Source organism: Vulpes lagopus, chromosome 9 (genome assembly GCF_018345385.1).
Source record: "Vulpes lagopus strain Blue_001 chromosome 9, ASM1834538v1, whole genome shotgun sequence".
In the NCBI taxonomy this organism is placed as follows: domain Eukaryota; kingdom Metazoa; phylum Chordata; class Mammalia; order Carnivora; family Canidae; genus Vulpes; species Vulpes lagopus.
Genome location: NC_054832.1, coordinates 57635257 through 57696204, shown reverse-complemented (window position 1 = coordinate 57696204; position 60948 = coordinate 57635257). Strand labels below are relative to the sequence as shown.

The following is a 60948-nucleotide window of genomic DNA, read 5'->3' as shown; positions in this document are numbered from 1 at the left end:
ATAAAGCAACTGAATTTGTGAATACTATTGAGTGCCTACAACATGCGAAGCTATTTTGAGTATTTACTCAAATTATTTTGAGTATTTACTCATTTGTCAGGAAAACCTTATGAGGGAAATAGAACTATTACCTCCATTTCAAAAACCAAGACGTGAACCCAAGTAGTTCTGCCCTAAAAATTCTTGGTTTAGCAACTAGGCTATTTTTTAACTTGCCATTTTTTTTTAAATGAGATCTGTTATCATTGATTATTATTTTGCATGACTCCATAAGAGCATCTTCTAATGAAAGCTCCAGGATCCTTGTCCATACGAGCTTCCCTTCCGTGAAGGGCGCTAATCCTCCAAAAGGAAGTTGCTGCTTTTATTATACTTGAGCAACTTCTATTCCACCCCCCAAAACCAATGAGTAATTTGCAATCCACATTGTGCATTGCTCATTTCAGTATTCAGGGACTCTTATTTTAGATGGCTTCGCCTAAAAAAGTGCACTTGCACCTCCTATGTGACTTCCAAACGCCAGAGGCTTTCTGGCACGGAGACGCGCCCCCCACATCTTCGCAGACCCCGCCTGGCAGGCTTTTTGCCGGCAAAACTACACTTCCCAGTGGCCTGTTCGTCCGCGCGAAACCGTCTTTCCAGGCTCCCGGCGGCATCGCGGAAAACCTCCTGACGCTGTGCGGGGCCGCGCGGGGGGAAAAGCACTGGGCTGACGGGCAGGCCCCGCAGCGCTCCCGCACCCCGGGATGGCGCGGAGGCAGGAGGAGCAGAGGGGGCGCGCGCCCTTGATGGCGGAAGGCAAGCCGGACGCGGAGGTCAGGCTCATTCTGTACCACTGGACACATTCTTTCAGCTCTCAAAAGGTAAAGGCCTCTGCCGGGGCGGCGGCGCCGATCAGGTTTCAGCACCGGGACAGCTCCCGCGGGGCCCTCCGGGCTCGCGGCCTCCAGAAGCGGCCTCGGACGCGCGACCCGGTGGGCGCTCTCCCGGGCGCAGCATCCCGTCGAGCGCACTTAGTCTGAGATGCAAAGGCTATGACTCAGGCTCTGCCGCTGATGAAATGCGACAGAAAAGCATCTACTTTAGGTGTTTGGGCGGGAGGCCTTGTCCCCTGGGCCTTGGAGAGCGAGGCAGAGGGAAGCGCCTTCCTGCAACCGCATCATCTTCTTTTACCCTTTGTACGCATTTGCTCTCCTCCACAAGGCCTAGCACATCTAGATATCAGATTCTTTGTTTTTTTATTAAATATTTTTTGTTGGTGTTCAATTTGCCAACATAGAGCATAACACCCAGTGCTCATCCCATCAAGTGCCCCCCTCAGTGCCCGCCACCCAGTCACCCCCACCCACCTCCCTTTCTACCACCCCTTGTTCCTTTCCCAGAGTTAGGAGTCTCGCACGTTCTGTCTCCCTCTCTGATATTTCCCACTCATTTTTTCTCCTTTCCCTTTTATTCCCTTTCACTATTTTTTTGTCTGGGGAGGACACATAATTAGGTTTAGGACGCCAAGAAAGTACTGGTGATGGGAGAGTCACTGTGGAATAAATCAATATAGCCAGAGTTATTTTTGTTCCTCATTCTGTTGTCCTAATTTATAGGATTAAGATGCTAGAATATATCTCACTTGTTAATTCCTAGGATAGGAATAGTTAAAGAGGTTGTTGATAATAATAACTTAGGGAAACACAGAAAGGCTACTTAATGGTATCCAGGGGTGTCAGTTAAAGCCTGCATGTGTTGTAGTAACCAGTGTGAACTCTTTCAGGTGCGCTTGGTAATTGCTGAAAAGGCATTGAAGTGCGAGGAACATGATGTAAGTCTGCCCCTGAGTGAACACAATGAGCCTTGGTTTATGCGTTTGAACTCAACTGGAGAAGTGCCTGTCCTTATCCACGGGGAAAACATTATTTGTGAGGCCACTCAGATCATTGATTATCTTGAACAGACTTTCCTGGATGGTAATGTTAAGGCTATTTGTGATTTCTTGGATTTACTTTCAACACAAATGTGTGTATTCCCTCCCTCCATCCCTCCATCCCTCCCGTTCTCTCTCCCTCCCTTCCTTCTTCCCTTCCTTTTTCCCCTTGGTTTCATGCTAAAAACCTTTTCCATTTCCATAAGCACACAAATACAAATTAGATCAATACCATAAATTTTGTGTAAGCCAGAGTAACTCTATTTAAAAAATTTTGTGTAGCTACAAATTTTAATGTTGGAACTTTCCTTTTACATTCACTTGTAAAAACCTCTGCAGGTGTGTGGTTTGTAGTGGTGAATTTTTAGCCTTGAAAACTCATAACCATTTGAAATGTACACTATGAGTTTTCTCTAGTCTACCAAATAGTTCCATCTTAAAAACAATAGAAGGGAAAAAAGATGAATAAAACTTGGGCAAGGGAGAATGGAATGTTAGTATATTTGGAGATCTTTGCCCTGTGGCTCCTCTATAGTTTGAATTTTATATCTTTTGCAAGGAGTTATAGCACTTAAATTTGTATAGTACTTTTAAGTAATTGACAGTGTGTTTTATGTTAAGCATTTTATAACTTCTATTTAATCTTCAAAAGAACTCATGTGAGACAGGTATGGTAGACTAGTTATTCCCATTGTATTCGAGGAAAAAGAAACAGGGTTGCCTAAGGTAATACAGCTATTTTATGGCAGAGTAGGGCTGGAATGGAAGTCTTTCAAATCCTCGTCTTTATATTATACTAGCTATCTCCCATAGTCATTGCCATTTACATATTGTCTTGCTTGCTCCTAATGACAATCCTTTGAGGTGAACTACAGCTTCACTGGCATAATTGAGAGAACAGAAGGCTCCTAGCTTTCAGCTGAGTACTCTTCTGAAAAAGAAGCTGCATGAGATCCAGTTACTTTTCATCTACCACTAGTTCTGTTGAGGTTAATTGGGCAGGATAAAACTAGAATATAACCCCAAATTACTGGAAGCTGAGAAAGGAAACTACTAGGTCAAAAAATGCTTGAGGTACTTAGAAAAAATTGTATGGGACCTAAACATGTGTGGAGGGAACCCCAGGGAATTAGTTTGGCAATGTGGCTGCCTCTATTTTTATTCCAAGTGTTTGCTTCCCCAGGATTCTGATTGGAGGTTTTAGAGGTGGCCATTGATCTAAACCAAAGAGTTTAATGAACTGTTTTCTCCTTTATGATTACTTGCTATCCCTTATGTATGTATGCTGGGGACTGTACTGAAAATGGTGGCTAATTGATTTAAGACAATTTTTCTCAACCTTGAGCTTTTTGGAAATGGACAAGTCTGTTAAATAATTTGTATTTCTTGGGAAAAGTGGTTATGATATGAATAAAAACTGTATAATAATTCCGTTTTAAATTATCAAAAATCTTAAAAAGATATAGTAAATGAAAAGTCATATTTAAATATTTTGTTGGCATCCCTTGAACTACTACTATTACTAGCATTCTCCTCCTCCTCTCCTTACATTGTTTCTCCTTTAAGATATTCAGTAATATAAAATGTTACTTTATAACATAGTAATGTTAATGATTATTAGGCTTTCTTAGGCGTTTTCTTTTGCTTTGATTATGTAAAAACAAAACTAAAATACATTCTGAGTCCTACTCAAAGAAGGGAAATATTAAGTTCTTCTTGTTGCTGCTTATGGAATCAGAGGAGAAGGCACTGGGACTAAATGTTAAATGAAAGTATGGGAACTAAGGACTTTAATTCTGGCTATACCAATAGAATCAGTAAACAATCAAGAATCCCAGGTCTTAATCTGCAGCTGTTGCTAACTTGTTGCATATCCTTGGTGATTTAGTTTCTCTGTCCTCTTGGATTAGGTGATATAGTTTGGTCAATTGCAGAGATAAAACAAGTCCAGTCAATTCTTATTTCACTCTTTTCTCTTTCCCAGGAGAGTAGTTACTCCATTAAAAGGGTTAAATGAAGAGTAAGGGACCCCAAAACCCATGGTTTGAAGATATGAAGACAGCAAGAAAACAGTTATATAAAAGCTAGTCTGGTCTATGGATGAAGTTAATCCCAATGTATTAAAATAAAAAATAAACATGCATGTGTTATCACAATTACCATTAAGATAATTTGTTATTAAGAACCCCTGGAGATTAGGAAAAGAGCCGAACAAGACAGATGTTAGCCAATTGTCAAGGATGGGGAAAGCTGAATTCTATGAATCTGGCTACTTAAAATGTGTTCCATTGACCAGAAGCATTGGGATTACCTTGGAGCTTGTTAGAAATGCAGAATCTCAGACTCTACCGTAGACATCTTGAATCAGAATCCTCGTTTTAACAAGATCCCCAAGTGATTCATATATACATTAAAATTTGAGAAGCACTACTACTGTGTGTTAAATAATTGCTTAAATTTTAAGCAGCACTTATAAATTACTTATACACACATATGTGTGTGTGTGTGTGTGTGTGTATATATATATATATATATATATATATATATATATAAAACTTTTGAGTATCTCAGTTAAAAGGAACAAGCTTAAATTTTACATTACTGAAGAATGGCTTTAACACTTAAAAAAATAAATCTATTGTGTACCGGGCATGGTTCTAGACATAATGTATCTTAAGTAGAGCCTTTGAGATTACCTCATAAGATACCCTTGTGGAAAAAAGAAGCAAATATGGCTGGATAAAAGTAATGCACATTTTCAGATGAACAACCCACTGTATTGGAGAATATTCATTTATAAATGTCTTGCACAAGGTTGCCCAGTTAGCTAAAGACTTATCCTGTATAATTTTATTATATTTATTTCAATTATTTATAAACAACTATAAACACGGTAAGGTCAGAGACAGCGTCTGTCTCATTAATAGCTCTATTCCCAGTGCTTCATATGGTGAATGTTCTTTAAAAGGAGTTTATTTTTATTTTTGTAAAGATTTATTTATTTATTTATTTATTTATTTATTTATTTATTATTTATTTATTTATTTATGATAGACATAGAGAGAGGCAGAGACACAGGAGGAGGAGGAAGCAGGCTCCATGCTGGGAGCCTGACGTGGGACTCGATCCCAGGACTCCAGGATCACGCCCTGGGCCAAAGGCAGGCGCTAAACTGCTGAACCACCCAGAGATCCCCTTAACAGGAGTTTAATAAACTTTTTTGAATGATTAAAATGGATGAACTTTTGACATCAGCCTGGACAGGGATATCTACTGGTGTTCTTAGAGGTTTCTGTTCTTTGACTTGAGCCTAACAATTCTATAAATGACTTGAATAAGGACATTGTGGAAATACTTTTATATTTGTGGATGACAAAAGCTAAGATAGTTAAAATGATGACTAGTTTGTGAAGTGCTTGTCATTGGACAATAAAATGGAAAAATAATGAAGCAAAGTTTAACAAGGCTAAATGTAGTATGTGAATTAAAAAATCAGGGGCATTAATGAAGGATGGGAGACCTAGCTTGCTAAAAAGTTTTAAATTAAATCTAATAATAAAAAGCTGGTATGATTACAAGTTATTTAAAAGTATAGGTTCTATCTAGAACATGGCAGATTGTGAACTGGTCAGAACATACAACATTTTGTCCAATTATGGGTAGAACTTTGAGGAACATTTACAAGTTAGAGTAGTAAGTGAATGGATATCATGAGACATAGTTGCCCATGCTTATAATAGGAGATTTTAAGTGTATTCAGTCACGTAAAGAATAGAATGTAGTTACCTGTTATCTCCCTTGCTGCCATTTGTCATCCTTATTAGTTTACCAGCTGGGGATTATATTACAAATGATATTTTGCTGACCTGTAGACATTTCTCAACATTTGTATATAGTCAGTATTTATATTCTTATGTTTTTGGGATGAGTCCATTAAATAACCAGTAGTTTGGGGGGAGAAATTTGGTAGCCAAGGCAATCCCTTTCAAGTCTTAGCCTAAAAAAAATTATCTAAATTGGATGATGGCTATGCGTGATTTTTTTAAAGTTTTATTTTTATTTAAGTAGTCGCTACACCCAATATAGAGTTTGAACTCATGACCCTGAGATCATGAGTCATGTACCACTCTGACTGAGCCAGCCAGATACCTCTTAATTTTTTTTTTTTGAAAGCAGTTATTGATGTAGATGTCAATGATATTCCTGAGGTCAAAATTTGGGTTAAAGGAAGAATTTAGAAGCACTCAATTATGGCTGCTCAACCAAGGGCTGGCAAAGAACAATCTATTCATTCTTTTAATAGGTATTTTTGGGGTATTAATTGGTGCAAGGACCTGAGATATTTCAAAGATCCCTAATCATTAGAAGCTTATTAAAGATAGCTTCATTCTGTAAACTTGATAATAATATCAAATTTAATACATGCATATGCTATTATTACTATCAGTTTTACAGAGTCCTTTCCATGTATGTGATACCTTTTTCTCTTCAGGCATGTAATGAAGAGTAGATATACTGAAGCATGCAATTGATTAAACTAGATGATGTGTGATACTTAAGCAAACTAGGGAAACTCAGGAACAGTGGATGTAACAAGTGAATATATGCACAAATACAGATTTTAAAATCTTTTTTTTTTTTTAAGATTTTATTTATCCATGAGAGACACACACACACACACACACAGAGGCAGAGACACAGGCAGAGAGAGAAGCAGGCTTCTTGCAGGGAGCCCGATGTGGGACTCGATCTCGGGACTCCAGGATCACACCCTGAGCAGAAGGCAGACACTCAACTGCTGAACCACCCAGGCATCCCATTATCTAGATATTTCTTATATGACTCATAACCTCTTTCAGTGAACTTAATTTGGCCACTAGGTAATAAAAAAGGGGGTCTGAAATAACTACCAAACACTAGGACATTACTTTTTCTTACTGCCAAATGACTCAGTGGTAACTGGAATCAAGGATGTTATATGGTGAATATGGAATTTTGGTAAATTAATATATAAGAGTTCTGGGAAGATCTTTTTCATGTCTTTGGCTTATATATCTCATTGATTCTTAGGAAATAGAATTTGATTTGGAAATTAAGTATCCTGATATGATATTAAAGTACTATATATAAATCTCATTAGGAAATAAATTTTATAGATAAGATTATGTAAATATCTATTGAACCTCATTTTAAAAACATTAATTCTGAAGTCATTCTTACATTAAAAATGCAGTTATTTAGGTAAGGATTTCCAGTTATTCCAATTTTTATATATTAATGAAAGTCTCTCATATATAGTTGAATAACTTTATGTCTTTTAGCACATCTACTCAAATTGTAGTTAGCACAAAGATTCTAACCAAGTGTGGAGAAAATATGGTATATGGTAAGGAAAAAGAAAATGAGTCTTTAAAACCCATGATTGTGCCAATAAAAGTAGCTTTAAAATGGTGCATATTATCTTATACACCAATGCCACCACCAAGTGATCTAAGTAAAATAAAAAGTCTGCAAGGGGATAAATATAGAAATGAAGTCTGTTTTCATTGTACTAATAATAATAAGGAAGAGCTGAAAGTTATTCAAATAGACCTGAGTAGGGTGGGTGGGGAGGGAGTGTTTCTTGAAAACAAGGCATAATTATGCCTTCTTTATCTGCCATGACTAGGGAACATAGGAAATCAGAGCAATCAATGTAGTAAAATAATGGAAACTTATGCCTATGAGCTCTTAAATTCTATTTAATTTTTTACTCTTGGGGAAACTGAATGTGCTCTCCACCCCCCCCCCCCAACGTGGCTCAAAGCCATTGTTATTCTACCGAGCAATATTGAGACTTGAGACTGTATGCAGCTGTTTGTTCCTGTTAAATAGCTGCAGAATTGCTTTTATTGTATCTTTTCTTTCTGGTTTAAGAAAACTTTTCTCTCATTATTACATCTTTCTGTTTTATTGCTATCTGCACCTGCTTAAATTTAGGTACAGTACAAGACCTGTCTTATCCCCTGCTCGTTCTTCTAGGAAGTCAGGTCATTTGCCTGACTGACATTCATTTACTCTTATTTTTTCTTCCAAATTAGTCACTTATCCTGGTTTTCAGTACAGCAACTCTATTGCCTAATGCTGGAAACTCTTCAATGCCTGCTTCTTAAAAGTCTTTTGATTCCCTGTAGGAATGCCCCTGTAGGCCTTCTATTGCTTTTTCACTCCTGACAGAGGTAGAATAGAAAAACCAGCTTTTTTAAAAAAAGTAATCTCTACACCCAATGTGGGACTTCAACCCATGACCCCAAGATCAAGAGTTGCACGCTCTACTGACTGAGCCAACCAGGTTGGTTTCCTTCCTTCCTTCCTTCCTTCCTTCCTTCCTTCCTTCCTTCCTCCCTCCCTCCCTCCCTCCCTCCCTCTCTTCCTTTCTTCCTTCTTTCCAACATGCTTTATGGAAGGACTAGGAAATAAAATAGAATGAGAGTGAGAGGGAAGATCTGTATAAAATTCAAATGAAATTCCCAGTTGCCTTTTGAAAAACTCTGGTTCCAGAGGCAGTGGATACTATCATGGTCTGGTGTTGAGGAGGACAATGACAGCACATAGCAGGTGTTGCCATGGAGGTCCTGGAAGGGAGACAGTGAAGCTGGAGGAGAACTTTGGTTCAGTGGATATCTTATGCTCTGTCGGACAAAGCGTCTGACAAAGATAGTTACATGGTAATAGTGTCCTGAGTAGAAGGAAATTGTTTTCATGGATTTAAACATTTATCTTCCTTTGAAGAATTAGAGCTCAGCCAGATGGAGCTTCCCCAGAAAGCAATTACTAGACAGTATTTTCTCTGCTCTTACTCACTTTCCCAGAAGGAAGTGGTATGCTCTTCTGAAGACAAGCCCCAGGCCTGGCACCAGAAAGTAGCCTGAGCCAGTGACCATAAATTTAATGACTTGGAAGCATTTTAAAATGCTGTACCAGTTTTGGTTATTAACTTGAGGTTTTTGGACCCCCAGAGCAGTGGTTCTTAAACTTTTTGGTTTCTGGGCCCCTTTATCATAAAAATTATTAAGAACACAGGAGAGCTTTTGTTTATCTATATCTATCAATATTTGCCAAATTAGAAATTAAAACAGAAAAATTTAAAACACACGAATAGGGACGCCTGGGTGGATCAGCGTTTGAGTGTCTGCGTTTGACTTAGGGTGTGATCCCAGAGTCCCAAGATCAAGTCCCACATCAGGCTCCCTGCATGGAGCCTGCTTCTCCCTCTGCCTGTGTCTCTGCCTCCTTCTGTGTGTCTCTCGTGAATAAATAAATAAAATATTCAAAAAAAATAAAACACATGAATACACAAGCCAGCATGTCATTAACTGTCAGAATGATAGAGCCATATGTCCTGTAGCCTCTGGAAAACTGTGCTTGCTGTACCCTTGAGGGACAATAAAAGTGAAAAATCAATTAAAATTGCAGTATTACTATAAAAGTAGCTTTGACTTTGTGGACTCCCTGAAAGTTTCTTGGGGAAGCCCAGGGATCCTTAGACCACATTTTGAGGACCGTTGCTCTAAGTGGTCTATGAATAGAATTCAAGAGATTTGAGATCTTAGAGGGGAAAAAGATGATCTTTATCTTCACTAATTTCCAACAGAACTTATGACTTCCTTTCGTTTCCAATGTAGGCATAAACCAAAGCAATATTAGGAGTTCCTGTGACTTTCTTACCAATAGAAATCACAGATATGTTCGTAGCATGTCAAGTTATTGCAAAGTTATCTTAAAAATAACTTTGAAACTATGGTAGTTATTAGACCTGCTGCTAGATCTTGTTAATGTATTAATAAAAGGTACTCATATTAAAATTTTATAATTTAAAATTAATTTGATAAATATATAATCAATTTCCTTTGCATTTTTTTTATGTCTTGTATGTTTAAGAACATTATTTTGAGGGATCCCTGGGTGGCGCAGCGGTTTGGCGCCTGCCTTTGGCCCAGGGCGCGATCCTGGAGACCCGGGATCGAATCCCACATCGGGCTCCCGGTGCATGGAGCCTGCTTCTCCCTCTGCCTGTGTCTCTCTGCCTCTCTCTCTCTCTCTCTGTGACTATCATAAATAAATAAAAATTAAAAAAAAAAGAACATTATTTTGAGAAGAGATCAGTGGCACAAAAAAGGTTAAGAACTTTTTAGTATTTCAAGGACCTTAGAAAGACTCTAGACTTTTGTCCTCATGGAAATGTCTACCAGGCATTGGTTGGGATCCTAGTGATATACTGAGATCCTGAAAGGTCAGCAGGAAGTGTGCTCTAGTTGGGTAAATCCACTGTTGACAAGCAGTATGTGGCTGACACTTCATTCTTGGTTATTCCAGTGCAGACTTCAGAATTGGACTCCTCAGCAGGGAATTAGATATTTGCCTACTGTTTGAGGGAGTAATCCATCTTATTTTTTCTTAGAGAGTCAGAAATAGTCTGTTGGCTTAGAAAACTTGTTCTACTTGGATTATGGCATTATGAGATCTTGTCTGAAATGCTCTGCAACCTACTCTGAATTGTCAACACTTATGAATGAGTGTGGGATAGCTCAAAAGGATTCTGAATTAAATAATCCAAACTAAGAAATAAATGAATAAATTGAGGCTATTCTTCTCACTTGTTGGAATAAGCTCGTTGGCATTTTTCAGGGGCAATTTGAGTGTCAGGAAGTGATTCTCTAGGGACATAGTCCTGAGTTTTGGATCTCATGGTTCATCTTTTTTTTTTTTTTTTCTAAGACTTTGTTTATTTATTTGAGAGAGAGAGAAAGACAGAGATAGCAACCGAGATAGCACAAGTAGGAGGAGAGGGAGAAGCAGGCTCCCCGCTTAGCAGAGAGCCCAATGTAGGGCTTGATTTCAGGACCCTGGGATCACGACCTGAGCTAAAGGCAGATGCTTAACTGACTGATCCACCCAGGCACCTTCATGTGGTTCATCTTTATTCTTCTTGGATAGTTTCTGAAATGTAAACCCTTTTGAAGATGTTACAATGATGTTGTCTGCCTTGCATTAGCTGAGAATGCCTTAGCCTTTATGTCCTGGTTAACTGCTACAGAGCTTCTCCAGCTCAAATATTCTATAACAACTAGAAATTTGGGAATATATTCATTAATTGAAATTTACTGAACACCTACTATGAGCCAAACATTATATTAGGTACTGGGAACTCAATAGAGAACAGTACATGGTCCCAGCCCTCAAGTACTCTAGAGTCTAGAGTTTAACAGTAAATGAGGATTTATGTAGAACCCACTTTCTAGACATAAAAATATTAGAAATTCATGGTGAATTCTGTGAAGATTGTCAGCTCACATTCATATAGCATCAACAGGGTCACTTGGTATTAATTGGAACCTAGGAAAGAGGAATCTCAGATTATCTTTTCATAATGAGCTTTCATTCACCTAATGAACCTTTATTAATAGCCTAAAATGTGTGAGACATTATGATAGACAGTGGATCACAGCTCCCTGCCCTGAAGAAACTCATAGGATACAAACAACCAATTAAGGTGATAAGGCTATGATAGTATATGTACAAAGGTATTTTTCATGTACGGAGGAAGGCACACCTGACCCAATCAGATTTTGGTAGTTGTAGGAGGTTAGGGAATATTCTATAGAGGAGTTGGCATCCTGAGGGTCGAGCAGCAGTTTGTAAGGTTGAAAAATGAGAGAATTTTAATGTAATCACGGTTTGGACTCTAGTCTGGTACATCAGTCCTTTTCTAATTTTGAATGTCTGGTTTGGGGAGATATGTTTGAAGTGCCTTGATTTAATATTGAAAATGTTCATGAGGGGGTTTGGGTTTTTTATTTTGCTTTGGATGTCACCTCTCATTTATAACTTTTTCTTTTAATGTTTGTAGAAAAAACACCCAGGTTAATGCCTGATAAAGGAAGCATGTACTACCCACGGGTACAACATTATCGAGAACTGCTTGACTCATTGCCAATGGATGCCTATACTCATGGCTGCATTTTACATCCTGAGCTAACTGTGGACTCCATGATCCCTGCTTATGCAACCACAAGGATTCGCAGTATGTAACAATCTTAAAGACTTCGAATTCTGTCTCAGAGTTCTTTTAATTCATTTTTGAGATGGGGCTCATCTCATGAAGACTTGGGGACAGGGTTGTTAGGTTTGCTTCATGGATGTTACAGATCAATCCATGCACCAGTCGGATTAATATGTGCTTCAGCTATTCAGCTGGACATTTATTATCTATGGGAGCTGATTTTCCATCTCTTGGTCTTGAGGGCCAAGCTTGGGTGAAACTCAGAAGAGTAGCCTGTGGAAAAATAAGGAACATAACATGTTCTCATAGAAGATAGACTAAGAATCATGAAATCTGGAATCTGGGGGGCAACTAAATGTACATTTCTGGTCCTTAGTTTTGTTTCATTATGTGAGGGAACTGGACTACAGGCTGTCTAACCATTACTCTGCCTCTAAATTCAGGTATTTGAGATGTATTAAGATTGAGTTGTGATACCCAGCTCCTTCTTTTTCTGAGGACACAGATGGTCAGTGCATGGGATGTGGAGGAGAAGGGGTGTTCTTTGGCATAGGTGATTGAGATAGGAAAGTAAGGGAAAGTGGCTGTGGTCAAACTCTGGGAGTGTATAATTAGGAATACTCAAACCCAGATCTTCTAATTCTAGAAACCACATTCTTTCCATTACATCATACCTCACCTTTATAATTCTCTTACTTATGTTATTTTTCTTTCCTTTTGATACTTCTTCTCTCCTCTTCCATCCCCTCCTTCCTTTTTTCCTTTTTGCTTTACCTTCTTGTTCCTCCTCCTTCTCTTCATAAGTATTCATATGATTTGAAACAGGTGGCCTGAATATAATTCTATCACCTAGAGTTAATATATTTTTAAAAACAAAGCCTTTTCCTTCTCTTCATATAGAAGTCCATTAATAAAAACTTGAAAGATATTGAAAGGTAGAGCCACCACTCTGCACTGAGCACTTCTGACCTGCTAGGCCTTGCTCTAAGTGCTTTCCTGGGTGCCTCACATTTAATCCTTAGCCTATGTGGCAGACACTCTGATAGTTCCATTTTAAATTTGAGGAAACTGAGGCACAAAGAGGTCTAAGGCAGAGTCAGGGCATGAGCCCTAGAGCTCATGCCCTTACCATGGAGTGTCCTAGCTTCTCCTTGTTTCTTGTTTAGAAGGGAGGAAATAATTTCCTATTTCAAAAATGATTTTATTATCAGGCCAAATTGGTAACACAGAATCTGAACTGAAAAAACTTGCTGAAGAAAACCCAGATTTACAAGAGGCATACATCGCAAAACAGAAGCGACTTAAAGTAAGTAAACCAGGCTGTCCTCAGTTGACATCCACTGTTTGCATTCCATGTTCTACATTTTGTAGTCTCACTATTTCTAGGACATCTTCTCTTAAATATTTGCAAATCACCAGTGCACGTTACCTTTTGCTTACGCTCTGCTTTTAGAAAGAATTTTCCTTTGATTTAATAGTCAGACCTGATGACAGTTGCTTAAAAGGTAGATTTTGCTCATGCTGGCTGGTTACCAAGGAAAGTTGTAAAATGTAAAAGCAAGTTCATAATATACACTATCAATCTGTCATTTCGGGTACTCTGCCACTTTTTAAGGCCTAGCTAGAACTTCAGGACTTTTTTTTTTTAATACCAATAAGGTAATTGGCAAATTTGTTCTTATATTATACTCTTCTCTGTTCTCTTATTTTTTTTCTTACCTTTCACCCATTTCTTCCACGTCTAACTCCCACCTCTGGCAACCACCAATCTATTGTCTATGAGCTTGGGTTTTGTTTTGTTGTTATTATTGTTGTTTTTTGACTCCACATTTAAGAGAGATCCTACAGCATTTGTCTTTGACCTATTTCACTTAGCATAATTCCCTTGAGGTATAGTTACGTGAGTGCAAATGGTAAAACTTCATTATTCTTTGTGGTTGAATAATATTCCATTGTATGTATATCCCACATCTATTCATTCATCCATTGATGGGCACTAAGCTTGTTTCTTGGATATTGTAAATGAAGGTGCAATGAACATGGGAGTGGATATATCTTTTTGAGTTAGTGTTTTTGTTTTCTTTGGATAAATACCCAGAAGTGGAATTTCTGGATCACCTGGTGGTGGTTCTATTTGTAATTTTTAAAGGAACTTATGTATTGTTTTCCAGAGTGGCTGCACCAGTTTACATTCCCACCACTAATGCGCGATTGTTCCCTTTTCTCCACATCCTTGCCAGCACTCACTTCTGGCCTTTTTGATAACAGCCATTCTAACGGCTGTGAGGTGATAGCTCACTGTGGTCTGGATTTTCATTTTCCTGATGATGAGTGATGTTGCACACCTTTTTATGTACCCACTGGCCTTCGATGTGTCTTCTTTGGAAGAATGTCAATTCAGAACCTCTGTACATTTTTAAATCAGATTTTATTGTTGTTGTTGCTATTGTGTTGGAGTTCTTTATATATTTTGGATGTTAACCCCTTATCAGATACATAATTTGCAAGTATTTTCTCCCATTTAATAGGCTACCATTTCATTTTGTTTTTGGTTTCCTCTGTCATGCAGAAACTTTTTAGTTTGATGCAGTCCCACTTGTGTGCTTTTGCTCTTGTTGCTTTTGTTTTTGTATAAGATTCAAAAAATTATTGCCAAGACCTACATCATGAAGCTTACCACCTCTGTTTTCTTCTAGGAGCTTTATGGTCTTAGGTCTTATGTTCAAGTTTTTAATCCATTTTGAGTTAAATCCATTCTGACTTGTCTGCCTCTTAAGGAGCAGGGCTTTGTTTCATCTGTTCCAGTCAGCCTTTCTCTTTCTGAGGTGATTCTTTCCTTAGGGCCCAAGAACACACACAAGCTTCCCCCATATTAAAAATGTAGCAAACGTCAACACTCATCACCTTCCTCAACTTTCCATCTTCCTTTATCTCAGCTAAGTGAGCTGCTCAAAAGAAATGCCTGCACACACAGCACTTCTTACTTTGCACTCAGTGTCTAAGTCACTGCATTCAGATTTCTCCCTCAGCCTGACCCTTCAGTTGTTCATTCCTTGAAAGCTGTTGAAATTCCATTTGTTAGTTGGGGGCTGAGAGGAGTCTCTTTTGCTCCTTATATTCTTTGCCATCTCTGGTCGTCTAGTGTATGGGAGTTACCTGTGGACCAGTGGGTCTGGTCAGTGGAGTATTCTCACAGCCAGAGCATTTTCCCTCAGGTTTTCTTTTGCTTTAACATTATTCTCTATCTTCTCATTGCCTCAGATAAATAGACTCCAACTTTTTAAGAGTTTATATCTGCTTTGCTCTGTGTTGTTTTTTGCAAGCATCAATAACCTATTTAGTTATTTTTGCTAATTAGTCAAAGCTGCTTGACCATGACAATGTCAAATATTTGAAGAAAATTCTTGATGAACTGGAGAAAGTCTTGGATCAGGTTGAAACTGAGTTGCAAAGAAGAAATGAAGAAACCCCAGGTAGGTTCTTATTTGTGTGTGTGTGTTTCTCTTTTTCTGGATCCCAGGCATGTTATATTTATGGGAATATTATTAGATTTTACCAAAAACATTCTGTAATCTGTTTTTTGTTATTCTTATTCATGGGCAGTTTAAATTATCATGGCAACAATAATACTGAACTCAGCAAAACCCAGATCTCTAATGGTAACCCAATCAGTGTCTATGTGAAATGTGACTGGTGGAGGATTTTTCTGCCCAATTTAAAGTTATGGTTGAGAGATTCCTACTTAGCCTGTTTGACACATTTGTAATTATAGTAGTTCATTTGGTTGAATAACCTGAGTAATTAGCTTGAAAGCTTCCTCTAGTTTTACCCCAGGCAGGGGGAATACTTCCAATCTGAAGTATGAAATGGGGGCTGGCCTATGTATATCTGTAGGCTGGCTGGTGAGCATCTGTGTATTGTACCTGTGAACCTAACCGCAGGATCCAGCCATTGCCCAGGTGCATGCCCTTGGACCATTTGCAACTATTCTCATTGGCAACAAAGTTGAAGACCATGTTACATGAAACATACTTCACAATAGGAACTTTCTTTTGCTTTATGTGAGTGAGGAGGAGCAGCAATCACTGAGTAACATTCCAGGCCCAATTTTATGAATTTTTCTAAGGTTCACCTGCTGTTCTCCTAAGCCAGGAGGAAAGATCTGTTGACTCCTCTGGCTTGGAGGCTCTCAACTCCTCAGAATCCTTTTCAATATCAAAGATAGATTTGAACTCAAGTAGCTCCCGTTTCACCCAAGGATGTAGGTAGCTGGCAGGTACTAAGCAAATCTCCCTTTGCTTGGGTGACATTGGCATGGACTTTGTCTTAGGATAAGTTTGTCAAGAAAATGTACCACGGCCTTCATCTTTTCACTGTTCTCACACTTGCCCTTACGACCACGATGAAAGATGCCAGCTAGAGTCTCTCTGTACAGCTCTTGCCCCTAATTCTCCATGTCCCTTTCTCTGATTAGAAGAGGGCCGCCAGCCTTGGCTCTGCGGAGAATCCTTCACTCTGGCAGACGTCTCTCTCGCTGTCACATTGCATCGACTGAAGTTCCTGGGGTTTGCGAGGAGAAACTGGGGAAATGGAAAGCGACCAAACTTGGAAACCTATTACGAACGTGTCTTGAAGAGAAAAACATTTAACAAGGTTTTAGGACATGTCAACAATATATTAATCTCTGCAGTGCTGCCAACAGCATTCCGGGTGGCCAAGAAAAGGGCCCCAAAAGTTCTTGGCACCACCCTTGTGGTTGGTTTGCTTGCAGGAATGGGATATTTTGCTTTTATGCTTTTCAGAAAGAGACTTGGCAGCATGATATTAGCACTTAGACCCAGACCAAATTATTTCTAGGCTTGTAGGGATCTGGTGGTGGCAACTCATCCAACCATTCAACTAGGCCCTTGTTCACTCTTCCAGGCCCACTGAAGAATGACCCTGGGCAATTAGTAAAAAGCATAATTTACTTTACTCTTTGGGTAGTTTTGTGGGGAGAAGAGGTAATGAAAATGTTTTTGTGGGCTGGTAACTTTGAGATTACTTATTTGCAAACCTGAACTAATCCATCCTTAAAACATGTGCAAGGTCAAAATATGTAAATGCTGACAAAGAACTAGACCTCTAACTCAGAATGCCAGTTCAAGGTCTGAATTACTTTTTGGGAGAAGGTTCTTACTATGAGCAGACAGTAATCATCTGTGATTGCCCATAGCTCTTCATCTGAGACAATCTGGATGTGCTGAGTGTTGAGTAGTTAGCAACATTTTCCACTGGAATTCAGAAATCATCTTTGTTTCACAACCTGGGTTCTGACAGCAGCAGGGTACAATAGTACTTCACATTATCACTCTGAGATTCAGGCAGAAATGAGAAAGACAAAGGGAACAGGGAGAGGGTTAATGAAGTCTATCTAGTGAAGAACAGTAGAAGGCAACCTCCAGGCACTTCCAATGCCACTCATGGCTGCATATCCCCTTAGTAAACATCAGACTACTTATGGCCACTGCCCGTGTATTCTCCTATACTTAAGACCTTGGGGAAATGACTAGGGAGTTACTGGGGGGAGTGGGCTGGAGAAAACTCTCGGCTTTACACTTACAGCACCTCATCTGACCTTAGTATTATTTTAAATGCACATGATTCACACTTGTTTTAATAAGACTAACTGCTTATATACTTGGGTGTGGAATGCCCACTGGAACATGTCTGCCTAGCATTTACATAAAAGTCTTAAGTGGTTCTTTTCCTCACAGTTCCCCAACTGGATGGTACCTGTGAGATAGCACTCCTGTGGACCTTTGTGTCCAGTCAGTGGGGAGTCTTGGCTTCTACAGCTCTTTTTAGCACACAAGTGGAAGTCAGGTGAATGTCTCAGCTAATTACTAACATGGCATGTGGCTAAGTGGATATTTTAATGATCTGGAAGTACTAAATATGCTCATTCTGTATTTGAAAAGTCTGGTGTGTTAAAAAAAAAACTGTTGCCTAGACCTTGCATCTGTTTATTGTCATTAACAAGGCCTTAAAAGGTTAAAGAGAAAGGTCTAGTCTTAGTCTGTGGAAATTAATTTAGGGGAAATGAAATAAGTTGATAGTGATGTTCACTTATATTCATTCATGTATGTCTAGGGATTTCAGGGGGGTACCTCAGTCCATCTAGAAGGGACAACCCCACTGTGCCCCATGAACAATTATTCAACTACATCCTACACAGCACTCAGGAAAAAATTTTTCATGGTGACATGAAGATACAGTTTCCCTGAAGCTAGTCTGAAAGGAGTTGGGGTACAGTTTTAGGTCTCTGGCTGGAAGTATGTACAGAGAATGATAAGCTAAGTAAGGTTCCAGCAAACAATAAAAGCTTGTTTGGATTGCCTCAGATTGGCTATGCAAAACAGCCAAAGAATGTACTGAATTTTCATTAACAGGAAACAGTCATACATAGGAAATGATGACTTTTTGATGGTAAAATGAGTCTATAATTCCATTTCATGAATCAGTTGTTTTAGAAAATTCTGATGAAATCGATATTCCATTTTGCAAAATTTGCAAAATTAGTTTTCAAAAATTAGTAACATCCCCATGTAAACTCAATACAACAATAATTAACAGACTGGCAGCTTTTCTGATGTCTTAATATTGCTCCTCAGTGCATTGTCATAGAGATTGGCTGGATTTGTTTGTTGCTGGCACACTCCAATTCGTATGTTCCTGAAAGAGCCACAAAACTGGTTATTTAGTAGTTCATTGTGTTCCTGAGATCTTTGTATCACCCTCTTAGAAGAATTCAGACATGAAGAGGACACGATTGGGTTTTTATAAAAATCTACAAAGTTTATTTACCTATAGAGAGGCTGTTGATTAAGAATAAAGATTAGAAGCCTAGTGCTGGCTTTTCTTAAATTTATTTTATTACTGAGTCAGAGAAAGTCTACTGGGAAGTATAATTTTCTGATATAGTTTCATTGGAAATATGCTTGTGTCAATATTAAAGATGATGCATCATAGTGATTTCGCTTGTTTCATGGATACTCCTGGGTTTAGACTAATAAAATGTTTGGGGTCATAATGCCCACTAGATGTCGCTGTTCACACAGTAGTCTGAGCTGGGGCATTAGGTTCAGCAAGCCTTCTAAAATGGCCCAAGTGAAGATAAACATTAATGACCTTAGTTTCTGAAATGAAGGTATCTTGATCAGATCATTCATCTGTAAAAAAGCTTGAGGCACATGTAGTATTGATTTCTAATGCTTTGGAAGGGATAAAAGTATCACAACTATGTCAGGCTAAAGAGCTAAACAAATACTGTTAGCAAAATAAGCACTTCTATCTTTTTTTTTTTCATGATCATTGGTGACTGGCCCGTGTGCTCCTCAGTTTCCAGAGTTTGTATAAATATCAACATTATAAAAATGCCTGAGGTACTAAATTTAAGTTGGCTATGTATGTCTAAATACATAAATACTATTTTATTGTTATTGCAATTACATGCCCTTTGAATCCATTTTTCTTTAATTGCAGATACTTGTAAATGTTTGCTTGATTTTTAGGAATTACTGATATCGGCACCAGAGTTCTAGGTATTTTGGTGTTGTTGAATGTAATAGATCAAGATACTATTCTGCCTGTAAAATCAATAAAAGTAACTGGATAATGAATCTGAACTCTAAAAGTGTTAATTTTATAATCTTTTTAAAGAAAAGAGATTTCGTTTAAATCAAAGGATACGGTGGTAACTGGAAAGAATAAAGTAGGCAAAGGCTTTAGATATTAAAGATATTTAGCTACAGGATGCCATATTTTCCTTATAACAATTACTGACTCATGATTTATTTAAATACACACAGTTTTATAATGAAAAGAATAACATATTGCTCTGGGGTACCTAAGTGGTGCAGACAGTTAAGTGTCCAACTCTTGATTTTTGGCCCAAGTCATGATCTCAGGGCCAGGAGATTAAGCCCCTTGTGGCTCCATACTCAGCACAGAGTCTGCTTGAGTTTTTCTCTTCCCTGCCCCACCCCACTGTACTCTCTCTATCAATCAATCTTAAAAAAAAAAAAAAAGAATAACATATTGTTCTTGAACATTAAAGGCGTTCTTTTGCAGCTACCTAACAGGATAGACATGAAATGACAAATATCAAGAGAATATTGTTTTTTCAAAATAATTTCGTTACATGTTTACTCAGTTTCAAAGATGACTTTTATGATATTTATGGATATTTTTTATATAGCTAATTCACTTTTATTGAGTTATATATTATGAATATTCAACTTATTATCTATATTTCCAGCCTTGGCCATTATTCTAGTCATCAGATAGAAACTGAATATTATTTTTGTCTTACAAGGAACAAAGTAAATGAGAACCTAATTGACTTTATTTTCCCTGAGTTTGTTAGCAAAACAACAAAACCACAATATCGAATACCCATAGAAAGTCAAATGATATACAATTCCATTGTCTATTCAGAAAAGGGGAAAACACCATATTAAAGACACAAAAGTCAAATTAATGCACCAAATAGATTGGTATTTAGTCATAACTTTCATATTGTTTATGCCAAATATTTGGCTCCTTTATATTGTTATTCTTTACATATTCATCTCAGAATGCCTTTGTTTTCTAATTTTTCACAACACTTTTGTTATACAAGGTAGGGTAGAAGTTTCCAAACCAAGTAAGGAAGTATAATTTCTAGAGTGAGGATGATAGATTTAATTATGTTTTACACTGTGAAAATGGAGAGAGGGAGAGAAAAAGAGAATTCCCTTCGTGTATTAGAAGGGCAGTACACTGAAGAAAGCAGTATCTTGTATTACTTAATCTGAGTTGAGCCCTGGAATTTTGTCTTAGGAAGGGAGAAGGACTGATATATGGGTCACAAGGCAGCAGGGTGGAGCAGGCTCTGAGGTATAAAACAAGGCCAGGTGGAGCTTGAGACAAAATATACGTATAACAGGCCCTGATATACTCTGATTCCAGCAGGTGGTGTATCTCATTATAAAGCTCCCTTTGGGAAAGCTAGATGTTTTTGTCTTCAGCCTTTCACTCTATTTGTTATTTATACATTGGCTTCTGGATTACAAGGTATTGTCTTTAAATTCCCTAACTAGAGAAAAACCAATAGTATGGATGAAAATATAAAGATGTTAATGAAATCTAATGTACATGGAAATCAGGTTTCCCTGCTAACAGAAATATTCACATCCATATACATAAAGTTAATTCCTAACCAGATAGGTAATTTTTCAGACATACGGCTACTATGTATACATTTTTGTACCAACAGATTAAGCTATCTTTTGAATTTAAGAATCTGATATTCAACAGTCTCTTACAAACATCAAATACACATCATAATAAAAATATAATGGTATACTTTTAGCAATTCCACACTTAAGCTCAATGAATAAAAAAGTAAAGATTTACATTGAAAAACTGATATGAACTAAAAATTGTTAGCAGTAAAAGTAGAGGTGGCTATGTTTTAAAAATGGTCAAAAATTTGTCTCATTCTCTTGCAATGTGATGTTACAAATCCTCTTGTAATTTCAAATCCTCAGATCATGACTATTTTAGGCTTCCTAGAAAGGAACTTACCAGAGATATTAGACAGTAGCTAGTAATGAAAGTCACTAGACGTCCTCATTAATACCTTGTTAATCCTCCAGGCAAAAGTCAGGACTATGCCCTCACATAAGGCGTAAGTTGGAAGAGTTTTTCAGTCTTGGCACTATTGATATTGTAGGCCGGGTAATTCTTGTGTAGATCTGTTTTTGTGTGTTGTGGGGTGTTTAGTGGCATTCCTGGCCTCTACCTACTAAATGCCAGTGGCTCCCCATTTATTTCCTGTTTTGACAACCCGGAACATCTTCAGATTTTACTGAATGTCACTTGGGGAGAAAAGCATCTCCAGTTGAACAGCTCTATTCTACAAACCCTAACAAAGCCTAAAACAAACACTGACAAAATCTGCAGGGGAGATAGATATTGGATGTTGGATCCTGCCAAGTTAGAGTACTTGGGAAATGTCTTGGGCTCCCATATGTCCTCCATATCAAAGCATAAAATCAAACCTATGTAATTTAAAAGTTATTAGCCAGTAATTGAGCTGCCTCCCAGAACAAGAATCAATACCCGTCAGAGGGAAGATAACAGGATCCAGAATCTCTATAACATACTGCTATCAATGTCCAGTACACAATTAAGAAATTACCAGACACTGAAAGATACAGGAAAATAGGATCCAAAATCAATCAAAAAGATGATAGTAAACAGCAGCAGAATGGGGTGTGACCCAAATGTTGGATTTAGCAAAGACTTAAAACGGCTAAAGGACAATATATATTCATAGAATTAAAATAAAATGTAGTCCGATTGAGCCAACAGATTAGGCGTTGGAGAAATGAAAACCACAATAAAGAACCAAATAGAAGGGGATCCTTGGGTGGCTCAGCAGTTTGGCGCCTGCCTTTGGCCCAGGGCGCAATCCTGGAGTCCCGGGATCGAGTCCCGGGATCGAGTCCCGGGATCGAGTCCCACGTCGGGCTCCTGGCATGGAGCCGGCTTCTCCCTCCTCCTGTGTCTCTGCCTCTCTCTCTCTCTCTCTATCATGAATAAATAAATCTTTTTTTTTTTTTAAAGAACCAAATAGGAAAGCACTGTAACTAAAGTGAAAAATTCATCAGATAGCTTCCACAGCAGATGGGAGACCACAAAGAAAAGATGAGGGAGCAGAACCTCAGGGACACATGAATAATAACTCGTTTAATATATGTGTTATAGGAGCACTAGAAAGAAAGTAAGAATGGGTGGAAAAACATTAAATGCCAAATTTCCTAAATTTGATGAAAAATGTTGATTTACAAATTCAAGAAAATCACTGAATTCAACGAATGATAAATACCAAGAAAGCAAAACTTAAACATTGTTGAAAATAGCCAGAAGGGAAAAAAAGTCACATAACACTGAATTGAACAGTAAGAATACTTGCTGGGTTCTCATCAGAAACAGTGGATATCAGAAAACAATGGAAATGTCTGTAAAATGTTGATGGGGGAAAAAAATCCTCAGAATTCTGTATCTGAAGAAAATATTTCTTAAAAATTAAGTGAAATAAAGACATTTTCCTGATAAATGCAAACACAGTAATAAATTAAATCCAGTAGACCTGCAAAACAAAGTGTTACAGGCATTCTTCTGACTGTTAGAGCAATGAGATCTGATGGAAAACCAAATCTACAGAAAGAAAAAACTAAAGAGTTCTGGGAATGGCAGATAAGTGGGTGGTATAAAAGATTATTTTTATTAGTTCATCATTTACTTAAAAGGACCTGATTGTTTAAAACAAAACTAATAGCATTGTATATTGTATTTTATAATATATGAAGAAACAAATATATCACAAAAAACACAAAAGTAAAAAGTGATGGATAAATGAAATATTGTAAGGCTGTTAGATTTGCATATGAAGTATGAAGAAGGATGTGTCAAGGACAAAGTAACAAGTGTCTAGCTTGAAGTAGTACAATTTTGACTCCAAATAGACTCTGATAAGTTAAGAAAGCAGTGATGTCACTGGAAGAATACTAAAAATTAATTTTATAAAAAGCTAAGAAACCAACAGAAGGGATAGAAATAAAATACCACCACCACCACCAACAACAAAACAGAAGAGAAATGGAAAACAACTAGCAAGGTTTAAACACACTATTATAATTATATTAAATGTAAAAAATGTAAATTACATTAAATGTAAAATCTTCCAACTGAAGGTCATATTTTAGATTAGATAACAATGCAAAACACAAGTATATGCATCTATTAGAGATGCATTTTAAATTTCAATTTCAATGTAAATTGAACATAAAACGATAGAAAGTTCACATGAAAGGAAAGCATCAACAAAACAAAAAGTCAACTGGATGGGAGAAGATATTTGCAAATAGTATATTTGATAAAGGGGTAATACCCAAAATATATAAATAAGTTATATAAATCAAACCAAAAAATCAAACAATTTTATTAAAAAATGGGCAGAGGATCTGAACAGTAATTTTTTTCCCCCAAAAGACATACAGATGGCCAACAGACACATGAAAAGATGCTTAATATCACTAATCGGGGAAATGCAAATCAAAACCACTATGAGACAGTACCTCACACAAGTCAGAATGGTTAACTTCAAAAAGACAAGAAATAACAAGTACTGGTAAAGATGCTGAGAAAAGGGATTTCTTGTGCACTGTTGGTGGAAATGTAAATTGGTGCAGCCACTGTGAAAAACAGTATGGAAATTCCTAAAAAAATTAGAAATACAATATGATCTAGTAATTCCATTACTGAGTAGTTACTCAAAGAAAATGAAAACATTAATTTGGAAAGGTATATGTACCCCTATGTTTACTATAGCCAATATACAGAAGCAATCCACATGTCCACTGATAGATGAATGGATAAAGAAGATATGGTATGTATATACAGAATGGAATATTAGTCATAAATAGAATAAAATCTTGCCATTTGAGGCAATATGGATGGACCTAGAATGTATTATGCTGAGTTTAAAATAAGAGAAAGACAACATATAATTTCACTCATATGTGGAATTTAAGAAATAAACAAAAAAACTCAAGCAGACACATAAATACAAAGAACAAACTGGTGGTGGGATTGCATTAAATGTGTAGATTGCTTTGGGTATTATGGACATTTTAACAGTATTCGTTCTTCCAATTCATTAGCAGGGAATGTCCTTCCATTTCTTTGTATTTTCTTCAGTTTCTTTCATCAGTGTTTTGTAGTTTTTAGAGTACAGGTCTCTTTGGTTAGGTTTATTCCTAGGTATCTTATTGTTTTTAGTTCAATTGTAAATGGGACTGTTTTCTTAATTTCTTCTTCTGCTGCTTCATTATTGGTGAATAGAAATATAAAAGGCTTCTGCACAGCCAACAAAACAATCAACAAAACTAAAAGGCCATCTATGGAGGGGAAGATATTTGCAAATGACATATCTGATAAAGGGTTAGTATCCAAAATAAATAAAGAATGTATAAAACTCAACACTCAATAAACAAATAATCCAATTGAAAAATGAGCAGAAGACATGAATAGACATTTCTCCAAAGATGACATACAGATGGCCAATAAACACAAAAGATGCTCAACATCACTTGTTATCAGGGAAATGCAAATCAAAACTACAATGAGATATCACCCTGAAACCTGTCAGAATGGCTAAAATTGACAACACAAGAAACAACAGGTGTCTGGTGAGGATGTAGAGAAAGGGGAACCCTCTTGCACTGTTGGTGGGAAGGCAAACTGGTGCAGCCACTCTGGAAAACAGTATGGAGGATCCTCAAAAAAGTCAAAAATAGAAGTACCCTATGATCCAGCAATTGCAATACTATGTATTTACCCAAAGAATACAAAAATACTAATCTAAAAGGGTACATGCCCCGTGATGTTTATAGCAGCATTATCTACAATAACAAAATATGGAAACAGCCCAAGTGTCCCTTGATCTGATGAATGGATAATGAAAAGGTGATATACACACACACAATGGACTATTAGCCATAAAAAGAGAATAAAATCTTGCCATTTGTAACAACATGGATGGAGCTAAAGAGTATTATGCTGAGCAAAATAAGTCAGTAAGACAAATACTGTATGATTTTACTCATATGTGGAATTTAAGAAACAAAACAAATGAGCAAAGGGACTAAAAAAAGAGAGGCAAACCATGAAACAGTCTTAAATATAGAAAACAAACTGATGGTTACAGGAGGGGAGGCAGGTGGGGAAAGGGTCAAAAGGTGATGGGGATTATGGAATGTACTTGCAATGAGCATGGGTGATACACAGAATTGTTGAATCACTATATTAAGCACCAGAAACTAATATTACACTGTATGTTAACTAACTGGAATTTAAATAAAAGCTTAGGAAACAAAAAAAAAATACCAGTATTGGAAATAAAAGGAGGAATACTATTACATTTCTTACCAATTTTAATAGGAAAATAAAGTATTAGGAAAAATATGTTAATAATTTGATAACTAGATGAAGTGGATAAATTTCTTGAAAAACACAACTTACCAAAAGTGACTCAAGAAAAAATAGAAAATTAAAATAGGCATATAACTATTAAAAAACTTGAATTCCTAGTAATGTCAAAAAAATATTCCACAAAGAAAACTCAAGACCAAGATGGTTTTATTGGTAAATTCTATCATGCACAAAGAAAGAAATAATACCAATCATACATAAATTCTTTTTTCAGAAAATAGAGAATAGAATGTTATTTTATGTGATCAGTATAACAGTTATACCAAAATCTGACCAAGATTTATAAAGGGAGTAGAGACAGTTATGGGCTGAATGCTTGAGTTCCTCCAAAGTTCATATAATACCTTGATCTTGGACTTCTAGCTTCCAGAACTTTGAGAAATAAATTTCTGTTGTTTACAAGCCACTTACTCTATAGCATTTTGTTATAGCAGCCTGAATTGACTAAGACAGTAAGATAGTGACCAGTATCCCTCATGAACATAGATTAAAAAATCCTCAACAAAGTGTTGGCAGATTGAATCCATTAAGGTTTACAAAAGGATGCCATCCTACAAGTACAATTTATCTAAGTCCAAGCTTATTTTAATGTTTGAAAGTCACACAATATAATTAACCACATTAGCTTGAACAAAGATGCAACATCATATGATCATCTCAACAAATGTAGAAAAATATTTTGGTAAAATTCAACAAACATTCAAGATAAAAAACATTCAGCACAGTAGAAATGGAAGGAAATTTCCTTATTCAGATAAAGCTATCTATGAAAAATCCAAAGCTAACATAATTTAATGCTTAAAAAAACTAATCAGCAGTCTCTCTCATAGATCAGAAATAAGGCAACAATGTCCAAAGCCATCACTTCTACTCTCCTACTGGAATAATTGTACAATAAAGCAACTAAAAGAAATAAAAGGCATAAAATTGGAAAGGAAGAAGAAAAACCATTTTTATTTGCAGTTCATTTGATTCTATATGGAAAATCCTAAGGTGTTTTCTAAAAAAACATTTAGTGAAGTTATCAAAATCATAGAATGCAGGATCAATATGTAAAACTAATTGTTCTTATATATACTAACAATTTACATTTGAAAAGTGAAAAAAATTTTTTTACAATACACCAAAAAAGATAAAATCCTTAGGTTTAATAGAAAGCATGCAAGACAGCTACACTGAAAACTTCAAATGGTTGATAACAGAACCTTAAAAAGACCTAAATAGATTTACCATGGTTATTGATTGGAAGATTCAATATTGTTAAGAAGTTCATTCTCCCCAGATTTATCTGTAAATTCAATGACATGCCAATTAACATCTCAGCAGCCCTCCTACACTTTTAAAAAGAAGTTGAAAAAAAAATAAAAAAATAAAAAGAAGTTGAAAACTTTATTCTAAAATTTATATGGAAATGCAAAGGATCTAGAGTTGCCAAAACAATGCTGAGGCAGAATGAAGTTGGAGGATTTGCATTATCTTGTTTTGGGACTTAAAAGGAAGGTATGGTGTTCAACTTAGAATGGTCTTGGCATAAAGGTAAACATATGTCAGTGGCACAGTATAGAGCATCTGGAATAGGCTTTCCATGTATGGTCAACTTTCCTTTTTCTTTTTAGATTTAAAAAAAAATTATTAATGAGAGACACCGAGAGAGACAGAGACATAGGCAGAAGGAGAAGCAGGCTCCCCTGTGGGGAGCCTGATGCTGGACTCAATCCCACAATCCCAGGATTTGGCCTTGAGCCAAAGGCAGATGCTCACTCAACCACTGAACCACCCAGGCATCCCAACTTTTCTTTTTAGCATGGGAACTACTAATTCTTTTTCAATGGAGGAGAGAGAGTCTTTTCAAAAAATGATGCTGGAACAAGTAGATATCCTTAAAAAAAAAAATATATATATATATATACCTTGACAGTCATCTTGAAAAGTACACAAAAGTGTCTTTGAAATTTATGATATACAAGGTAACATCATGAAATTTCTATGAGAAAATATAAGAGCAAATGTTTGCTACTTTGTGATAGGCAAAGATTTATCAGAGAGGTCATAGAAGAGTACTCACCATAAAAAATGATAAATTAGACTTCATCAACATGATAACGGCCTACTTTCCAGAAGCCACCATTAAGGAAATGAAGAAACAAACCACAGAATGGAAGAAAACATTCACAATCTATATATCTAATAAAGGGCTTATAACCAGAATATATAAAGTATTCTTGCAATGCAGTAATAACAGAACAAAAAGCTAAATGAAAAAAAGACTTATATACCTTACAAAAGAAAATATGTGAATGGTTGGTCAATAGGGATATGAAAAGGTGCTCAATATCTTTATTCATCAAATCCAATAAGACCATTGGATTCAATTGGAAATCAAATATACAATTATTTTACAATCACACCACCTATTAATGTTATATAATTCAAGCCAAATCTACATTAAACCACAATGAGGTACTACTTCATATCCACTAAAAGTGCTCAAATTAAAAACAGTGATAATAGTAATTCTTTGCAAGGATATGGAGCAACTGGAACTCTTAGAAATTGTTGGTGGGGATGTAAAATTTCCATCTACTTTGGAACACAGTTTTGCAGTTTTATATAAATATTCACTTAACATATGATCTGACAATTCCACACAGAGATTTATCCCAGTGAAATGACAACCAATATCTACGTTTATGTGCAAGGCTTGTACGTGTTTATAGCTGCTCTGGTAATAATAGCCAGTGATTGGAAACCATTGAAAGGTACGTCATAGATGAATAATAAACAAGCTATGTTATATTCATACAATGGAATACTATTCATCCATAAAAATAAACTATTAATTTATACACAAATATAGCTGAATCTCAAAAACATGTTATTTGAAAGAAGTAATGAGCTAACATGTGACTCAAACTGAAGGATGACCATGACTGGCCCAGAATACTGAACTTTTCCTATGTCTGAGTAACAGTCACTTTGAATCAGTAAATCAACACTATTCTGGTGAACCAACTTTATATGATCTCATGAAAGAAAAACTGCTGGTCAGTGGAAGTGATTTGCCTAGTAGGCCACCCTCCTGGAATTGGGACCTGTCCTTGGGATTCCAGGCAAGTCTCACAGGTGTGGAGTATAGAGTTCCTCAAGGCATCTGGTAAACTTCCATGCAGGCTAGATGTTTGGAGAATGTCCAAAATAGGAGAAACAGAGATGAGGACCATGTAGATTCTGGTCTGAGCTCAAGGTTCTCTACCTGGACGGATTTGCTGGTCATGGCCAGTCCCAGGCATCTGAGGCAGACTTAGAAGATTTTGAAGAATGCCCTCTAAAGTGCAGTAACCGTTAGGTTATACCAAGGAGGTACAGACTGCTTGATTTTAAGGGCAACAAGTGATGCTAGAATAATTGGATATCTACATGCAGAAAATGAACTTTGATGCAAACGTCACATATATACAAAACCAACCCAAAATAGATCATAGATGTAAATATAAAACTTGAACACTCTTAGTAGAGAACATAGAAGAAAATCTTTGTGACATTGTATTTGGCAGAGATTTCTTGGTAACAAGACCAAAAGCACAACCTATAAAAGAAAAAAAAAGTAAATTGGACTTCAAATTAAAAACTTCCACTTTTTAAAAGTATTTTAAAAGTGTCTTTTCATTATCAGAATGCAAAGACAAGTCACAAATTGAAAAAATATTTAAAATTCTTACATCTGGTAAAAGATTTCTATGTTAAATATACTAAAATTTTATTATTTATATTTTAAAATATTTTACTTATTTGACGGATGAGCATTGGGTGTTACACTATATGTTAGCATTGAACTCCAATAAAAAATATACAAAAAAAGATTTTATTAATTTATTCATGAGAGTCAGAGACAGGCAGAGACACAGGCATAGGGAGAAGCAGGCTTCCTGCGAGGAGCCTGAAGTGGGACTCGATCCCCAATCCTGGGATTATGCCCTGAACCAAAGGCAGCCACTCAACCGCTGAGCCACCCAGGCATCCCTATACCAAAATGTTAAATGAGAATACAAATAACCCAACAAAAATATAGGTTAAAGATATGAACTGACATTTTATCAAAGATATGTAGATGAAAAATAAGCACATGAAAAGATGCTTATCATTAGTCTTTATGGAAACATGAACAGTGAAATACTCTATACCTATTGTAATGTCTAAAACCAAAAAGACTGATCTTAACAAGTGGTAATGAGGATGTGGAACAACTAGAAATCTTTGGTGGGAATGTAGAACAAAAACAGTTCAGCAATTTCTTAAAATATGGCAAATATATCTTTAACCTTTCAATTCTTAGGTATTTAACCAGAACAAATGAAAGTACATTTCATACAAAGACTTGCACACCAATGTTCATAGCTTTATTTTTATTTAATTTTTAATTTTTATGTTTTTAAAGATTTTATTTATTTATTCATGAGAGACACAGAGTAAGAGGCAGACACATAGGCAGAGGGAGAAGCAGGCTCCATGCAGGGAGCCTGATGCGGGACTTGATCCCAGGACCCTGCCCAAGGCAGATGCTCAACCACTGAGCGACCCAGGTGTCACTATTTTTATTTTTTTCATATTAGCTTTACATATATTTTTTCATATCAGCAAACCAGAAGTGACCCAAATGTTCAACAGGTAAAAAGAGAAACAAATGGGTGTATGGATACAATACTACTCAGCAATAAAAAGGTATAAACAATTGATACATGCAGCAGCATGGATGCACATAAACATATTTAAACTGAGTGAAAGAAGCCTGATGAAAAGCCTACTGCCTTTATATTCCCATTATGTGAAATTCTAGAAAAAGCAAATTAATTTAGAGTGTGCCCAAGACTCCTTAATGTTTCCTTCAGCTTGACTTTTTTTTTTTTTTTAATTTTGTTAGCATACAGGATACTATTGGTTTCTGGAGTAGAATTTAGCAATTCATCATGTATATACAACAACAGCCAATGCTCATCACCACAAGTGCCCTCTTTAATGCCCATCACCCATCTAGCGCATCCTCCACCCACCTTTTTCCATCAACCCCATTTGTTCTCTGTCATTAAGAGTCACTTAAGGCTTGTTTCCTTCTCTCCTTTTTTTTTTTTCTTTTCCCCCTTCCCACATGTGCACCTATTTTCTTAAATTCCATGTATGAGTGAGATCATATGGCCTTTGTCTTTCTCTATTTCACTTAGCATAATACACTCTAGCTCCATCTGTGCCATTGCAAATGATAAGATTTAATTTTGATGGCTGAATAATGTTATATACATATATTTATACATATATACACACATATACAAACCACATCTTATTTATTCATTCATCAGTGACTAAATTTTTTTTAAAGATTTATTTGAGAGAGAGAGAGAGAGGGAGAGGGAGAGAGAAAGAGCGCGAGCCTGCACTCGAGTGAGGAGAGAGGTAGAGGGAGAGAATCCCAAAGGAGACTCCTTGCTGAGCACGGAGCCTGATCCCAAGACCCATGAGATCACAACCTGAGCTAAAATCACGCATTGGACACTTAACCAACTGAGTCACCCAGGCGCTAATTAGTGACTAAACTTTATGTGGATCTGTTCTTGACATAGCCCCTGCCCTCCTGTTCCCTAGAGCATTTGCTCTAGCAAACATAGAATTGTGAATTCTTTCTTTGCGATATAATTCTCCCACCAGCCTATTGAAACAGTCTTTACTTCTATTGTAATAGACTTGAATAAAGTTTTTTCTAGTTAATCTAAATGTGGTGCAATTTTCTTGATGAGGGACAGACCAGTGACTGTCTAGGGATTGGGGAAGCTGTGAGAGAAAGATTACAAAAGTGTATGACAAAACATGGGCATTGTGGACATAGTATTTTGTGTTTGGGGAGTAGTGATGGTTTTATGAGTATATTTATGTCAGATTGTTTCATCATCAATTATATCTTCATAAAGCTTTTAAAATTATGTATATGATCTGACCCAATAATTTGACTTTTAGAACTCTATTAAAATAATTGTATATATATATACAGAGACTTATGATAAGGATACATGTGGTAGAGTTTGAAAAAAATACTGGAAACAACCTTTTAATCAAGGAGAATTAATAAATTATGGTATATTCATAGTACTATGCAGCTATTAAAAGAATGAGTGGAAAGATCAAGAGCAAACTGAAGATAATATGTATGTATGTTATTTTATGACTTCACTTATATGAATAAATATCTAAGTACACAAGAAAAAAATTAACACTAAAGCTTAATTGTGGTTGACTCTGGAGAGGTAATTCGAATTGTGAAGGGATATATGAGGGAGGATATATAAACTTTTACTGTGTAAAAAGTTTATGTATTTTATATCAATAACTTGCTTATCTTTGAGAGCTTGATTATCTGCTTTCTCCTTCATGTCCTCTAATATTGGCCACTATTCTGGGGTGTACATTAACAACTAAAAGCTTGTTCTTTTTCTATTATTTTCCAGTTTTTTAAAAAAAATTATTTATTCAATTATTTATTCAGTGAGAGAGAGAGGGAGAGAGAGGCAGAGACATAGGCAGAAGGAGAAGCAGGCTTCATGCAGGGAGCCTGATGTGGGACTTGATCCCGGGACTCCAGGATTGCACCCTGGGCCAAAGGCAGGCACTAGACCACTGAGCCACCCAGGGATACCCCTATTTTCCAGTTTTTAAAATAGTGATTGGTTTCCTAGTATCCTCCAAAGATGACCTATGAGGGTTTTTTTCCCCCAAGAGGGTGACATGAACTCAAGGATTTAAGCATATTTCATGTGTTTCAACCCATTGCCTGTACTATTTTATTCATACTCAAATTCTCCCATCTTTGGTCAGTATTTGCTTATTCAGGTTGGTTCCTGAATTCTACTCAGGATGTAATTTGATTACATGATTCCTGGTATATTAAAGTGCTTCAAGTGCATGTTTTACATTTCCTCTCCCAAACTTGGAATCAGCTCTTTTCCCAACAAGCCCTGGTTCGTGTTAATGGGAAATTGATATGAGAGTTGGTTATTGCTATGGAGTTGATAATTTTTTTCTAGATCTTTTCAGTGGATAGAACTTGGTATGTTCTAAAATCATCTTCAAAAGCACAAAGATGTAGTAATACTTAATCTTCCAGCTAACACATTGTTAGATACTGTTGGGTATTTAAAAAAAGGATAATAGAAAAAACGGTCATTGATATTCAGTAAGTTCATACTGCACTTGGAGTTTACTGATTTTCCCGAAGAATAAGAAATATTGAGTAGCATATTTTGAATCAATCCCTTGATGTGAATACCAAATATGAGTTCTTTTTATCAGTGCTGGGTTCAGATACTGTTAAGAAAAACTATTAATGAGGAGAAATGGAAGGCTGGAGTTTTTGTGTGTTCTATGATCTAGATATAATTGTAACAAATGTTCTCAGCTTAGAATTCTTTTTTTTTTTTCTGAGTGAAAATCTGCTTAGGGAATTGAATTATTTAAGTGGAGAATTTTTGGATTATTAATTATGTCTACCTTTTATTTCAATTGCTCCCTATTTGGAATCTTTTCTTTCCAGCATCTTTAAGCTTTTTTACTTCCAGTTGTTGCATTGAAATCTTAGAATTAATGGAATCTGAATTACATTTAAACTAAAAATACAAAACCAAAAAACAAGAACTTCTTCCTCACTTTACTTACAAATCATTCAGCTTACAAAATGGGAAACTTTCCGATGCTTTTTATAAACCTAGGTTAAGTCTGGGTCTTTTCAGGATTTAGCTTTCAAATTAAGCAAAGTTTCATGAAACGTGACATTTTGTTTCCCTGGGTGTTACACATAAACATATTTAAACAAATCTCGATCTGGAACAGCCACTCAGCACTTTAGTTGGACTCTCCAAAATTAGGTTGAAGGAATTCTTAAAAATCAATTCAAATTATCTTGCTTTGTAAAATTTCACCTGTTTTCAGGTTTCTTTTCTTTTCTTTTTTTTTTTTATGATAGTCACACAGAGAGAGAGAGAGAGAGAGAGGGAGGGAGGGGCAAAGACATAGGCAGAGGGAGAAGCAGGCTCCATGCACCGGGAGCCCGACTTGGGATTCGATTCCGGGTCTCCAGGATCGCGCCCTGGGCCAAAGGCAGGCGCCAAACCGCTGCACCACCCAGGGATCCCTGTTTTCAGGTTTCTGATGGCTTTCATCCCAACTTTTAACCCCGTTCAAGTTTATTTGAAAACCAGTCTGTGTTGGCTTTAGAATTGACCTGCCCTTGTTCCAGATTCATCCCACTCAAATTGCAGCCCAGGTTAGTCCAAAACTCATCTCTAGAAATCTCTTTTTTTTTTCTCCTGTGAGAGAAGAATCTGGATGTATTTTGGGGAGTAGGACTGATTTCAGAAATTTTAGATTTAATAATCTGTTTGAATTTTTACAAATATTTCCATCCTTAACCTAAAAATGTGTTTTGCTAGCAAAATAGAATCCAACACTGTATCTAAGTTATGACCCATTTTCTCATTTCTAGATCTCTCCATCTTCCCCTGGTCTGGCGCTTAATTATTGTTTTAACTACATCTTCTGACATTTGTGATCCATACTTCTCCGTACTCTCCATGTAATTGTAAGAGGTTATTTTTTTTTCTCTTAGTTTGCCAGTTTACCAGTTATTTAGCTGTACCTCTTGCAGGTTCACTTCTTCCATGAAGCCTTCCAATAAAAATTTACGAAATGCCAAAAGGAAAAGTATAAGCTCACAAATGTAACAGTTTTCTTCTACCTTCTCAATCAACCCAGGTCTTGGTTATGGTTGGTGTCCCAGCAGTTAAGGTTGTAAGTCTCGCATTATCACCAGCACACATGAATTCAACTCTTAACACCAAGTTACAGATTTCCTGCCTCTGAAATGATGAGAATAATGATTTCATTTATTTACCTCCCATGAACTTACTATTTGGAATATAATCAACTGAATTCAGACAATGCACTGATAACTATTTGCTTTTTAAAACATTCTGTTATTTTAAAAACAGCTTTGTTTAATTTTGTCCATTAAATGTGCCTTACATTAACATTTTCTTGCCCAAAAAGATTGTGTGTGTTGACACCTCTTACAGCTTTTGGGAATTCACTTCAACAGGGAGAATAACAACCAGCAGTAACATACTGTATTACACAATTTCTTTAAATTCCTCTCAGGCAACCTCTTTTCAACCACTATGTTTTGTTCCAGAACCCATGCATGAATAATTTTTATATTTTTCCAAAGTAAAATTTGTTTTCTTCAGGTCGTTTCTTTCCACTAGGAAGTCATGTTTTCCCTATGAATGGAACTTAAACCTCAATTGTTCAATTCTAAATTCAAAACCCACAGAATTTGGTCTAAAGAAAGCAAAACACATTTAGTCTTTCATTCCTAATTGCTTGAAATTCTATCCAGGTTTTCTAAAAGTTGATTGAGTCTTACCAACATTTTCTGTGAACCACACATGGATTTGGAGTTTATAGGCAAACCCCAAACCTCTAGAAATAAACCCCGCATCAAGAAAATTTCATTTGGTTTCAGGTTTCACTACAAAAATTCAATATAACTTTATGAAACAAGCACTAAAGCAACACAGGATGGAGATGATCTTTGCCACCAGTGAAATGCCATGTTTCTGTATTATTGCACACCAGTACTAATTTATAGCTTAAGTCTTGAGTGAAGTCCACTCCACATTTTGCAGCCAATCCAACTATGCACATTTTATTTGTAGCTAAATTTACATCTTGAAGTTACACAAAGAAGTATACTAAAGAACAACCTTGTATGGAGGTGGATCTGTTCTAAATCACAGCTGAATGATGTTAAGGCTAGCAAAACAAATGATCTGGATGCTAGCAAGTAAAATATTAATTTATTAACTTCAGAATTAAAAGCACAGAAGTAAATGAGACTTCAGGGATCTTTGTTCTCCTCCTGCTTTTTTACTATGGTACTTCTGCAGAAATTAGATATTATTAAATCCAGGCATATAGATGCCATAAAGAGACCTGGTACATACAAATTTTCCCTGATCCTTTCCATATACTTTCTTTACCATTGGAACAGAGATGTCAAGGCTCAGGGAGTGACAAAGCCAAAAGACAGAAGTAGCTGTATAGCATGAAGAAAATTTGCTACTGATTAGGAATATCCATATGGAACTTATATCAATTAGCAAGAAAAATCTATAGGATTCAGACATGGACATTTGGGAATTTGTTATAGATGCTAGCATTATTCTTACAAATACAGAATGTATTTTATACTCATTTTCTATGTGGTTTTTATTAATACCAAAATATAATATCAACATTTTAATACTAAAGTATTAAAAAAACTTTAAATTTATAAGGAGAAAATAATATATTCAGCAGTGTCTTAGAATTGCATAAAAAGGGTAGTATTCTTAACAACTTGAGATTTATAGTACATAAACCATCTTTAGATCTACCAGTTAAGGGATGCCTGGATGGCTCAGTCAGTTAAGCATCTGCCTTCTACTCGGGTTGTGATCCCAATCCCGGCATTGGGCTTCCTGCTCAGTTGGGAGCCTGCTTCTCCTTTTCCCTCTGCCTGCCACTTCCCCTGCTTGGGTTCTCTGTGTCAAATAAATAAATAAAATCTTAAAAGAAAAAGATTTACTAGTTAAGCCTATGTACTTTAAATGATTTAAATAATTTTTCCTTTCTAGTAAAGAGATTAACAAAAACATAAAAGAGAAACTGAATATGTCTGGCATCAACAAAAAATGAGAAAAAACTATTTTTTAATATCATCTCCCCAGTTTCCCAATAATTGGCTTTGAAATCTTAGCACAGTATTTTTCTCTTCTTTGTTGAGTGAGCTTGGTAAGTTTGGGATAAGGAGTGATGGGCATAAGACATGAATATAGGCCTCAGGGAATTTTAGATGAGAAACTTGGACCCAAATTTTTGTGTAATGTGTGTAAGTATCCTGAATCAAAATGTCCTAAAGAGCCTAGAAAGATTATAATGACTATTTTACATCTATTTGTTGGTAATAAGGAAAGAAAAAAATATGGAGCCAAAATTTAAAAAGAAATTTCTGTGGACTTTGACTACTATCTCAGTGTCTTCTGTTGAACTGAGACTATATATATATATATATATATATATATATATATATATATATATATATAGTATATTTGATTATAAAACTGAAAAAGCAGATGATTAAATATTTTTTGAAGATGATTAAATATTACCATAACTACTTAGTTTAAAAAATTATAAACCTCAGTTAACACTTAAGTTCAATTAAATGGGGGCAATGTCTTAACTCACATGTGTTTTTATGAATACCTTTCTGTGCTAAATAACTCTTAAGTTTCTGAGAAATATACTTGAAGAAAATAGAACCACCAAAGTATTCGTAATGCTGTTTGGATATTTTGTGAAACCTATTTTTCTTCTTATATATTTGCCTCCGACCCCTATTCTTTAGAACTCTGTTCTTTCCATAGCAATGTTAAGTAAAATTCTCATGTACATGTTTGCCTTGAATGAGGAGAATTAATAAACCATTTGGATAGAACCTTCTAGTAGCTGTCCCTCCAGTATATCTTCTCACAGGTCCTCTTCTCTGCTTCAATGTTCAGGTTAAATGCATTTGTTGTCTTCCTTAGGCAGAGTTAATCATTCCCTCCTCTATTTCTAAAGCACTCGATTCATTCCTCCGCTGTACTACACTCACATATATGTACTTATATCGACCAGAGGGTTGAGTACAAAAGTGTGATGAGGTGATTATCCAGAGAGGACACTGAAAGGTAAGTGGAGTGAAGCTGAGCTGGGACTGAGGAGTGATATTGCTGGTGAAGGGTCAAAAGGTAGAGATCTGTAAATTGGAATCCAAGGAACATTCAGACCAAGAGGGAACTATCATGATAACAAGGTTGGGTCAAGAAATACAATGGTGAATATAAATAATAGTGAAAGGGAATATAAGGGAAGGGAGAAGAAATGTGTGGGAAATATCAGAAAGGGAGACAGAACATAAAGACTCCTAACTCTGGGAAACGAACTAGGGGTGGTGGAAGGGGAGGAGGGAGGGGGGTGGGGGTGAATGGGTGATGGGCACTGAGGGGGGCACTTGACGGGATGAGCACTGGGTATTATTCTGTATGTTGGTAAATTGAACACCAATAAAAAATAAATTTATTTAAAAAAAAAAAGAAATACAATGGTGAAACCCCAAGTTGAGAGATAACCTGAAGTTGCATTAACGTCAAAGAAAATGTGTGCCTGGGGTCCATGTATTACTTTAGCTGGCTTTATCATCTCTCATCACTCCTGTGTGTGGCCCTTGGTCATACCTGTCTTGGCTAGCCTGTGATCCTCTCACAGGCATCCTCTGTATTCACCTGAGTTCACAGTGACTTGTCCAGTTCCTGGTGTCCAAACAATGAGTATTAAATGACTTGGAAAAATTCTGGAAGTTACTGTTTACCTTATTTTACAGATGATAAACCTAGGGGCTCATCAAAGCTTTTAGCATGTTAGTCAATATGGACATAGCTACAATAATACTTTGGTTAGAATATGGTGCAAGTTAATTCTTAACAATCTTCTTTTCAGCCCAGAGAACAGATCGTGGCTTAAAACTACTGTATGCAATTTATATGTAAAGGCTCTATTCCATGTTAGTGAAGAATCCAAAGTCAGAGGTGAATTAAACACACAGACAATAAGCATGAATTCATGCCTTCTCTTTTTGTGCAGAACACTGAAAAAACTGGACAAGAAGAACAAATTACTCTCTTTTGTAGCAAAGACCATCTCACCTTATAGCAGTCCTAAGGCCATGGTACTGAGAGTATGGATGGAATATTTTGAGATGAAACGTAGAGTCACAGTTCTGCTTTCAAAGAGATACCACTGGTACCAATGGCACATTGCCTTTTAGTAATGCCTTATTCCATGTTGTAAGTGTAAGACTGTGTAAGACTGGGACACCCTAGCACTGGCAGTGGGTAAACTTCATCTTCAGTCAAACCCAAATAAAGAAAAGTTTCATCATACCTGTACTGGTATCTCTAGTCATTTGGTCTTAGGCTTAATGAAAGTTTGTTTACAGAGCCATACAAAACATTTATTTAGCATCTAGTATATGCACCACACTGCTTTTGATATCAGAGTGATAGAGACACAGGTTAAATAAAAGAACTGGAAGACATACTTAAGATGTAAGCAGTGTTGTCAAACTGGTGCTAACAACTTATTGATGGATGGTGAAATTAATTTAGTGGCTTGTGATTGGCATTGAAAAAGAGGACAAAGGGTAGAATGGAACACAATGCTTCCATTGTGCACCTCACGTATAGTAAGGAGTACTGTTCTGCAATTTTTTTCCCCGTGTGTATGCATGTGTATACTGGGTAATGATATAAAGATATTCCTTACTGTGTATCATAATCAAAAGAGTTTGAGAACCACTACCATAAGGAGTTCTGTTATAGAAACAGTGGAATTTACATTATAATCTTTTTTAAAAAAATATTTTATTGATTTACTTATTTGACAAAGAGAGCACAAGCAGGCAGAGGGAGAGGGGGAAGCAGACTCCTCGCTGAGTAGGAAGCCAGATGTGGGGCTCAATCCTAGGACCCTGGGATCAGGACCTGAGCCGAAGGCAGATGCTTAACCAACTGAGCCACCCAAGCCCCTCTATATTATAATCTTTTGGGAACCCAAAGTTCTTCTCTCCATGTAGCTTTTTATTTTCGAAATTCCTAAGAGATATTTTTAAACATCAGAAAAATTGAAACAAAAGCCCATGCAATTATTGGTTTTCACAATTCCAATGTAATATTATCTCATAAAAATAAAAAAATAATTTTTGTGCTGAAAGCAAAAATACTTTTTCCTCAAATATAAACAAATTACTTTTTGAATATGTGAAAAGCCTTGAAGTTAATCTTTAAAACTCCAATTTAATAGAAGCTAATGTTCCATAAAATTGCTATCAAAATATATATGAACAGATATACTACTGATCCTCCTCATTCTTTTTTGTTGTTATTTTTGTTGAGCTTGGTTTAGGTAAAGAAAATCTCAGTCTCAATGTATAACATTCTTCAAGTTAGTGAAAGCAAAATTAATGGATATGTATAAATTTACATAAATAGAATACCTCTGCAATATAGCAGTGGACATTTTCGAAACAAGTATATACATGACCAAAATGGCCAAAGACTGTGTTAAAATATAATTTTATACCTTGAAATTATGGGAGAAAGAGTCACTACTGAGTTTGTTTGGCTTATTAAAAACATTTGAATATTTAAGTTTGGTTACATTCAGGTATTTTTTAATGGCATAGGTGCTTGGCTGAATTGTTTAAGGTTTGTTAGTATTGGATTTTCCATCCTATTGGTTTTGTTATAGTACTGACTGAATGTTATTGTTTCACTTGAATAAAATTTTAAAAGGAAGAAATATAAGAAGGGAGATTACAAACAGATTTAAAAAGTCTAATTCTTAATTTTTTCCCATCTGGTCAGAGAAAAGCACAGGGCATGTTTACATGTTTTATTTGGGTGAATATCCCCATCTACCCATTCTACATGGGAGAGGACTAGGATTGCAAATGAAGCCAGATGGTGGCATTTCTTTTCTAAACAAGTCTGCCAAATATTTATAAGTTTTACGTGCTTACTTTTTCAGCTTGCTGATGGAGCTTATCCACTGAATCACACCAACAGTTCCAGTAAAAGTATATGGATTATGGTCAGTAGTATTTGGGTAAGACATTTAGGCAGATTTCTCAAGTTGCACTGTCTCCATTGTGTGAGCTCCAATGACTTTTAGACACCACTTGATAGAACAGCAAGGATGAAGTTCAATCATCTGAAAGATACTTCCTATGTTTAAACGTGAACCTTGATGGAGTTGCTTTTCTGTTTAGATTCAGTTAAGATTTAAAAACTTAATACTCTAATTTGGTGCTATATATAAGGTTTTGAGGCTTATGATATCTGGAAAGTTTTGGAGTATTTTTAGTCTATTATAAATTTATAATGATCAATCTTTAAATGTGAACTATTTTAAAAGAGAAAGAAAATAGGATAGTGCTTTGAGTTTATAGTATACATTAACTCAATGCAAGAAATCTTGGTGACAAAGAGATTGTGAGACAATTTGTAATTAATAAACATAATGACAGTCGTAATTTCTTGAGTACCAAATACACTAGAAAATACATTAAGTAACACATACATACTCTCATTTGATTGCTAGGAGAAAATTATTTACTTTGCACATTAACTAAAAACAAAAATCTTAGCTTAGCTTACTTAGGCTTATTGATAGCATTATTCTAAGTAAGGACAGTAGCTGTCATTTCCTAGATGATTACTAGGTACCAAGCAGTTTATATGAATTAGCATGTTCAATAATGACAAAAACTATCTAAGGTATATATTTTTGACATCCTTATTTTTACAAGTGAACACACAGAGATGTAGAGAGCTGGAGTCCCTCACCCAAGGTCACACTGGTAGTCAGTGATGGAGTCCAGACTCCAGTGGCAAGTGTGTCTGACTTCAGAAACTATATTCTTAACCACCATACTGCTGCACTTTTTAAAAAAAGATTTTATTTATTAATGAGAGACACAGAGGGAGAGGCAGAGATATAGGCAGAGGGAGAAGCAGGTTCCATGTGGGGAGCCCCATGCAGGGACTCGATCCCTGGGATCACAACCTGAGCAGAAGGCGGATGTTCAACTACTGTGTCACCCAGGTGCCCCAATGCCATACTTCTTAAAGCTTCTTACTTTTGAAATCTATGCTTATTGGTATTATCAACTGATCTTTCAGGAAAACTTTTTCTTTCCTCAGTGACATTTGAACCTGTTAGAGTTCTCTCTCCTCCCCATGCTCTTCCCTTGCCCTTTCAGAATATTCTTGGGACACTGAGGGTACACAGTATTTGTTGAACCAAACCAAATTAAAGTTTACCACTACCTTGGTCTTGGGGCCCTCCTTTATGCTTTGCTAGTATCTTTTTCATGTCTTTATACTTGCATTTATGTTTCTCTTGGATTTACAAATAATAGTCTTAAGCAAATAGCCACATTATTAGACCAGTCTTGATATAGCAGAGTTGAAGGAGCTTAGTAAATCTTGCCATTGAGCAAGGGCAGAAGTTGGGGGACTAACACTTGAGTGAGCTTCTTGGGGGCAAAATTTGTCCTAAGGAGTAGAATTTCAGTATTTCAGCACCGGAGGCCAGTCATGAATATAACACTGAGAACATTAAGGGGGAGTGATTGGGGTTCAAAATGGTGTGATTTGGCGAAGAATAGAATGGTGTGATCTCCTCAGACATTCTGAATTGTGAAAGTTTCCATTTGGGACATTTTCCAAGGATCCAAAAATATATTGGAATCAATAAATGTCAGTAGCTTGCATAGGCTTTTGAACCATTTTAATGTAGGAATATAAAGCCCTTGGTGTAAACAATAACTAACCAGTCAATCAGATGACATGCCTTGGATCATCCAAGATACTCACCTGACCTCATCTTAGTTTAAATCCTGTTTTTAATTGCTACTGAGCTGTAATTCTTAGCTGGTGAAAGGCAGAAGAGGTAAAAATATGTGTTGCACATGTCTTCAGCAACATGGCAATACATTGAGAATATTTGTGGCTTAAATTAAAGTTTAGGACAGTCAGCACCATTTAATGAATTCTAGGTTAGCGATGATAAATAAACAGTGACTCAACAACACTGTTTATTTTTTATGCTTGAGACTTTACTTTGGAGTGGGCCCTATAAACACACATGCACTTCTAACAGGACTGGCATTAATATAATACTCCGTGATACCAAGAAAATCTGGTCTGAAACATCAGCTCTGCCTTAAATGAACAGCTCCCTTCGTTTGTTACAAGAAACTATGGAAAATTCTACTTAAAGCTGCAGACTCATTTCAAGAGCTTCTGTACTAGGTATACCTTTCAGGTCACTTAATAAATTCTGCAACTATTATTCTTACTTTGAAACCAACAGATGGGAGATAGAATGTGTTATCTGTTTCCTAATTGTTTTTCTGCCTGGTAAAGCTTAAAAATGGTGGAGATTTTACATAATAATTAAACACCACTTTGTCCTTTACTTCTACCATGGATTCTTTCAGCAAACTGTGAGTTTTGACTAATAATTGTTCACATTGCTACCAGTGAAGTCTGAGAGTTTAACTCACCATGAGATAATTCATGTTTCAAAGCTAGAATGAGGCTTCTATAATGAAAGTATTACTAGCTGTGTGCAATTAACTCATAAAGAAAGATTTACTTAGAATAGTGGCTAGTAAACAGGCCCACCAGGTGTATATTAGCTGCTTATTCCTGGAGTCATAATTTTGTCTGTTGATGTAATGCTTAATTGTAGTTGACATAATTGAATTCTGTATCAATTCCTCTTGTGACATGAAATTTTTAGGCTTTAGTAATAGAAAGTACTAGAGAAAAGTGTATATGTTCCAATAATCAGAGAGAAATTGTAGCTCTTAGGGAGAAATATCTTTCTGGAACAATTTCCCAGTGATACCTTGACAAATAGAGGCTTTACTCCTGGGAAAAATATCTGTCCTCATCCTGCTTTTTTATTCTGCTGGCAAACTGGCCTAGACAACCAGAAAAGTACTTATCTCTTTACCTCTTTTTAAAATCAGACCTGATTGCAAACCTACAATATTATCTTTCTCCTCTGGAATTAAGCCTTATCCACTTCCTCAGTTTTTCAGAATCAAATGGAATTCCCCAAACTAAAATACCTAGAGGCCAAATTATACCTCCATCCAGACACAGCCTGCCTAAGTCTCCTCAAATTTTACAATCCTTTTACATTTGTGAGCAACTAAAAATCTCTCATAAACTAGGACTGTAATGGTTCAAAATAAGAGACAAATGGAAGGGCAGCCTGGGTGGCTCAGTGGTTTAGTGCCACCATCAGCCCAGGGCCTGATCCTGGAGACCTGGGATGGAGTCCCATGTCGGGCTCCCTGCATGGAGCCTGCTTCTCCCTCTGCCTGTGTCTCTACCTCTCTCTGTGTGTCTCTTGTGAATAAATAAATGAAAAAAAAATTTTTTTAAAGATTTTTATTTATTTATTGACCAGAGAGAGAGAGAGAGAGAGAGAGAGAGAGAGAGAGAATGCGCAGAGACACAGGCAGAGGGAGAAGCAGGCTCCATGCAGGGAGCCCGACGGGGGACTCCATCCCGGGTCTCCAGGACCATGACCTGGGCCGAAGGTGGCCCTAAACCGCTGAGCCACCTGGGCTGCCCCAATAAATAAAATCTTAAAAAAAAAACAGAGGAAGGGAAAAAGGGGGAATATATCTGTTTCTTTCCCTTCTTGGAGGAGAGACTTAGGACATTTTTCCTTATAGATGGGCTTGCATTCTCTGGTGGTTTGTAATACACTCTGTGCCAGAGATTACTGAATTCTTCCAGGGTATGTCCCAGCGGAGGTGGGTGAAAGGGTAAAATGTAGCATCATTCTTCCAGTTCTCTGCCCTGTGCTGATTTCAGGACTCACTTGTTAATGGTATCTCTTATGAGTGGGCTAACCTGGATTCCCAATCTTTGAGTCCTTCCAATGTAGCCATAAGTGTTTACACTAGGATCATAGGGTTATAGAGCAGAGTCACTAAGCAAATGCAGCCTTAATTGTTGGTTGGAAATTTGGTCGCTAATCTCATTAGATTCCCTTCCCAGGTGAACTGAGATGGATCCTTTATAATAAGTTAAAAAAATGTCCCTCAGGCAATTCTGATATGGAATAAGACTTTTGAATCTTGATGGGAGCCAAAATTAGAAGCAGATATGATTAGTTTTATTTAATGTTCCACCTCCCTTTGGTCTTTTTCTTCTTTGTCTTCTAAAATTATGTACATTTACTCAATTGAAAATATTCCCTAATAAATAATAGTGAAAGGGAATATAAAGGAAGGGAGAAGAAATGTGTGGGAAATATCAGAAAGGGAGACAGAACATAAAGACTCCTAACTCTGGGAAACGAACTAAGGGTGGTGGAAGGGGAGGAGGGAGGGGGGTGGGGGGGAATGGGTGACGGGCACTGAGGGGGACACTTGACGGGATGAGCACTGGGTGTTATTCTGTATGTTGGTAAATTGAACACCAATAAAAATTAATTTATTAAAAAAATAAAAAAAGAAAAAAAAAGAAAATATTCCCTAGCTTTCTGTAACAGTAGCCACTTTATCATAGAGAACAGAAGAGACACAGTTGACAATAAAAGAATTTGACAGAAGATCCACCTGTCTCTTGATCTGATTATATGCAGCCATCAGTAGAACACTGATGTCAATTCTGATGCCAACTTATCCACTAAGACCTTAGTGTACAGTCAGGAAACTCTGAAGCTGGATGGAAATAAAAGCTCCTATGGAGAGGAGAGAGAGAGGAGTAAGAGGAAATCTTGATTAATTATATTTGCCCAGATTTACAACCAGAAATGATTGGACTATCTTGAAAGGGCAACTTAGATTTTTTACCACCAGCAGAAATGGAGACTTGGGTACTAAGATTCAGTTAGAGACAAAGCTCAGGGTTTGTGATCATGAAATATTAGGCTAGATATTATTTAAAATAGATATCTATCATTCTATATTAGTGTTTCCTTTTGAAAATTCTTCCCAGAATTTCTTAGGGTATTTAAATGATTTTTTTGAACCTTGAGAAAACTCAGTAGAGAAATGAGGAAAATGGGGAAAGATGTATCATAATTCACTGCAAGAATTAAAGCTTAACAGTCAACATAGCAGCATTACTAGTTCCAAAGAATCCACTGATGTCAAGTCAAAAACAAGGATAGGAAATACAGACATAACAGAGTTGAAAGTTAAGGTGGACAATGGTGGGAACCTGGCCAAGGGCAGGTATCTACAGAAGAAGCAGTTCAGTGGTCAGAGCTGAGTCAGGCTTGCTTCCAGCTGTTTGTCACATTTATAAGCATATGTTAGTGGTCCTATTGGTAATGATGAGCTGGTAATGATGAGCTATTTACTTGTAAATAAAGTAAATATCAATGTTTTAACACATAGTATGTTTTATAAAATTTCTTTGAGTGGTGTTCTAAGAAATTACAAATTTGGGAAGCAGAGTAACTCCTCAAAGTGCAAATTTTGACTATATATTGGTGATAAACTTGCTAGGAGATCCAAACATGTTATGGGAATACTATCTAGTAGTGTTTGCTACAGTCAACGGTTCCTTGTAAATACTACTAAATTAGCATTTCTTATTTATTAAACAAAATTTTTTGTATCCATCACACAGTATATAGAGTATGAGAATCTTGGAGGTATTTTAAGAACATTCAGAATTTTGGGAATTCTAGTTTCTTATTCCCAAATCTCAACATGAATATCGGTCAGAAATTTGGAAACACTAAGAGATATTTCTTTTTTTTTTAAAAGGACTTAAGAAAATTGAGGTAAAATTCAGGGCATTTTCTTTATCATTCAAGATTACTAAAGGTAAAGCCCCATAGGAATATGAGTTCATAATCTACAATAATACAATAAAACAATTGGATTCAGTCATGTATACCACCCAGATAATCTCAATACCACATCACTGTTTCAAGGCTATACCCTTGGGGTAGCTTCTAGGAGTAGGAAATGCAAGTGGAATGCACATTCCAAGAATGGGGGTGGGGTGAGGAGCCTCTGATTGCCTGGGCTCTTGATGACCTCCACCAACACAAGGCTTATTCAATATTTGAAAATCACTCAGTGTAAACCACTATACTAACAGTGTGAAGAAGAAAAACCACATAATTAAATAAAACAAAGCATAAAAACATTTGACAAAATTCAATATCCATTCATGACAAAAACTAGCAGCATACTTAGAAAGGAATTTCTTCATCTTGATGGAGAGCATCTACAAACAAATCCTAGAGCTAATGTCATACTTCACGATGAAAAGTTGAATACTTTACCTAAGGAACGAAGCAATAACTCCTATTTGACATCATACTAGAAGTCTAAAGTTGTGTGATAAGGAAAGAAAAAATTAAAAGTCATACAGATTGGATAGAAATAATCAAAACTTCCCTACTCAGATGGCATGATTGACTGTATACGCTGACATGATTTGACAAATCCCAAAAGGAGTAAAAAAATCTCCTAAAATTAAAAAAAAAGGAGTTTATATCCAAGGTTATAGAATATAAGATAAACACACAAATATTGATCCTATTTTTATATACTAGCAATAAACAATTGCAAGCCAAAAATTTAAAAGCTACCATTTGTAACAGCTTTGAAGTACTTAGGTATAAATCTACCAAAACAAGTATTATGTCTGTATACTAAAAATGACAAATTGCTAATGAGAGAAATATAAGAAGACCTAAATAAATGGAGAGACAACCATTTTTAGGTATTGAAAAAACATAGTAAAGATGCCAATTCTCCTAAACTGACCTAAGGATTTAATGCAATCCCAATCAAAATCTTGGAAGAAGTTCTCATAAATAAGTTTGTTCTAAAATTTATATGGATAGTTCTGTTTTTAACTCTTTGAGGAACCTCCACACAGTTTTCCAGAGTGGCTGTACCAGTTCACATTCTCACCAACAGTGCAAGAGCGTTCCCCTTCCTCCACATCCTCTCCAACACTTGTTTCCTGTCTTGTTAATTTTCCCCATTCTCACTGGTGTGAGGTGGTAACTCATTGTGGTTTTGATTTGTATTTCCCTGATGGCAAGTGATGCGGAGCATTTTCTCATGTGCTTGTTGGCCATGTCTATGTCTTCTTTGGTGAAATTTCTGTTCATGTCTTTAGCCCATTTCATGATTGGATTGTTTGTTTCTTTGCTGCTGAGAGTTAAAAATAGAACTACCCTATGACCCAGCAATTGCACTGCTGGGGATTTACCCCAAAGATACAGAAGCAGTGAAATGCTGGGACACCTGCACCTCAATGTTTATAGCAGCAATGTCCACAGTAGCCAAACTGTGGAAGGAGCCTCGGTGTCCATCGAAAGATGAATGGGTAAAGAAGCTGTGGTCTATGTATACAATGGAATATTACTCAGCCATTAGAAATGACAAATGCCCACCATTTGCTTCAACGTGGATGGAACTGGAGGGTATTATGCTGAGTGAAGTAAGTCAGTCGGAGAAGGACAAACATGTTCTCATTCATTTGGGGAATATAAAAAATAGTTAAAGGGAATAAAGGGGAAAGGAGAGAAAATGAGTGGGAAATATCAGAGAGGGAGACAGAACAGGAAAGACACCTAACTCTGGGAAACGAAAAAGGTGGGTAGTGGAAAGGGAGGTGGGCAGGGGAATGGGGTGACTGGGTGATGGACACTGAGGGGAGCACTTGACTCGATGAGCACTGGGCACTATGCTATATGTTGGCAAATCGAACTCCAATTTTAAATAAATAAATAAATAAATAAATAAATAAATAAAATTTATATGGAAAGGCAAAGGAATTAGAAGAGCAAAAAGAAATTATGAAGAGAAAATAAAGTTGGAGAGATTATATTTCAAGGCTTACTACAAAGCTAAAGTGTTCAAAATGGTATGGGATTGGCAAAGGAGTAAGCAAATTGCTCAATGGAATAGAAGAATCCAGAAATTGAACCACATAAATATAGCCAATTGATTTTCAACAAAGTTGCAAAGGTAAATCAGTAAATATGATAGTATTTTCAAGAAATAGTGTAGGAACAATTAGAAATTCATATTTAAAAGAATCCTAAACTAAATATCATACCCTTTGAAATATGAATTCAAACTGATTTACATATATAAATGAAAAAATATGAAATTACAATTTTTTGAAGAAAACAAGAAAAAAATCTCTATGTCCTGAAATTAGAGAATGAAACTTACACAAAAAGCATGATACTTAGAAGAAAATCTTGATAAATTGGACTTCAGCTAAAGTAAAAGCTTTTGCTCTATGAATGACACCAAGAGAAGGAAAAAACAAACTGCAAATTGGTAAATAAGATTTGTGAGCACATATCGAACAATGGACTTAAATCCAGAATATATAAAGAATTCTCAAAACTCAACAATAAAAAATCAATCAATTAATAAATCAGAAATTGACTTGGACATTATATCATAGAGGATATATAGATAGCAAATAAGAACATTACAGTTGTTTCATATCATTAATCGTTAGAGAAACTGAAATAAAACCATAAGGAATGGTACTAAGGGACTGGGAACTGATTAGTCTATCTTTGGGCACAGAGAAAAAGCTACAGTTTAAAACTGCAACTAGTGTATACAAGAGTCAGCCCTAGAACCTCACTAAATGGTAGAGGAGCAGTGGGAACTCTCTTTGGGTTAGAGGGATTGGAAAGCGACATGGTTTATGTTCCCTCTTTACCTTGAAAATGCAGAACAGGGTAGGGTCTAGATGCCATCGCTGGCTTGCTGCTTTATCAAGCCCTAGGTCTCTTAGCCCACTCCACCCCTGGACACACTGGGACACAGAAAAAAAGCCATGGTTTGAAAAAGCAACTAGCATATGAAAAGAGCCAGTCCTAGAACTCCACCAAAGATGAGGGAGCTGCTGGAAATCTCTCCAGTGGGAAGGGTGACAGTCTAAGCTCTCCCTTCCATCTTGAAAGCACAGAGGAGTACACAGTCTGGGTGCCCTAACTGGCCTGTTAGCTCAGTGATCCATGGCCCCTAGTCCACACCAGCTCCAGCTACACCATCAAGGCAGCCTCAGGGCAGTGCACACCAGGACACCCCTGATTAATTCTTATTACAGCTCCAGCCTTTGTGTGGTGACACAGGTACAAAGCGCCCTGGAACACTCTAGGTTCATGTCACTTTAGCTTCAGGAGGGCTCAACCTCTGAGCTGAGATCAGTTTTGGATCCAGTTGCCCATGTGGAATACTTCAGAACATTCCTGTCCATTCCAGTCTTGGCTCCAGTCACCCACATAGGGTACCACTTGTACTTAGCACCCAAGACACACTGGTTTGCACCCACTTTAGTTTTAGCTGCCCGGCCAGGGTGCACTTAGTGTCAGAAGCCCTAGGACAACGCAGCTTGCACCCACTTCAACTTTAGCTTTCTTGCCAGGGTGCCTACTTAATAGAAAGTCTCAGAATCCCCTGGCTTACACTTACTTCAGCTCCAGCCACCCTGGCAGGGTGTCCTCTGTAAGGAACTCCCTGGGATCCCCAGGCCTGCACCCTGCTTCAGCTCCAGGCAATCCCTAGGGAACCCACCAATGAGGAGCACCCGGAGATTTTTAAAAACAAGAGTAGGTTAAGAGACAACATCAAGGGAACAAACATCCCCTAGCACATTAATATTAATGAGGTCAAATCCCTAGGATTTCAAGAATAGGAGAAATATTTAGAAATACTTTCAAAATGAATCCATCCCAGGCTGATTCCAAGGTGAAACTCTTTAAGCTATTAATAAGCAGGGAAACATGCCCTCCTCATCTGACTCATATAATGACAAAGACTAGTCATAAGAGACTACTTTTGGGGTTGCCTACTTGCTCCTAATTACTGTTCTCTAGAAACTCGCATTAATAGTCAGAGGTAGGCCCTCAATGAATTTGTCTGTAATATATCTGAATTTGTCCACATGACCAATTGAACTAAAAGTATATATCTGACCCACATTGGACCAATTAGAGTCTGTATCCTAGGAATTAAAAACTTGGAAAAGAGAACGGAGAGGCTGAAGGTATTTGGTACTGAGTTTTATAAATGGCAGAGGTCTTGGGAAAAGGCCAATAAATTTGATGCAGAGATTCTTGAAACTTTCCCTTGCTTAATTATTTTTTTCTTTGATTCCAAGAGATACTCAAGAGTTTTTCCAATAATTATCTTTCTCCTGGCCCCTACTCCCCTAAATCCAGCCAGAATCAGTTTCTGTTTTTTAACTAAAAGAACCTAGATGTTAAACAGTGATTAAATTAAAACTAAAAAATTTCACAAAAAGAGATTATCCAAATATACCTCATAAAACAGCATAAGATGGATCTGCCTAGGCTGGGAATAATTGGTGTGACAGCAAAAGGAGAATTGGTTTTCTGTTAACAATCAGTCTTTTTTTTTTTTTTTAATTTTTTTTATTATTATTTATTTATGATAGTCACAGAGAGAGAGAGAGAGGCAGAGACACAGGCAGAGGGAGAAGCAGGCTCCATGCACCAGGAGCCCGACGTGGGATTCGATCCTGGGTCTCCAGGATCGCGCCCTGGGCCAAAGGCAGGCGCCAAACCGCTGCGCCACCCAGGGATCCCAACAATCAGTCTTGAATACAGTAGATATGGTTGGAAAGAAGGAATGATGGGACACTGACACAATAATGGTAACAAATATTGGGGTGAGCAATTGAACAATTGAATAGTAGAAGTAGTTATGGAACATCCAGTCATAAATTTATGTCTTTAGTTTCAAATTCTACTTTAAAATCCAAATTGTTATTCATGCTTTGGTTGCTGCAAATCCTTTATAGTGCTTTGAGATGAATTTTATAGCTGTAAAGGAATCTTAGAGATGATCTTATTCAACAATCTCTTTATACAGATAAGGGAAGTAAGGCCCAAAGGACTTAAATGCTTACTTTTTAAAGACCTAAAGCTCTTAAACACAGTAGAGCAAGGAGTCCAGTTATGACTGTCTTTTGCATGGTAGTAAAAATTCCTGGAACACATCTGAATTTTAAATAATACAATTATGGTAGATTGTATCAAAGCAGTAGGATACTGGGTCTCCAGGAAAATAAGCAGATTCATTAACTTTGAAATCAAAGAGTAAAAATCTTCAGTAGCATATAACCATTGAATTTGGTTGTTATGGTTTCTGGTGTGACCATTGAATTTGGTTGTTATTTTTACCTGTCTTAGTTGTGAATTATATGCTTTTCACGGTACCTAATTTGACTGTTTTTAATCAGTATTCACTTTGTGATTTGTTTGAATTCCTATTAATTTAGGAATCACTTGGGCGGCTCAGTTGGTTAAGCATCTGATCTTGGTTACAGCTCAGGTCATGATCTCAGGGTCGTGAGATCAAACCCCATGTTCGGTCCCAGGCTCAGCAGGGAAGCCCTCCAGAAGAGTGAATAATTTTTCCTCATGTGTCCTATGTGTTCTTCAGGTTGCTGCTCTCACACTCTATCCAAGTTGCTCTTCCACCTGGAGGACCATGGTGCACTTTGGGCTCTATCCCATTCAGGCTGGCTGAGTTTTAAAACTCCAAACTTGGGGGATCCCTGGGTGGCTCAGCTGTTTGGTGCTTGCCTTTGGCCCAGGGTGCGATCCTAGAGTCCTAGGATCGAGTCCCATATTGGGCTCCCTGCATGGAGCCTGCTTCTCCCTCCTTCTGTGTCTCTGCCTCTCTCTCTCTCTCTGTGTGTGTCTATCATAAATAATAAATAAGTACACATCTTTAAAAAAAATAAAACTCCAAACTTTAGGAACCTGGTGTGGCAGGGACCTGTGCTGGTCTTCTGGGAGACAGTTTTGTCATGCTGGGATTGATGTATGTTTGACCAAGAAGGGCAGTCACATCAAGCACAGGAGCATAGGGTTTGAAGCCAAGTACACCAAAGTGTGTAAGTCCAGGTCAGCCAAACTCAGAAGGTGTCTCTGTGTCTATGCTGAAGGTTAGGGGAGGGACATGGTGCCCTTAGGCTCTTTTGTTCCTAGAGACACAATGATACCTCTCACAGATGGGCTCCAAGAAGAGGAACAGTCTTCCCCCATGTGTCTTGGGCAATCCTCAGATTTCACCATCTGGTCAAAGGTTGCTGGCCTTCTCTCTGGGAGCACTGGAGCACCCTCAGGACTCTATACCAGCTACACCATGATCTCTAAAACTCCAGTCCTTGAGCCTTGCTGGTTACAAAAACTCAAAAAATCAGCACCTCTCAATTTTCCAGTCAATGGCTTTGCAGAAGTATCTTCCGTGTGCAATTCCTTATGTGATCCCCTAAGTGCTCCTCTCTTTCTCCCTGTGATCAGGGCTGCCTCCCCTCCCCAGGACTTGCAATCCATTTCTCTCCCAAACCACATCTCTGCACCTCCTACCTTCCATGACAGTGGCCTCTCCTCTCTCTCTAGTTGTGCAGTTTATTCTTGTCAGTCCTCAGATCAATTTCCTGGGTAATCAGAATGGTTTGATATTTACCTAGCTGTGTTGGAGGGACTAGGGAATCCTAGGGCCCTTCTACTACTGTGCCATCTTAGCTCCTTCCTCCGTAATTCTTACTCATTTTCATTGTATTAAAAAACCACAGTGTATTTCTCTGTTGATGGACATTTAGGTTGTTTCAAATTTTTCACTATTAACACAGTGTTGCAATAAACATTCTTGTGCATGCCCACTTGTTTACACAGATGAGAATTTCTCTAGGGTATGTGGGAAAAGAAGGGCTGAGTAATGATTAAGAACACTTCTTCTGACTTATTTCACTTAGTGTTATAACCTCTACCTCCATCTATGTTGTTGTAAATGGAAAGATTTCATTCTTTTTTATGGCTGAGTAATATTTCATTATATATGTATACATATATAAATAAATATATTTATACAGATCTTCTTTGTCCAGCCATCTATATTGTATACCTGAAATTAATATAACACTCTATATTAACTATACTGGAATTAATTATACATTCATCAGCTCAAGTTTATTAATGTTTCATACTAATAGTAATCTCTATTAGTTTCTAAAAATCTGAGGTGTTCAATTGTCATAATGGATTATTTTTCTCTCCTGGCAAATTCCATAAATATTTACTTGTAAGTTAACAGGTCATATTAGTAAGGAGCATATGTATTCATAATGTCTTCCTCATGGATTATTCTCCTTATCATTATATACCAAACATTTTTTTCCTAATGATATTTTTTCAATCTAAAGTATATTTTATCTGATATTAATACAGCTTCATTTTTATTTTGTTTAGTATTTATATAGATACTATTTCTATCTTTCATTTTTCACTGTTTCCATGCTTTCATGCTTTAGGTTGTTTTAAATATCATATTGCTGTCCCTCTCTCATTTTACCAATAGTCACAATATAAAGTGGACCCAACTTATAGGTCGAAAGACAGAGGTTGTCAAGTTACATATAATTTGATTTCTTTCTTTAAATCTCTTCCTATTATTTATTCTATACTTTCTCTTTATCCCACCCTATTTCTTTATCCTCTTATGACTTGATTTGGATTGATTAATTTCTCTTTATTTCATTCCACCCTTCTGTTTTGGAAGTCACACATTGTATTCATTTTCAGGTTGCCTTTAAAATTTTAAAAGACATAGTTCAATTAAAGTATACAGTTAATCAAGGTCTCTTCCGTCTCCCCAAATGAAACAAAGACTTGTGATATCCTAACATAGATCATATTCCTTGTTCTACATTTCCATTATTCTTGCCCTACATTTTAGCCCATTTCATTTTTATAAATTTTCTGTTAGTATTTTACTAATTTTATATACTTTCATTAATTTTAATATTGTGATTCTGTCATATTGACTTTTATTTAGGATTATTCACCTGCTTACCAATAATTTCTACCAATTTCTTTGCCCATCTTTTTATGTTGCATTATATTTTAAAATTATTTATTATTATTTTTTTGCATTATTCTCTTTTTTGTGGGTTTAGTTTTCTTCTTTAATTATATCATTTAATAAATAGCTATTACTTCTATATAGTGTTTGTTGGAAAATGTTTATATTGCCCTTACTTTTAAAGGTTTTCCAGCTGGTTATAAAATTCTAGAATGCCAATGATTTTCTTTCACTAATTGGAATTAAGATTCCTTTGTGTTCTGACTTCTATTGTTATGAAGAAATCTGTTTCCAACTTAACTGTTATGCTTTGACTCTGCTCCCTTAAAATTTTTTTGACTTTGGTGTTTGACACTGTTGATAGAATGCATCTACTATTTCTTCTAAAAAATTATTTTGCTTGTAACTTACTGTGCTTATTGAATCTGAGAATGTATCCTTAATTATGAAGAATTCTCACCCACTAAACTTCAGATTGTGTTTTTTCTTCATTGTTGCCCTCTTTAAACTATAAATTTTGAATAATAATATTTACAAAATGTATGAAATCCGATTTTGTTATTTAAAAAGCTTCTTCTGTTTTTTTTTTTTTTTTTTTTGTATTGTCTTCTCTTAGGTTTCCATTTCCTTTTTTTTTTTTTTTTGGTATGAGTCTATTTTTATTAGATTTGTTTTTGAGTCTCTTTTCAGTAGTTTTGGCATTTCACATTATTAAGGAATACATTGTTATTTATTATAGCTGGTGACTCTTCATCATGGATGTTTCTTTCCTTCTGTTTTTAAATTTTTAAAATATTTGATTTCTGCTTTCCAGAACTTTTCTCAAACAAATCATAAAGGCCAATACTTTTCTCTGCTCTCAATACTAAGTCATTTTTTTATCCTACCAAAAATAATGAAGGTCTTCAAAATCAGCAGTCTGGCACCTAAACCTTGAATTTACACTTCAACCTTTTAGACTGTTCAGCATGCTTGGAGTTCCTTATAGCAAAGCTTTTGTGAGCTAGCCTACAAGCCAGATGGAGTGGATTCTATAAAAGTGTTCAGGAATTCAGCTTTTTTCTAATGTTCTATAAAATTTGTTTTTTTTTTTTTTTTTTTTTTACTTAAAAAGTCTCTCAGTTGTTTTCCCCAAATGTTTGTACCTATTGTTTCCTTGAAATAAATGTAAATGCCTTTTGTGAACCCAAAAGAGCCTCTTTATTTTTCTCCTTCATAGACTCTCTCTGTTCTTCATTTTGGTGGACTCTTTTGTGGTAAAGGGTGGTGGGGGAAATGAATGCAGGAATTAGATTAACATGGAATTTCTTCTTACATTCTGAATCTTGCTTTTAAAATATGTGTATATGTATTATTTTTTATTGAGATATAATTGACATAACATTATATTAGTTTCAGGTATCCAACATGACTTGTCTTTTAGCATTTTATGTACCATTTCAGCATCTGATTTATATTTTATGTTTCCTTCCTTTTTTTCCTAATCTCTAATAGATTATCTTTTGAAAAGGCTCAGGTACTGTAATCTTTGGCACCCATTCTTTTGGTTTCTTTTTGTTTTTTCAGCAGCTGGGAAAGTCAGCATTTTCACATTGAATGTAATTTTCAACAAACAAGTATTTTTTACATATTGTTGATAAGCTCCTTAACACAGGCTATCATTCTGTTTTCCTCAGGATATGCTTTTTGTAAGTTGGGCAACTCTTATTCAGAGAAAGATAAACACAGGGAGGAAGACTGGCCTAAATGCAGGATTGAAAGTGATGATACTAAGGGAGATAAAGTAATAGAGGTTCTTATCTGATACCATTCTGGAAGAGACAGTAGGAGCATCTTCCTTGATGATAATTGACTCAACTTGCTTTAAATTCAATTTATTCTGACACTTTCTCTAAATTTGCCATAGTTTCCATGTGGTCAGCCTTTCATTCTTACTGTTCATTAGGGGGGTAAATATCAGAAAAGTCCACAAAATCCTCATTGATTATGCACATATGTTCATCCATCCCAGAAAAGTTGGTGTGAAAATTAGCCAATGTCTGCCTTGGCTAGGCCTCACCACTTTCTCCTCTTCTTTTTCCTCTTCCAAGGCCACCAGTGTCATTCCAGGGCCTCTGAACTGGAGTGGGGGTGGAGGGGTGTCTTAGTGTTCTTCATGGGTGACCCACACTCCAGTATTGACATTTACAGCAGTTGCCAGCCTCAGTGCTTGGTGCCATCACCATGTTGGCCCAGGGTGGGGAATCTGGTGCCTGCCTCATTGGTTTTAAAATCTAGATTGTAGGGGACCCCTGGGTGGCGCAGCGGTTTGGCGCCTGCCTTTGGCCCAGGTTGCCATCCTGGAGACCCAGAATCGAATCCCACATCGGGCTCCCGGTGCTTGGAGCCTGCTTCTCCCTCTGCCTGTGTCTCTGCCTCTCTCTCTCTCTCTCTCTGTGACTATCATAAATTAAAAAAAAAAATTAAAATCTAGATTGTAAATCCTCTTTCTATGAAGTTTTCCTATGAGTATTATTCATACCCGGAACGAAAACATTTTTGAGTAGAGAAATTTTATATTTACTTTTACCAGGTACTGCACAGTTGGAATGAGTTTGGGGCCATTTTACATTAATAACTAAGACTTGAGGATTCCTTAGCCACACACAAATAGTGGAAATATAAACCAAAATTCATAATGGGACAGGTCTGCAATTATAAATTTTAATAAAAACCTTTTTTACCACTGGCACAAACAATGCTGAAACAGAGAAGCCATCCTGTTATCCCTGTGCCAGTGTGTATTTTTTTCTCTTGTTCGCATTTTCTCTGAAAGTATATCTTCCATAATTCCTGATTTATATGAAGGCATCAATACCATTTCCTCATTTTCCAAATTGTTTTTTGTGTTTGTATAAGTAAAACCCAAGTCCCTCATATTATTGAGATCAGTACACCCACAACCATCCTAGATGGTTATTATCAATAACCAATACTAACCAATATCAACAGTTATTGATATTATTTCCCATTTCTGTTCCATATTTATCTCTTTAGAAGTGTCTTTAAAAAATTTCTAATGATTGGGGTTTGCGTGTAAAAGTATGTTTATGTTTCTTGGCATTTTGTAGTGGGAGCTAATCATGTCTACCACATGATGACTGCAATAAAAGTCAATATTAAACTGTAGCATAGGAATTAGAGTTCAATAAGATTATAACATAAAACAGCATAATATTCTTTAGGAAATCATCTGTTTCTTAAAATATTTAAAGTGCTGACTTGTTTTTGCCAACTGGCACAGGAGCTCTATTTAGAAATATATATAGCAAACTGATGTCAGTAACAATTGTTGGTAGGTTAAGTCATTCAAAGCACAAATATTTCCCTTTTCACAAAATATTAGGTTTTGATATATTTTTTAAGAGGATGCTTCAAAACATCTGCAAATTTGTGTTGTTAATACCTACCCTTTAGAAACTCTAATTAGCCAATCTTTAAAGTAGTAATCTGAAAGTGTCCCAATAGTACTCCCTTAATTTCAGATTCACATTTTAGCAGAGTTCAAGTCAGTTTGTATATTCTGAAAAGTCTGGGACTGGAATTCAGTGGGTATGGTACTTGATATATAAAAAAAGCCTTAGACTTATAATAAATTACAAATAATGAAATAATGAGAGACTTAGACCACTTGCCTTCAGGACATGCGCCTTTTGTTTCTTCTACTCTGCAATGAGTGGCAGATTTATGAATATACATAAATATACAGCTTTATGGATTCATTCATCCAACATGAGTTTCACTTAAAAAGGATGTACCACAGATATCCAACTGTTGATAAAGAGCATATGGATTTAGCAGCTTATAAATAGGCTGACTCAGTTTTGGTTTCCTTTTTTCTAGCCTTTGAACTACTGGAACATAAAATAAAAAGTCTGAGTGGAGAGTGCTATTTGAACTTTTATGGCCATGTGCTCATGTACTGAAGTAACTTGAAAAGATTAATGAGATGCAGCTCAATATGCACAAAATTAGCATAAACTTTGTAGTGGCTCTTACTCTATTTCCCATTGAACAAGTAAATCATTACAATTTCTATAGTTTGTTATTCTAATTCCAAGTGGGAATTATCCTCAACATTACAGTTTTTAGGTATTTATAACAAATTTTAATATATGAAGTTAAAGTTATAGCCTAAAAGAATATTTCTGTTGAATGATAATTTCCTATCTTCTTCCTAAACTATTTAAGACTGGCTAGGAGAATTTTACTCACCATAGAAAATAGCTCTATTTAACAACCTTTTATTTGTGTTATCTCCATTCATAGACATTACTGCTATTTATACTTCCCCAACACACACTATATCTTGATTTATCAGACCAAAATATGAAATGGTAGAGGTTTGCCTGGAGATATGTAATTTCCTATTTACAATTTCTGAGTTCTTTCTTTTTGTTCAATTTTCTTCAAATCATATTTTGGACTTGCAGGCTACCATTCAAAACTTTTGTCACAGATTTTAAAGACTGAACAAACTAAGTTAAACACATATTTTTTAAATTTTTTTTTTTAAATTTTTTATTTATTTATGATAGTCACAGAGAGAGAGAGAGAGGCAGAGACACAGGCGGAAGGAGAAGCAGGCTCCATGCACGGGGAGCCCGATGTGGGATTCGATCCCGGGTCTCCAGGATCGCGCCCTGGGCCAAAGGCAGGCGCCAAACCGCTGCGCCACCCAGGGATCCCAAACACATATTTTTTATAATAATGTGTTACCTCTGGCTAGGATGGTTGCACTTCAAAAGAGAAGACATGATAATGCCTATAGTAATCCTAAAAGCTTATGTCTATGAATGGGGAATGTCAGATACTTTTGAAGGGATGTGGGTCATACTTTGACTTTTCAAAACCTTATTTCTTCCCATCATACCCCATGTTCATCTCCAGGCTTCCCTGTGAGTCTTATTCTATGGTGCCTTTTCCTCTCTTTATATGTCCCCATACCTTTGAGGAGTTCACTGACATGCAGAACTTCATATTTAGAGTTTTCTCTCAGTTTGATGCTAGTATGCAGTCTGATAAGGAACTTTGACATTTTTATTTTTATTATTTTTTATATTTGGGTTGTGACTCCATTCCTGAGGCCATGATTTGATCTAGGTCCCAAAAAAGAGATCAGATTCTACTAACTGATTTTTGAAATTAGGCATAATTTGATTAATAGGTCTCCAATATATCTTCATATAATCTCAGTATGTGGAAATTCAGATAAAAAAACTTTCAGAATTATTGTTCATTTTGAGAAAAAAATTAAGGAGACTTTTTTTTTGAAATAGTAAGCTTCTCTAGTGATTGTAATTGAAATTTCCAAGGTTGAGACATGAGCAGGCATCACTGCAAATGTCAAGACTGAATATAGAAAGAAGAGTCCAAAGCTCCTGGAGAGGCAGTAGCAAAGGAAGGTTGTATGTAGACATGTAGAGTCAAAGTTTCAAAGTACGTGCATATTCCAGAATGTCCACCCACAAGTGAGGCAAGCATTGCATGGAGTTCCAATTGGCAGGCAGCCATCAAAATTCTGAATTTTATTCATTCATTCATTTATTCTTAGCCCATTCAGTTGTTGAAACATTTGGACTGCATACTCTGCTATACTGAACTGAATGCCAATCCTTGCTCTAAAAGGGCTCAAAGACTATTTAAAAAATATGAAAGCAGAAATTGATCCATTTACAGAGAAACTGGGTGATTCCTTATGTGGACTGAGGGACCAGGGAGGGGCTTAGTAGTATGTTAAGAAAGGAGTTGCTCACTGGAGTATTAGGCTATTAAGTAATGAACAAACCCAGCACCATACTGACTGTTGAGAGCTGCTAGATCAGGAACTTTGTTTCCAAATGCTGTTTTTTGACCAAGGGCAGACTGTGATGAACTGTGTTAGTGTAGTACAAAATAAAAAAATTAAGGACAATGCAGTTAGAATTTTGAAAAGTGAATTTTGTCAAATTTAGGGAACTGTCATTTTTTCCCCTTGAGAGTAGATTCTTTCTACTTTTTATTTATTTTTTTAAAGGTTTATTTATTTATTTTAGAGAGAGTGCACAAGTGTGAGTCAGAGGGAGAGAGTCAGAGGGAGAGAATCTTCAAGCAGACTCTTCACTGAGCCTGATCCAGGGCTCTATTCTACGACCTATGAGATCATGACCTGAGCCCAAACCAAAAGCTGGACACTTAACCAACTAAGTCACCCAGGCACTCCTCTTTCTACTTTTTAAAAACATGATAGTACTAGGTAGTTTTAAAAAGAAGTCTTTG

The 60948-nt window shown here is 36.5% G+C and overlaps 1 protein-coding gene across 2 annotated transcripts; it reads left to right on the top strand.

The window, feature by feature from the left end:
* Nucleotides 1-672: 672 nt before the first annotated feature.
* GDAP1 (ganglioside induced differentiation associated protein 1) lies at nt 673-19618 on the top strand. Of its 2 annotated transcripts, none has more exons than XM_041768442.1 (6): nt 673-863; nt 1766-1958; nt 11805-11978; nt 13169-13263; nt 15316-15430; nt 16432-19618. In XM_041768442.1, the coding sequence occupies exons 1-6, from the start codon at nt 747-749 to the stop codon at nt 16812-16814; spliced, it is 1077 nt and encodes a 358-aa protein (XP_041624376.1). In that variant the 5' UTR covers nt 673-746; the 3' UTR covers nt 16815-19618. The 2 variants fall into 2 exon arrangements, with proteins under 2 accessions (XP_041624376.1, XP_041624377.1); XM_041768443.1 differs by having other exon boundaries at nt 774-863; nt 1766-1813.
* The last annotated feature ends 41330 nt before the right edge of the window (nt 19619-60948 follow it).

Coding starts and splice junctions, on each gene's coding strand:
- GDAP1 (XM_041768442.1), top strand. CDS start 747: ATGGCGCGGAGGCAGGAGGAGCAGAGGGGGCGCGCGCCCTTGATGGCG. Junction 11,979..13,168: donor TGCAACCACAAGGATTCGCA/GTATGTAACAAT, acceptor TTTTATTATCAG/GCCAAATTGGTAACACAGAA. Junction 13,264..15,315: donor CAAAACAGAAGCGACTTAAA/GTAAGTAAACCA, acceptor TTTGCTAATTAG/TCAAAGCTGCTTGACCATGA.